The sequence below is a fragment of the Harpia harpyja genome, chromosome Z (assembly GCF_026419915.1).
Source record: "Harpia harpyja isolate bHarHar1 chromosome Z, bHarHar1 primary haplotype, whole genome shotgun sequence".
NCBI lineage: Eukaryota > Metazoa > Chordata > Aves > Accipitriformes > Accipitridae > Harpia > Harpia harpyja.
In genome coordinates, this window is record NC_068969.1 from 20,346,642 (window position 1) to 20,407,589 (window position 60,948).

The 60,948-nt window shown below is 44.0% G+C and overlaps 1 protein-coding gene across 1 annotated transcript; it reads right to left on the reverse strand.

Moving 5' to 3' along the window:
- Window positions 1-7,769: 7,769 nt before the first annotated feature.
- Window positions 7,770-52,749, reverse strand: RYBP (RING1 and YY1 binding protein). The gene is made up of 5 exons (XM_052778192.1): window positions 52,513-52,749; window positions 51,410-51,535; window positions 13,920-14,096; window positions 13,707-13,805; window positions 7,770-9,524 (listed from the first exon to the last, which is right to left on the reverse strand). The coding sequence occupies exons 1-5, from the start codon at window positions 52,542-52,544 to the stop codon at window positions 9,272-9,274; spliced, it is 687 nt and encodes a 228-aa protein (XP_052634152.1). The 5' UTR covers window positions 52,545-52,749; the 3' UTR covers window positions 7,770-9,271.
- Window positions 52,750-60,948: the final 8,199 nt, after the last annotated feature.

The following is a 60,948-nucleotide window of genomic DNA, read 5'->3' on the forward strand; positions in this document are numbered from 1 at the left end:
CAGCCAGGGCTGAGTCAGAGCCACCAGCCTGCACACGATTCCCAAAACCTGGCACCCCCGGCAACCTCGCTTGCGCACCCGCCTCTCTGGCTTTTTCCCGCTCTGAGTGTCGTCGCAATTTCAGAGCGGTTGCAGTCAGAGGAGTTTCCCATCACTCATTTTTCCCGTGCCATTGTACTGCAGTGACTCCCAATTAGATCACTGTCGGAGGCTGTCACACACCCATCACACCCCACGCTGCGGCAACAATTCAACTCCTCCGGAATCACCATATTCCTTTTCCAGGGAGCGTTTCCGCAGCTCCAGTCCACATTTTCCTTCCTTAACTTCACACCAACAAAACTTCGGTTGAATAAGGAGAACAATAGGAGCAGCTAAATACATTTCCATCCCCTGCGTCTCCTGGTAGCAAGCACAAATCCTGGGCTTGCAGGGATGCTGCCAGGCTTTTCGCAGGTTCTCTGCTATCAGGTTCGTTAATGTCTGGATGCAGCCCTAGCCCTCAGCCAAAGCCTCAACATCTCACAAAGGCTGTGGAGAGAGATTTGGAGATTGCAGAGGATTTTCCCTGCTGGGAATGAACAACAGGCACATGTGCATGTGAGAAACATTGAAAGATGCAGGTCGTTTGCTCCTGGGCAGAGGTACCCACTGGGCTTTCCCCGGCTGCGGGGCAGCTTCTCCGTCCAGGCTCCGCTAGCCTCTTCCAACAGCCGTTGGGAAGTTTGAGGCTGACGGACATCTCTTCAAATCTGGGAAAAAATCTGGATGTGTAAATAAATTGACCCTCCCAGAGAGCAGCATCAGCCTGAAGCCCTAACCAGGTTCCTCCTGCCACTCTGTAATTTTGTCTTTCTTGAATCAGAAACAAATGAGTTTAACGGAAAGCTATGTTTTTCTTGCCCTTTCTTCATCTTATTTTTATAAACCCCTTTGGGAAGTAAAGCATATGAACAGAGGGAGACAGCCTACTTGCTGCTGAAGTCAATTTGCAGAGTAAGACAGTAATAACCTCCTAAAAGAGGTGGGAGAGATTGTTGGCCCTATATATACTTGGCTTATGCTGGTGATTCCTCGAGAGTCAAAAGAGAGTAAACCCCTATTAGAGACAATTTTTGACAAGTCATGCTTTTAAACTTCACCACATCTTTAGCCTGTCACATAGAGTATCTCTACAACCTATGTAAAATCCAACATATATATATTTAAGATTATATATTACAGATTAGATGTATTAGATAGGTATTAATTTCTGGGTGAAGGCAGAATTAAAATCTCAGTGGCTCTCCTGCTTCTCTACACTATTCCGAGCTTTAATCCTTCCTAAAATACAAATACAAACATGGAAAACTCCTCCTGCCAACTCCATGCCAAACCTCCCAGGCAACATGAATCATACAGCCCCGAGAGCACAGCTTGAGAAGGAACAAAAATCAGCTTTATTCATTCCCATTCTTCTTACCTGGGCAACCACGTGCTGTTTCTGCAGCATGCCAGCTTCCTCCTGCTCACGGCGGTATTTTGTACCCAAATTCAGCTCCCAAACTTGTTTTTTCTAACACTTGAGAGCAACTTAGAGCAGCTTAAAGACTTCAGACCTCCTCCCTCCAACTCCAGCCAGCTCCAGTAGCTGTGGCCAATTAATACTTCCTAAAAGCTTTTGATGTGCTGTTATCAAGTTTGTATTACACTGGGAATTTCACGGTATTTAAGTGAATGTTACTGGCATTACAGGCTTTGAACGCCTCTGCCTCACCTGCTGGCAGGAGAAAGGGAGGATTGCCAAAGCAGTGGAGGCAGAGCAACGGGGATTCTCACACCGTAACTTCCTAGGAATTACTGTGCAGTTTATGTCCTTCTCAGAACGGTTTTGGAGAAGAGGCGATGTGAATGCTGGAATGGCCTCTCAAGTACGTCGGAACAGTTTTGACAACTCCCAATGCTGAAAAAAAGAAGTTGGAAAAAGTTAGAGATGTTAGAAAGTCAGGAAACATTCAAGATCCTGGAAATAATAAATAGTCATGGTGGAGAGCAATTTCTTGCTCTTTTTTTTTTTTCTTTTTTTTTTATGGAGACATAGAGAACAAAGAAGTATTTGTTTCTTGATTCCTCATCTAGGAAGCATAACTGGCTCGTCCCTTCTGCGTTTCCTGCGCAGCCAGGGCTGCCAGATCATTTACTGCTCCACAAAGAGCGATCCCTGTTTGAGGAGCAACAGGGGACTTCAGGCAAGTACTGTGAGATTTGCAGTATGACAAGACCTGGCTGCAGGAAGACACTATTTTCTAGCGTCAGTATTAATATTAGGTGAAGACCAGAGTTAGGTATGGAGTGCTTTTCATTGTTATAGTCTTCCATGCCATGCCATAGGAAAGTTCTGCAAGTGGGATAATTGCGCTGGTGTGGCTTGAAAAGCTTTGATTAGGAATTTCTGAAACAGCCTTTTGATGTTATTGGTGATTTCTGCATGCAGCTTTTGCTTTGCTGGGACACTTAAATCAGCAATGAGAAAACACTGCTGAAGTTTCCGATGTCTTCCTATTAGACGGGTTCAGCCGGGATCAGCATTAGCCTCAACCCTGCCTGGAAAAGGGCTCTGTACAAATATCAAGCAATCAGCCCTCAAGGTGGAAAACAGCAAACAAGCCTCACTGCCCCTACTGAGAGCTAGAGCAAAAAGACAAGCAAGACTTATGCATGTAAATATTCCAGAAAGTAACAGCTGAGAAAAAGAAAGGCAGAAAGACCTGACATTTCCCTGTCCTTATTACAACTACAAAAGCCATGAAGGAATCCAGGTGTTGCAAATTGCGGCCATGCTCCCTCTTCCTTCCAGATCCTGCTGGTTTTCCACAAGCGATCAGGACACGCCGGCTCCTCTGTGGCTCCCAGTCCTCCCTTTGAAAGGCTTTAAGCCACACTCAGGCTCCCTGCTCAAGAGTTTGCACAGCCACGGTGTCCACCCCACGAAACCCACCTGCCGGGGAGCACTGGGAGGGAATTTAAGAAAATAGTAAATGCATTAAATGCAGTCTCTACCATGCTTGTGTGCTTAATTTCTTTTTTTTTTTTTTGGGGGGGGGGGGAAGAAACAGGGAAAAAGAAGAAAAAAGGTCTGCAAAACAAGGATTCATGTGGGGAGACCTTTATATTAGGTTTTTTAGGGGTTTGGTGGGGTTTTGTTTGGGGTTTTATTTTTAGTTTTCAGCTTGTGAATCACAAGTGAAGTTTCACAGCTCTGCTCCCTTTGAAGTACTGTAGACTCAGGTTTACATTTCAACAACCCACTACATGGGGCTGCAGCAGTCCATCCAACCCGCTGCAAGGCAAGACACTTGCCTGAAGCCGAACATTTACACCCTGGAGGAGAACACTCAAAAGCACCAGCACAGCACTGCATCCCTCTCCTGCATTAAGTGGTACCCAGTTTTCCAGCCAGGTTTTTGGGGGTTGGTGGGTTTTTTTTTGGTCATGCAAACAAGGAAAGACAGGCAGTAGCTCTTCAATCACAAATGCAATTTCTTCTTGATGGAGCTGCCTCCATGAGATGCGAAGGAGTTTGCTCGCAGTCGGGATCCAAACACAAGCCCTGTCTCAGGGCGCTTTGCTGACTCAGCACAACACTCAGCAGTCGCATTCCCATGGGATACAGCTGGACCAGCGCAGCCGTTCGTCACATCCGTCGTGTCTTTTGCAGACAACTTTTTGCTTCGGCCCCTGGAAACTCCCATTGCGACTTAAATGCAATAAAATGCTGCCGGTCATAGACAGCTCATCACTGTGAGGACTGCGTGTCTGGTGGGTAAGTAACAGGCACAGCCCTGCCGTGGGTTCCTAAAGCTCTTTCCAGACTGCAGGGTGTTAGCATCTTCTCGTTTTAATCACCCCCAAACTGCTGTGTGAAGGAGCTATGTCCAGATTTAAATAAAAATAGTTTAAAAAATTAGCCGACACGTGAGCCTTACAGCGGAGAGGGTTTTTTCTTCTCTCTCCTCGTTACGTGAGTGCATGCTGATTTTTATAACGCCTCTAAGTCTTAGAACAATTGACTGTTTGGCTCAGAAATAAGTTTACAAAACCCTAAGGAGCCATGAACTAGAGCTCCCCAACCCCATCTCCCCAGCTCCTTCTGTACTGCCTATAGGTACCAAACGCAAACCTTCCAACACAACACAAGTCCAGTACATACCTTGAAGCAGCCCCGGGTGCCGTTATCCCTGCAGCCTTCGCCCTCCTTCCCCCGCGGCGGGGTCCACTCCACAGCTCCAGCACCGAACGTGGCTCTTGGCTCACGTGGCTCCAAGGGATGGCATTTCCAGGAGACCGGTCAACCAAAATCCCAGTGAAGCGGCGAGCGGGCAAGCTCAGGGGGTACCAGCGCTGCCACAGAAATAGTTCGCTGGCTCCATTCTAGCCTCCACCTGGTGATGAAGGAGGCGGATTGCTGACAAAGACCATCGTCTCCGCTCCCCCCAGCTCTCGCTGCTTTGTCCCGGCAGCTGCTCTGGCACCTTCTGCTGGTTGCAGGTTGAGGACTGGGGCCATACGCTTTTCGAGGCAAGGACTGTTTCTCTACTCACTCCTGAAGCATGCCAAGCAAGTGCTTTTCAGGTCTGTAGAACAACCACTACCTTTCCTGTTTCTTCTTATTCTTGGCACAAAGAATTTTGAATCATTTCCCACTGAGGTTAAAAGCATTTAAGAGTCTGTTTGCACAGTGGTTTTTTTAAAGCGACCTGTAGTTGTAACACACACTTCCCCTAGCATACACGAAAATATCCAAACGGCCTTTAGTTTAGGAACCATCCTCATATTCCTGAGAGAAAGCTCTAGAGCAAGATTTTTTTTTTTTCCCTTTGCATTTTACCTATTGCTCGGTTTTCAAATTTCAACTTCATATTTGAACAGTTACATCACACATCGCCCATCTCAGGTGGGGGGAGAAATATGAACTAGAAAGAGCACAGTAATTCACACCACTTTGTTTCCTAGGCAGAGGACCAAAACACTGCTTGCAAAATACCAGTATTTTTATGCTACAAAACTACAATTAGGCTCTCAATTAAATTTTATTAATTTTACTCGTGGGAGTTTGTTAGCACAAGACAGCTGAAGGAACTCCCAAGGGCTCTCGCTAAAATCCTCTGCACTAAGCCTCGCCATTTCTGCAGCTATACAAAGGAGAAAAATGAATATTTCAAAGTACCAGAACCCAAATTCTGCAGACACATCCGCCATGAACTCTCTGTACATCATTAGTCCCAGGGAACAAACTGGATTTACTCACTTGACTGAAGTTTTCTGTGTGCACAACCCTGTGTCTGCAGAAGTGGGGTGCTCAAGCAGTGGCTCATGGACAAGACGTACAGACAGATAAACTGCTTCAACAACAGGATTCTTCGCTTTTTCTGAATGTTGGCATCTCCCAAAAAAGAGAGCTTTCAGATTTAATTAAATTTTACTATTTTATTTGTGAAAAAACTACAAGCAGAATTCATAAATAGACAGTTCTATTTAAAGCAGGAAAATGATAAAGTGGCTTCTAATAACAGTCGTGCACATGCCAGTAACAGGAATATATTAACATCTTTTATTTGCTAGACAAAGAGCAGTGTCCAATATAAATTTCCCAAAAACATTTAAGACCTGTGAATTTCTGACCAGTTCACAAAACCACCATTGACACTTTAGCATGAAGATTAAAACAAACCTAACAGGACTGTCAGCTCTAAAGACTTTACAGAGCGGAAAAACTTTCAAAAGCGTTATACAAGCTGTCTTTCTGGGCAAATGAAAAATATAGCTCGTATAATACATTAACATAAAAATCCACAAGATAAGATTATGTTTTGACATACTTAAACAAGCATTCTATATTTGTCTCCAACAAACAAAGCTAAGGAAATAATGTAACCATCTTTACACAGTAAATTAAGGTTACAAGTCATACACAAGAACAGAACTGCTTGCGCATTAAAAACTGTTCAGCTCCATTGTCATACTCTAAATGTTGGCTCTTAAAACCATTCGGTTACATACAAGCAAAGGTTATTATATAGTCAGCAATTAATAAATTTTCAATAATTTAAGTTTATGGTAGAGCTTAAAAAAGTAGACTGAGAATGATCTTGGTAAGGCAGGTGAAAACATCTCAGTGGAAATAAACTCACGGAAGCTGCTGCCAAATTTTCAATCTGTCCAATTTGAAACAAGCAAAGTGTTCCAATTAAAATAAATAGCCTGGTGGTGTAAAATGCTGTCATTTTTCCTTTGCAGAACTACATCAAACTGAGCAAGTCAGGCAAGCTGTGTTGGTGTCTGTGTGTGTCTGTGTAAGAGTTGAAACTTCGCAAACGTAACACTGTGCTTTACTTACCTGCTTTCTGTGCCACTGAACACCACGAATCTGGTCCTTCCCCTACACTAGTGTTTTGGTTGGTTTGGTTCTTAAACACGCTCCCCACCAACAGCGGGATAACCCACGGGCACAGTGCGAAGGGAATCCCACCCGTGGACACATGCCGTGGGGATGCCAACTTCAGAAATTAAGTGTAAAAGCAAACGCTATCCTTCAAATCCACAACACAACAGCTACGGATGAGGCTGGGGAGGTTCAATGCTTAGCTAGCAATTTCTACTGAATGCAGAATTACAGGTCGCTTGTTCCAAAGAAATTTTCCCACTTATTTATAGCAAGCTACTTTATCAAGGAGGCACGGCCAGAGACAGATGTTACTGACTTTACCAGTAGCCATGAGTAGCTGGTCACAGCGTTAAAGCTTTTTCAACTGATCTACAGGTCTATTTTCACTTGAAAAAGAAGCAATTTCCTGGTACACACAATGCTTTTTTTTTTTTTTTTTTGCACAAATTCCCAGATTCAACGAAGAAGGCAAGCGCACGGTTTGACTTGAAGCACCAGAATTAGCCCCGCTGGAGCCAGAGGGACTCGCACCTCGCTCACATTCTTCGCTGGATCACGGCCGAGATGCACGCAAGCCTAATTGATAATGGATCATTTATAAAGCAGTGCAAAATATACAAGTTCAGGGGCATCTTCAAAAAATCTCTCTTAAAAAATTATTCCAATACATTTCAGTAAAATAAATAAATATGGCTGACCAGTTTACCCTCCCTGAGACCCTTAAAGGAATAGTAAAAACTGGAAAAGGAATGTCTTTGCAATATCCCACTAATGTTAAAATGTGGATTGAGAAATTCATAGTATTTAAAACTATGTATAATAAATTGTCTTGATGCTCATAGGAAGCATCTGGTTTCCTTTGGTTCTTTTAATAAATACTTTAAAAATGCTTAAAAAGGTAAATACAGCCTATACTGTGAATATAAGCAGAATTAAGTTGGGGTGCCCACGTTAACGTATTCGGAATAAAACCACTGCTGCAAAGGCACTGCCACTGCACTTACCTTCAAGCAGGGGTTGCAATGGATCCCTTACACATTTCTGTCGCCAGTGTGAAAGGAACCTACGTCTGCTACTCAAAACCACACAGATTTTAAAAGAAATCTTAAATCAGTTGCCTCCACAAAGAGAAGTTACTCTTGCTAAGCAAATAATTCACAATATAACAAGCTGGCACAAAGTTGTCAAAATGTGGCCCTCTTTCATCATGCCCAAAAGTTATGCATTTGATGTCAAATGAAGCCACAGCCTCTGCGCCCGAAATTACTGCAAAGCACCCTGGGGCCACTAAATAAAGATGAAAAGCCAAAGAGGTTTGGGTTTTGTTTGGTTGGTTTTTTTAAAAAAAAAAAGTTTTGTTTTACCTCTTCAGCCTAGCGTTTTAGCAGGATAATGCATGGAAGGTAAACTGTAAAGTAACACTAACAGGCCAGGAAAAGAAATTACAGTCTGAATAGCTTTAGAGCAAGAACGAAGGAGATTCTGGTCATGAGCATGAGCCACGTGCGTCGCTCACTTGCCAGCAGGAAAGCTTTTCCCTACTTTTGCTCCCACAGCAGGAGACCCAGAAGCGTCCAAACACTGACAAGCCCAACGTTATCACTGGACAAAGTGCTGTTCGGAAACCACTCCTGGGATACGGATGGACTTCAAGAAGAAGAGCCACCCCAACAGCACGGACGGGACAGACGGAAGGGGGCTGACGACCGACCTACATGCCGCCGGCTGGAACAAGCACCAGCTTATTCCCTCAACCCGCGATCGCTCCCAGCCCTACGGCTCCCTGCTGCCTTCCAACCCAAAGCAAACCACTCCAGTTCTAAAGGTACCTCGGTCACCGATGCAGGTGGATGAAATTCATTAAATCTAAGAACACCAAACGTCTGTGGGATTGGCTATGCACGACATAGCGATGCTCATGTTACCAAAATACACGAATCCGTGGCATGCCAACACCAGCCTGGTTGTGAAGGCTTACGCTCCAGCTGGGCACGAACTTGCACGTCACCGATCTGAGTTACCCTAGTGGAAATACAAGCTACCTGGAGCAATCTTTTCTCATTTCAGATCCCAAGCTATAAAAATCAAAATCGTGTGTCCAGTACGTTTTAGCCATTGCTTAGGGAAGAAACGGGGAAGGAACGATAGAGAGAACGGGTCCCATCCAGGTTCAAACCTTCAGGAACACTTTTCACCTAAGACCAGTTCCATTTCAGTTTCAGTACTTTCACAGAAGGGGACTGTCCCAGATCTTGAACTGTTCGATTTTTTTTTTTTTTTTTTCACTTCACAGTGTTTCAAGCACCAGCGTTTCCATGTATTGGTTTCAAATAACCCTTTATATATATTTATTTATATATATATTTATATATAATTTATATCAAAACTGATAGTACACAGTATAACTGGAAGAAGAACTGAACTTAAAAAGGATATGTTGAAAGAGGATGGAGTTTGTGAATGCAATAAATAAAGCCCCCTTCCCTCCCCACCCACTCCCTACCCCAAAACAAAAAGTTGTAATGTTCATGGAAAATTGTGCACAGCAGATATTATAAAAAAGTAGATTCAGGAGCACATCCAATTATAAATGATTGTTAGGAAAATCATATAAAACAATGGAATACATAAAAGTGTCAAGAGTAATCGTTAGGGTGAGAAATTCCTCGGTGGCCAAATGCCCACGGCAAACAGAAATTATCCTGGTTGCATCAGTAAGAGGTCGATGTCCGAGAAAGTGTGTGTTCAAGCACAGAAGAGGCTCTCCAGGATTTGAACAGCATGGGCAGGTGGAGTGTTTGAATTTCATACCCTGATTCATAGTTTCCACAACTCCATGTGCAATTTTCAGAAAGATTCGTCGTTGACTGCCGACATGTCCCCCTTTGGCGTGGAGGAACGGGACGAGCCCTTGTCTGTGCTCTCAGAGCCCGAGCTGCTCTGATTCTGTTGTTCTGATCCTGCACTGGAGGTCACTGTAGAAGACGACGTGGAAGAGGAGCGAGTCTTTTCTTTAAAGTCTGTAATGATTACTGTGACATTTCCCACTGTGACTGCCAGCTGCTGTGCGGTACTTCTGTCCACATTTTTCAGTCTGGGTCTAAAATAAATGAGAAAACATTTATAAAAAGGGTGAAAATAAATGAGAAAGGAAAAGTTTATTAGAAAAAGCATTCGACCACAAACTTGGTGTGACTCGTCCTCCGCTCGCCTGTGCAGATGGCAATAACTGGGAGGAGAACCTAGGCAGCAGAGTACTGCACAGCAGAGGACGAAGGTTTGACCTTCTGCTCCCTGCGACAGCTTGGGCTGTGAGGGCTGCAGCAGTATGCTCAGCCCCAGAGGAAAGACCTGTCTTGCAGAGCTCTGCAAAGGGTGCTCTGCTGTAGACTTATCCCTAATCCAATTCTGCCAGAAAGGAAGACACTACAGCAGAGCCAAGGGGACAGGAGCCAAAGAGACCAAAGGATCTCCTCCCCAAGGGGCAGATGAAAGAGTTCTCTTATCTAAATTCACCATCTCATCATGTGCCCTGATGTTATGAGACAAGGTTGTGACTCTGCAATACAAAACCACATGAAAGCATTTGACCACGGCTCTTTCATTCCCATATTGGAACTCTGCAGCTGCAAACAACACAGACGCTGGGACAACTTGGCTTCTCTTTCAACTGCTTTGAGCTTATACAAATCAGATGCCCAATCAGCCCATGTATAAAATCACTCAAAATGTTCCCTCTGGAACCAAGGCTATTGTAAATAAAATCCAGAATGTACAAGGGTATTTCTTGCAGCTAGCACTTTCGGTCAGGGGAAGGGGGGGGGTAAGGGGGGGGATATCAAAATCATCAGAAAAGAACACACTGGTATTTATAGCTCAGGATTATCTCAGTAATTTGCATGCTGTGCTATCATTCAATTAGTAATGTAGCTAATAAGGGTCTAGACTCTAGGAAGCTGACATTCATGCACATTTCAGGGGCTGGTCCAAAGCTCTGATACAACAAACCTTGGACACTCCTCCAGCTACCAGCAAATTCCAAGTCAGCTGCAGCAACTGCTGCAATTTACAGCTTTTGCTCCTAATTAAGGGTCAGGCTTAAGCAGCAGAATATTCCCAACAGGGAAATTAAAAAGGAAAGTCTTTATACATCAGTGAAAAGTAGCTTGCTGAGAACTGCCTTATTCCAAGGGATGGAGGGAAGGTTAGTTTACTTTGGGATCAAGCTCCAGTTTTTAAACCAATCTGCCTTTCCTCCTCCTCGTCTGCAACCATGCTAGGCTAGTGCGGTCAAAATGAAAAAAAGAGGAAATTAAGCCAACTTTGTATTTGCCATGCATACTCAATGGCTTGCAGTGGTAACTTAACAAGGGGAAAGTCCTTAAGTAGTAGTTATCCAAATGGTATTCTAGAACTAAACAGGATAAAGTATTGAGGACGGCTGTACAGCTTCAAAAAAAGAACAAATGTATTTCTGCAAACTTCCTTACCAAAAATGAAGTTACTCCACCAAAAATAGTATTTTCATATCTAACCTAGGAGGCTGCTTCAATTTTTAACAAGTACCACAGGAAAAGCATTTCTAATAGATAGAAAATACAATTAAAAAACTGCTGCACTGGGATAACAAGTCAGTAAGACCTCCTACTTGAAACAGCCCCTTCATTTAGCGACCAGCCTTTTCAAACCCATAGCTGTGCTCAGTGAATTCCCACAACAGTGAGACACACATGCCCACGCATATGCGCTGTGCATACGTGCTTGCAGAAGTTGGCAAATTCAACACGTAACCACAGGCTAGATTAAATGATGTCACCTTGTTTGTGGGTAACAAGAAAGGCCAGCTAGCTCAGCAAGTTTTGGGGTTTCCGTCGGCTTTCAGATAGCGTCTCGGCAGATGCAGGCTGCCCCCAAAGCATCAGCAGCAAACACAGCAGCAAGCGTTCCCGGAAGCATAGTACACATACGTATTTTCCTCCCTAAGCCCCGAGTTCCTCTAGGAAACCCAGTTCTTCCTGTAATTTGCCTGGGTCATTTGTTTTCTCTTGTACTCAGAAACAGCCAAAAAATGCTGGCCCAGATACCAAAACAGACCTTACTGCCTCCACCTTTCTACAGGATTGAACATGCGCTACTGCTTGTCAAAAAGTTGTATCTGGCGGGGTGGGGGAATATTAAAAAAATTTAAAAAGCGTTCATATGGGCCTAAGCTGCACTACGTTCTGCCCAGGAAAAGCTCGGCAACCTTAGAGATAAGCCATGCACCAAGCACCTGAATGAAACCGCCCATACATCTTTAAGTGCCATGACAAATTAACACGGAGGGAAGCAGGGCTGAGGTGCAGAATTTCTCCACAGTCCCGCTCACAAACATATTCTCTATGTCAGTTTTAGAACTGAACCCTCCAACCATTTCTGCAGGACGTTTTAGGGGTCTCTCCTGTGCAAAAAGAGCTGACAAAGCACAGACGGAAACCTCCAGACAACCTCTTCAGCACATACATACAATTTTTGCTTCCTACAGACAGCAAAGGGGTTGGCCCACTCAAGTCATTTTGCAAAATTAAACACACTGATGCTTCAACATTTATAGCTAAATAAGAAACGTGTTTCAAAACAATCAATCTGAAAGCGCACAGGAAGGCATGGAATAAATGAAGATACTTTGTCAGAAACAGGCATGGTATCCAAGAAGTTCAAACAGTATTTCTTAAAAATCCAGAGATCCTTAAAAGACAATTAACAAAAAGCCAGTTAAGAAATCTGGGCATGAAAAAAATCTGAACAGATAACTTGTGACTCCGTAAAAATCAGATCCTTTAAAAAGACTCTTGACAGCACTCCTAAGGTCAGCGAATTGCAAGGAAAGTTCCACTAAACTAAACATTTAGATAGTTTAAGAACTGAAGGAGATGATGTATCCCTTAAAAATATCCAGCTAGACCTGATACCATTAAGGATTAATTAGGAATGACAAAAGCTTGCCACAAAACATGGACTAAAAGACTCTGCAGTAGACAGAGTGACTCCTTCAAGGAGTAAAAACAATTATTTGATGTAATCTATCAACTTAATATTATGTCATTAGTCAAGTGCATCAAGTCTCCCGCATCCTAAGTCTCAAAATAAGTACCATTTCAAAAAACAGGACAAAAAAAAATTTGCAATAAAGCCATATTTCTCTAATCAAATCAGGAACGGACACTTCGATCTTTGGGGGCTGAGGAAGAGTTAACAGCAGTCCCTGCAAACAGCTCAGTCTTCTAGCATAGCAAATCTCACACTGCCCTCACTACAATCAAGTGAGTTACTGTGTAAAGGATATTCACTCTTATTAAACATTTTCATGTTATTATTTAAGAACTTCAAGACAACAGTCTTCTGCAGTCATGTCTTGCCAACCTTAATGCTAACAGCAGTGCAAACCATATTTTCCACGTGCTTTACAACTGTTTGCAGCTAACGAATATTACTTTGGTTCATGTGGCTTCACTATAAAATACTTATTATGGCACATTTTAAAAAGAGATGCAATTCTTATATAGCCTGCATAGGCAAAGCGCCCAGTTGAACTCTGCCTCTTGCAGCTCTCTAAGCTCAGTAATGTAAGAACTGCTCTTTGATGCTGAATTTTTGATTTAAGAAATAAAGCACAAGACACCGCTTAAAGAAAACAAGCGTGGAGTATCAGTATAGGCAAGACTAGGAATAAACCTCTCTCCATAAACAGCTACCCATTTGAAACTTAGACAAACATGAAACCAACCATTCATGCTTTTTGTTGATAGCAAGATTCTAGCAAATCTGTTCATGCAGTCTTTTAATTCCCGTATACTTGGAAAATTATCTTCACAATTAGAGTGACAGAGTTGCAGATAAGGAAGTAAAAAAGTAACCTTTGTTACTGCTATCAAGCGATGATAAGAATTTGACAGACCACTACGATTGCTGGTTAATGTTTTTCCCCCACGGTGTTTCACAGCCAAAAGCATTACTGCCCACTTGACAATATGATTATTTTAGCAGAGAACCGAAAACCGAGTGGACAACAGAACAAATATTTCCAGTGCCTGAGTATGTCCTCATTAGCAGAGTGTTTGAGCGCTTGTACATGGAGAAGGCTCATAGCCACTGATGGTCTTGCCATACTAACACTGGCAGACCCTGTGGGTTAGACAGTACTCTGTCTCTGTCCATCAAAAAAAAAAAAAAAAAAAAAAAAAAAGTCTGCTATTTAACACAGTTGTCAGATACTGAGAGCTTAACTTTATACTAAAGTTACCTTGAAGTGTGATTTGAGTCACTGGTCTTTGTTGTAGTATTCCCAGACTGTATACTGTTTGCTTCACTAGGAGGATCTTTCACAATATCTGACTTTGGTCTGTAAGAATTGGAGGGAAGAGGGAGAGTATGATGTTAGTTTAACTGCACAATTAATCAACGCACAGTGCTACTGAAATCACTCAGCATTTGATAGTGCATCCTTCAAACTTACTTAGTCTTCTTGTTAGCGTTCTTCTTTGTAACACTTGGACTAATTTCCTTCTCTTTGTCAGGTTTTTCTTTGTCTTGTTTTTCCACTTTCTCCTTCTTCTCCTTTTTAGGTGGTGGTGGGGTTGCATATTGCTGGGCAACTTGTTGTGCCACCAACTGAGAGTTTATTCTAGGTTTTCTATAAAGACAATAAAGAGAGAGATCTATAGTCAATTTTACACAGTAAAAATGACTTCACCAAAAGCAGTATGAAGATTTATTTCAGGAACCAGGGAATAATATTCCACTTATAAGAACCAAATGGATGCCCTTATTTAATGTGAAGTACTACTGCTGCTACTGAACAAGACAGAAATTTTAAAATTAAGAAATACTCCAAACTGCTGTTTCATCAGTTTTTAGCCTCATCTAACAATCTTAAGTATAATGGTCCCTTTCTTCCATCCGTGTCATGAAATCACAGCCAATTTGGGGGGGACAATAGTGAAAAAGCAGCTTTCAAGAAGTTGCCAGCCACGCACTGTGGCTACACTTCAAGAGAAGGAACAGAGAGAGTGATAAAAATAAGTTTCCTGATAAACATCAATCTCATTCACATCGTTCAATTTAATTTTTCAAACGAGCTTCTGGTTCCCTGAAGCAGCAAACCTCGCACAAATAACAAAGAACAAGAGAAGGTAACTGAGATGACTTTGTCCCGAGGGCCGGGACCGAAGCTCACTGGCAGGAGCACAGAAGACAAGCGGGCATTCACGCTTCCACGGGGGGAACGGCCGTGCCAGCCTCCGACACACCGTCTTCACACAATTGTCTGCAGTCCCCAGCGGTGCTTGGACAAAACACACAAGAAAACTGTCCTTCAAAGACTATTTCCATTTCAAATTATGACTTATACAAAAAAAATAGCTTCACATGTAACTGATACCTTGGTTACTGATGCTCAGAGTCTCACAGAAATTTGTACCTTCTTCTCTTCCGCATTCCTCATCAAAACTCTCACCTCCTCTCAGCTTAACAACTCAAAACCTCTCCCTCCTGGCCTAGCACATCACAAAGCAGTTTATACTCTGAATACTCCAACTATTCACGATCAATTCAGCCCCTTGGACATGCCAGAAAGATCTATGCTCCCTATGTCCACACAGCTTAGGGGGTGGAGAAAACCAGGTCATCAACTCCATTAGTCTTCCATTATGAGCTGAATACTAATTGGAACAGTTGCTCAAGCTTGTCCATAGACGTTCTATTGGTCATAAATACGATTCAAATTTTCTATTTAGATCAGACTACAACAGACTGTCAATGAAAGCAGTACACAAGTATCATCAAGTCTACAACTGGAACACAGAAACCCAAGGGTTTCTGCTGCAGAGCTCTGTACCTGCACCCAGCTTTTACTACAAACAACTAGAGACTTTAAGAAGCTACTCAGTGGTTTCGTGTGTTTAAAAAAAAAAAGTGCAAAACACTAACTGCTCACATGTAACATCTGCATTTAGAGATGACACAAACAGAACACCCAGAGAAGTTCTGCTCCCTATCACAGGAAAATCCCAGTACCTAATAAGCCTCTCTTGGCACTGGTTTTCTGTACAATGGTACCAAGATGCTCTTACTGAAGCCACATATACCCAAATATTTTATTTCACTACCACAGCTTATTATTATAAAGTCTATGCAACAGGTTGTAATCAGGCCTCTGACCTGTCTCAACACCACTGGCATTTAGATTTTTCACCTAACATAGAAACTGTAACTCATTTTACGCTACAGTCTGCATACATTTCTGAGTGAACAAAGACGATCTGGTCTTCAGCCTTAAATAACTACGATGCTGAAATGTTTTGCAGATCAGATCAAGCAGTTACCTGTTCCACAGAACAGTGACGATATTTAGCATCCTTGCATTTAAAGTCCTGTATACAGCAATTTCTGTCTGTATGGCTGAGAATAAACACAAAAGTGTTTTGGTTACATGGAAAAAAGATTTTCAGATTGATACAACAACACTAAAAGCCGACAACAGTAGCTTGTCTCAAGCAACCTGCTAACCGCCTACAAAAAAAAAAAAAAAAAAAAGGGAGGAGGGAAGAGATAAAGTGTCAAGAAATCTTCAAAGAGAGGGCAGATACCATCTCCCTACATGGTTATACATTATTAACCTCACTGCTTGAAGCTGCCACTTTTGCCCAGACTTACAGCTATGTGCTGTTGACACAACCAGCTAAGTCAGAAACCCGAGCCATTCATGGGAAATCCCAGTTCAAGAATCTGAGAGCACCTTCAAAGTTTTTCTACTTTGCACGACTGGTGTGTTTGCTTGCGATGTTAGTTCCAAGCCTTATGTCCAGCCTCCGCAGCTACCGAGCTGCCATTCCTATTGTAGGAGTGCTGTGCTGCTGGAATGAAGACACAAATTTTAAGATGGAAACTTCGGCTAAACTAAAATAAAAAAATACGTAAGTCACACTGCGTTTCCCTAGAGAAGGCTAGAATCCAAAAGACCAGCCATAAAGTGCTCCTGCGGAGACACTTCGCCCCATGCCTTTCCGCTCGTTATCTGTGCCTGTGACAGCACACTACATTTATTAAGTTTTATCATTTTCTGGCCAGCCACTGATGTAACTAGCACAACTTCTCCGAAACCCATATTTGCGTATTCCTTCTTATACGCCACGATGGCTCGCTGGTAAGGGCAAACCCAAAACTGAAAGCGAAGAGAGCAGGCAGCAACATGCGCAGGCAGCAGACCTGCAGGCAGGGGACCAGCCCTGCTGATGGGGTTTCTCCTGCTGCAACGAGGAAAGGAGCAGAAAGCTGCTGAGACTTCGGTCAACACCGAGCATCTTTCAAGATCTGCTGTACTACTAGAACAGATTTCTTTCTCTTTTTTTTTTTTTTTTTTTTAAATAATGCAAATAACCCAAAAGCTTTCCAATTCCTAATTTGGCCATTTCACTCACACTAGCAGCAAGCTTAGGAAGGTTAAAAAATACGTAAGTTAAGCAACCGGCATACTAATAGTAATAATAATAGTAATAAAATCCTTCAAATAAGGCCCACACTGCCACTACAGCCAGGATACACGGGTTACAAGCCCTGTACAAAGAAGCCAAGCAAAGCAAGTAGAGCAGCGCATTTTTAACCACAGCAAACTATAACCATAGTAACCACAATCGAGTAAAGTAGCTGCAATATCCAAAACTTGCTCTGAGCTTCCCTGCCTACCGAAAACACACTTCAAGGGCTAACACTGATCTTATCTAGCACCCCTAGCACAGATCATCCCTCCAGACACCGTTCCTGCCTCTACAGCCATCCGTGCCACATCCTAGTCATGCTGTTTGCCAAAGCAGCCACCCTCCTCATGAACGTTGTGAATTCTTCTCCAGCTGTGGCAGCAGGTAGCTTGCATTGCCTTCTAGAAATAAGGAAAAAAGTAAATTCAATAATACTTTGCAGTGGATACTAGTCATCTTCCCTTTCAGAATTTGAACAAGGAAGAAAACAGAAAATTTCAGTGCACAGAAACAAGCCACATTCCCACTTTGGCTACAATGATTTAACATGCTCTGGCTTCTGCTGCAGAATTTGGAGTTATAAGAACAGAAAGATCCCTTTTTTCTTTTTCTGTTTTTTTGAACACTACAATGTGTCTGAGACTCTCTGCCCCTAATTTTGTTCCAGCTGGCCTTTTTTGGTTTTTTTTAAAGGATTTTTTTTGGCAATCTCCAAAGAGAATGCTTCAATCCAAATACACCACTATTATATTGAAATAAGTTACCACTTGAGCAGAATAACCTGAACAGAAAGTTGAAACCACTTCTGAATTTTTTTTGTAAGAATAAACAGCCGCAGAAACAAGTATTGACCATTTTTTACCCCCACATCTGCTCATCAGCTTACTTTCTGTAACATTAACCGGTTCACATAAATAAAGAATACATCTAAGCGACAAAAATAAAATCCCAACTCAGCCTCTTCCAAGCTTTCTAACCAGCACTTGCACTTAAGGAACAACTATAATGGTCATTTACTATAAAGCTTAAAGTATCAACATTACACACAAACCACAGCTAGCATGTCTCAACTTCCAAAAAGTTATTTGAAGAGATGCAATACTTCGTATTACACTTGGTTCTTGATTTCCTAAGCAGACATCAAATGCTGAGCCACGGTGCCATGCAGTCTACCAGGTCTTCCCGACCAGAGGAGGAAGATGCACATTTTCCGTATCTGTTCCCCAGCCCGTGCTGGGTCCCCTGACACCAGCAGCACCCGACATCTGCTACAAGAGACTCTGCTTGATTCCCCCCCACCTGTGTCCCTACAAATCAAAATGTGCTATTACACCTTGGTGGCCACCATTACTTATGCCTACTCTGCACCTAGGATCAGGTGAGTGCTTTCAAAATCAGAGAAGCCAGTATCATGTAATAACACATGCCAGCAGATAATGCCAACAGATGAATATTCTAAGAACAAATTTTCAATGGAAGTATCTGAAATAGGTATGTTTCCTTCTACCTGAACATTAAGATGAAGTTATGCTTTGCTTGGACAATTTTCCCCTAATTTAAGCAACAGTCTGGTTGAAGACTCAACCGTCAAGATCCAACACTGATGTGACAAGTAAATGAACACTATCCTTTTTCTTTTTTCAACATAAAGAGGATTGTCTTCTAGAGCAATTAAACTAAACTGTGCTTTCAAAGTTATGTTCAGCAAAATAAGTTGTTTCACATTAGCTAAACTGTAGTTTACATCACAGGAGCAGATACTTGCACAGCAATTCATGATCTTTGCAGCACGGACATACTGATGCATGAAAAAGCTATTGCAGTTGTCTATTCCACACATGGTTTTGGCACCTAGGTCTTTACCATCAGCTATTGTAAATGATGTGCACAAATAACTCTTTACTACCTTTTAGTAACAAACCTGCACAGAAATATTATGCCTGCAAATACTATACCCTCAGATTGTCCTATGAGGTGACACTGGGATGTTTGGCTTGTGGGAACTGGAATAAATGCAAGACCTTTCCTGAAGGTCTCACTGCCTATGATACTGTGCTCTTGAAATAAAAAAAAAACAAAACACCAAAGCAAAAACAAAAAAACCCAACAAACCCACCCAAAACCACACACACACAAAAGACAACTGTACTTTTAAGGTTCTGGCAAGCATCTCGCAGTGTTTACTACTTGCACTTTCTTCTGTATCTCAAAGCCTCCCTTTAAAGCCTGTCTCAGGACCAAATCCAGAGCACTGACACCCAGGAATTCTGCTGCTCCACTCCTAACCCCTGCAACTGGGCTTAGGAGTAGAGCAGCACAAATCACCACACATCCAACCCACGGTAGTTAGTCGGACCTGGATTTCAACAGGGATATAGGAGGATAAGTTGCACCATATTTTTCATGTGACCCTAATTTCTATATCTGATTGGGATTTCTTTGGTCCCGCTGCCTTGAGAAAAGACAAGCCACCCATCTCCCGCAGACACTATGGAGCAGAGACAGCGGCTGGCTTTATATCCACAGCAACACACAGAGACCTTGAGGGACTCCGGCAATCCCCAGAAAGGTGGATCTAATTACAATTGCTCTTACTTTTCCTACAACTATGTTATCAGAAGAATGAAAGTGGCATTGAGTGGGATTTCAGAGTCAAAAGCCTCATGTAACATGAAGTAGTGAGGATTTGGATAATTTCATGCTGTTCTGGCTTTGATGCAAGCGGCGATACCAGCAGACCTCTGCGTGGCTCGCCATTTCTTTGAGAAAATGTGTTTCATACGCTGTATAATGTGAAGTACGTGATTATTTTAATAATCCTAGTCACACATATCTTTGCTCAAAGAAAAACAAGAAAACAAGACTAAAAGTATTTACGCGTTTATAAAACAGTTAGTGCCAGACCAATAATACAATAAGCATACTTCTGAGTGATACTGTAAAGCAAGGCTAGAAAGTAACCCATGAACACATTAAAAAAAAATTAACATCTCCTTAAAAGATTTTTACATCCAGAAGAACCAAAGCTTTGGAGAAATTAAGCCATAAACATGACAGGGTGAGCGCTCATTCTTGCATGCATATTTTCCAGGTCATTTGTGATGACCACACGGTCCTTTTTAGCAACAAGAAAAAGGATGAATGGACAAATTGTCCTTAGTGTACAACTGCAAAGCAGTATAGAAGTCGTATACATTTATCTGAGAAGTTCTCTGTGTAATACAAGACCACAAGGCAACGGTAAAAGCAGTAAAAGAAGACTAGAAGGACAGACAGCAAGAAATATGTGACTGAGCAATATTTCATCGAAAGAAAGTAATTTTCCTTTAACACCGATGTGATAACTCTGTGTTTTTATAAGACAGATGTTTAAAAATATAGAAGTTAATCTAAGGAGGAACAACCACTTCTAGGCTGCAGGTATTGGTTTTTCACAGCATCGCCAGCAGGACAGGGTTACCTTTCAGCTGAAGAAAATGGGATTTGCTACTAATCTTATACAGAAGGGCACAGCAACGTGTTTGAAAGACTCCAATTGTTAAGACTGAACATTTTGGAAAAACAGTGAAAGAAAATAACAGCTTCACATAAACTAAACAATTGTTCACCACAAAATAAACTAAGTACATTTAATAGTGTACGACCACCTCCAGAAAGCCTCCAACAAACTGTTCAACGTCCTCCTTGACTATCCAGCTCACTGTCTGTTATCTCCTCAGAAAAGCCAAGAACAGGCAACACAGAGATAAAGGAGCCTCAGCTTTGTGCTAAGTATTCCTGGCCACGACAACAAACCTTGAGCTGTTCAGATTTCAGAAGAGTATTTTAAACTTTATGTTTGTCCACCAGAAGTTTTTAGACTTCAGGTAATTTCTCACAGTTTGAACACCCCCCTCAGTACTTATATTTTTAAGCTTTAAGAAGTTTAAAATTATTTGCAGTAAATATTTAGTGGTCTCACAAAGCTGCCAGCACCCTGCCTTTTAGGGTGAAAACCTGCTTTTCTTAAGTTTTCTCCCCCCCCCCCCCCTTTTTTTTTATCAAATTAAGAATGGGAAAGTTATTAAATGAAATGCAAGCTGTCACCTCCATTTACACAACATGACAGGCATTACTGTTTGCTGGAAAGCAGCTAGTCACTGCCTCTGTGCCACTATACATAGCTGAGGCTCTTTGAATGATGCCTGTAAAAAGAATACTCAATTCTTACTTGTTACAGGAGCCTTAGCATTGCTTGTTTTTAATTATTTGGGCATATTTACAAATCAAAGCATATAAATCAAGGAGTTTTATTCCCAGAGTTGCCACTGCACCGATTCTGCAGCTCACGTTTCTGATTTTTTTTAGTGAAAATATGCTAAAAATCGCAAATCCAGTACCAAGAGAGTCCCAGAATTGATCTGTGAAACTATTTCAGTATGACTGCTCAATAGCATAGTGCAATAGGTTTTTCAATACTTTTACAGTTCTTTTTTAATATTCATTGTTTCATACAATCCCATTACAAAACAGTCTCAAGTCAGGGCTGTAAGGTGTTTTTGGAAGCAGTTTGACCAGAATTTTGCCATCCCAAAGCCGAATATTCACATAATTCCTCAAAACACCCGTTCCAATGCAGTACAGAACAGGAAACAGCAAATACCATTTGCAGGCACTACCATAAATCCAAATGTGAAAGTCAGGACCATTCACCTATCAAATTATGTAAAAAACGTCTTACATGGTGTTCTTGCACAGCCGGACTTAGGACCTGGGGGGCTGCCAGCAAGAAAGCAGCCCCAAGCCAGAGAACGGAGCTATTTGGGATTTTGTTGGAAAATTTTCAGTGGAAAAGCAACAGTGTTTGCATTTTTGCCAGTATATGGAACTTGCACAAAACTACTCTCTCTTGGTTTGTGTTTTGTTTTGTTTTTTCCCCAAGGGAAACTGATAAACCACAGACTGGGCTTTCTGGTTTGAAAGTACTGAGCCTGAGACTGATTGTAAACCTGCGACTTTTCCACTCAGTCTCATGGCTCTGCTTACCTTACTGCCCTGGGTCTTTGTCCTTCTCTACCCCACAATCCTATAAAAATAATTTTAAAAGAGATGTCTAACACTGTATGGTGCACGTTTCGGACTACAGGTTCATTCTGATATGCCTCTGTGGAGGGTTTGTGATATCAAGTAGTGTACGACAGCAGCAAACAAAAGCTGCTGTACACTCTGGAGAACGAAGAGCCGTCCCTACAAGGTCTCCTGCAAAACAGCACTTCTCAAGAGCAGCAGCTCTCTCCTTTTGCAGCTATTTAATTTGAAATCACAAGATGGCAAGAGGAAGAGTTAAACACAAGTTGTTCTTCAGGCTTCTTTGATACCAGAGCATGGACAGAAAAGAGTGGTGATGGTGAATAACAACATTAGTATCAAGTTATTGGAAGAGAGCTTGAGGTTTACTGAACCACTAACACTGTAAAATTTAACTTACTATGTCTGCAGGAGGCAAAACAAAAGCCATGCTGAAGTTTTGGAAGAAATACTGCTCTGTTTCTCCTTTTAGAGCAAGAGTCTGCCTGGAAGCTCGCATGGTGCTGGCAGTCTCACCCATCTTCTCATCCGTAGCACCTATCTAAACTGCAGCAGGAGATAATTTCATATCTAATATGCAGCAGCTAACAAGCACCAGCAAAAGCCCCGAGGCTGTCCAGCAGATGCTCACCCTACAGTTGCTTTCTCTGCCTAGTCCAAATACCTGGAAGAGGTCCGCTCCAGCGACAGTGACTGCTCCCGGCCGGTTTCGGCTCCGTCCCTGGAGCCGCAGGCAGAGGCTGCAGCCCCCATGGCTGTCCTTGCTGGCTGTGTGCTGCTGACCTGCATGGCTCTCCACCAGCGAGCACTGCAGGAGCTTGGGGGGGCGGGGGGTGTTCGTGTGTATATATATCTATGTATATATATATGTATATATATACATATACATACACACACACACACCAGCAAGGCAGCATTGAAGAGCTGGGTACTCCGAGTAAAGATTGTGCCTGTGTTCATCTGCCAGAATTATTTCCAATAGGAACATCTTTTAAGGGCTAGAATGGGAAGAAGTCTGAATTAGCTCTTTCCGCTTTCATTAAAAAATAAAGCATGTTCCCTTAAATAAGGAGTTCAACACACTTCTAAATAGATGTAAAATTAGTAAAGAATTGGCAAGACGCCAAATTTACCACATTTTAAGCATGTTTTGTCTTGTTTGATGGGGAGGCAGAACTGTCCAAATGATCACAACAACTTCATTATGCTTACAAGTATAAAGCTACTTCTGATTCATCATTATATATAAAATCTAAGACAAAAATACATGGCCAGAATTACAGTTTTTCAGATGCTTTCTTGCTCCACTATTTTACATAAAAAAAAATTTTCTACTAAGATTTTTTTAATGGCCCATTTAAAAAAAAAAACAGAAATTAAGAATAAAGAGCACAGTACATCTCTCCTGCTTGAAACAGAATTTGCAATATGTAATAGATTAAAATAGCATCAATTCCCAATTGCAACATCACCCTAAATTCCAGCTGAACAAGAACAACTTTACAACTGCCCTTTTTGCTCTCTGGCTAATCATTTGCTTACCACCAGCAGTAGTTAGGCCCATAGCTAAGCATTCAGAAAAAAGCATTGCCTCCTATTCATTTATTGCATTTGCAGGGAAAAAGGTCTGCAACAGTAGAAAAATTGCACTAATATACACAAAATCCACAACCAAGTGTTTACTAAATGAGATGCAACTGTAAATGCAAAGATCACACCAAGCCCGAACTTGAAAAGATGGCCTTGAGATTACTAAATAATTTTTCTTAGATATTCAAATTCTTTGGTCACCAATAATTTTAGACGTACGTTGCAAGAGCTGCACAAGCTTCATTTCTAGAAACTTATTGCAACCTCCTTCATCATTCTATTGACCCAGTCACTGATCCACTTGGAGCTTCAATTTAATTCATCACTGAAAATTCAAATCAGTACTTTAGCAGGTTGCACACCAAAACGGTAAAATTTGTTGTGCAGCTGCTTCTGGTGTTTTCATCTATGGACACACCTTACTGCAAAATACCAAATGTTCCATGATTTACAAGGACTTACAAAATTCACTGATCTCAGCACAAAATTTACTTGCGTACTACCACCAGGACGATGATAAAACTAAGGCCATTTTACTTGCTTGTCAAAAATAAGCTGCTCTCACTAGCAAAAATTTGAAAACAGTTCATAAAGCTGGCAGCAACCAAGATGTGTGTAATAAAATAGTCAGATTTACAACAAAACCAATTACTTAAATACTTCTTCCTATTTGACTGTTTATTAAGCTATGTATAATCCTGAGGAAAGCGAGCAGGCTCAAAACTTCCTGTTGAGTAACAAGGTGCAGTTGGCAGCGTGAGGGTATGGATGAGTCTGATGAAAATGCAACTTGTAGATTACCCAAAGGAACTGCTCATGGTTATTGCGTTATAAATTAAAATAATGAAAAATGGAGGAAAAGAATAGTTTTAGCAACTTTAACTAAAGCTAAAAACTAGGAACACCAGACTTGGTGTTATAGAAGTGCTTTATCACTGCTGCTAATATACGTATTTCCATTTCAGACACTGTTATCTTGAGTAGTAGCGGAAGTTGTCATGTATACACCATCCTTTAATTCAGCTTGACATATCCCATCCAGGGGCATCTGCCTCCAGGTTTGGGATATACAACTTTCACGTTTCAAAATCATAGCGGGAGAGGGACCAAACTTGGAAAAAAGCAAGAAAAAGGAGAGATGCTGAGAAAATGAGCTCCCTACCAAAAAAGAGATGTCAGTTAAACTCTGAAGTTGATCCCCTCCCCCAAAAGTTTGTACTAAAACTAAAAAGTAAAATAAGTTTCTGAAAGCATCCTTCTTAAAAGTGTGCTATTGGGTAAGCACAAAGAAAAGCCTGTACTTTTCTCTTATAGGAAGATGAGTTATAAGAGCATTCTCTCTTTTAACAAGCTTGAGCATCTCCAAATTTGAGCACATATCGACATACATGCCTAATAACGTGGCATCGCATATACAGCACCATTCTGAAGAAGCCTGTCAGTTTTAAATTTTTATTTTAAAGAGAAAATTTAATATGGTCTAATCTATGTCTGCAAAAAATCAACATTTAAATAATATGTCTAAAACACCACCTGTTGTACAGCTAGAGTTGAATGAGATTCTAGTGTTTTGAAGCTGCACACCAGTATCATCAGTCCAGAATTTGTGCTTTGACAACGCATTTCCAACACCCATAGTTTTTATTAGCAAACGGAAGGTAAATTTTAACTTTGAAACAAGGTGAATTTCTATAAACTTGGAGTCTGACATTTTAAAACTTAGAGCCTAAGTTTTAAAAATCAGCTCTGATGCAGAGAGAGATCAAGAGTCTTTTTTTTTTTCTTTTTTTTCTTTTTTTTTTTGCAGTTGCTGTCACCCTTTCAAACACTGTCCTAAGATCAGTACTGACAGGACTGAAACAGCCTACAAATCTGTGAGCGATTGTCACTAGCAAGAACTACATAGCAGGGTTTCCAGTCACTTAAGCATAATGCTTACATTTACATAACACTTACTCTTTGAGAAATGCAGATAACCTGAGTATCTAACCTGCATCCAGAGAGGCACGATGGCTTTGCTTAAAAACAACTAAGAAATTTCTACTGAGCAACTCTTTTGTGGAGTGCCCTCACAATGCAGGGGTGGGCTGATTTATCAGAGTAAAATGTCACTGTGCTTGCATGACACTGGAATACTGTACACTCAGGGGAAAAAAAAAAAAAAAAAAAAAAAAAGACTTCTCTATCATTTACCAACCAGGTTAAGTTCACATAGAAGCAAAATGAGAAACTACCATTTCTACAACAGATGCTGAATAGTCTCGGTAGGCCCTAAATCTCTAGGGATGCCATAAAAAAAAAAAAAAAAGCCAGTTGAGCAAGGCAGTAATTTTAATTTGGCTACATCAGACACTGCAGGCTTTACCTAAATGAGACAAACTGAGTTTTTCCAGCAAGCAAAACCTCCTTTTTGTTAAAAAACAAAACAAACAAACAAACAAACAAAAACCCAAAACCAACCAACCAACAACATCAATGATAGGATTTCCTTTCATATGAAAGCAACATGTCAAGAGTCCTTGAACAACCAGGAACGTAGCTTTGATGAAAAAGCTCCAGCCTGCACCAGCTATGCAATTTAGGAGACACATCAGGGCTGTTACAAGGTGGAGCGGACACTGCTCTGCTGCTCCCCAGCACCGCCCGGGAAGCCAACACAGCACCAGGCAGCAGCACGGGGAGCTGGTACCCCCTGGTACTGGTAAGTGGTAGCCCACCTACTCCTTCATACCTCTGCCCCAGCACAACCTGCGGTGAAACAGTCACTGTCAGTGGTTTAAGAGGAAACCTTACTGTTCGATAAATCAGTTTGCTTTTCTAAACACGACAAGAAACAAAAGACATTCTGAAGGACGACGAGACAGGCAGGCATGCGTGTTCAAAAGGCCACCATGCGCTCAGAGGAGGTTTTTTCTCCCACATTGTGTCCTCTGAACAAAACTGGAGAACTGAACACAGACGTGCAAGTGACATTTTGGGATGTCCGGTTCCATCCAGGCAGCATGACGCACGGCAATCCTGTGCACGCATGCTGCTGCCCAGGAAAGCCAGAGGAGAAGTCAGGCACTGGGCTGCCATCAATAGCTGCTGTTCAAGCACCGTGGGAAGAAGACAGCCTGCGAGCACAGAAACTTTTGCTTTCAGAATTATTACTCCTGGGCATGAGGAACTGACCCAGATGGTTTCAAAATTTGCCAGGAAACAATATTACAATACTCAGTTCGGAAGCTCTTCCTCTCCCTAACTAGCCTCAGAAGAAACCTAAACTGTTGGATCCCTACTTGGAGTACCAGTGCGAGTTATCTACGTGTGCCTAGCACATTGTAGGATAGGGAAACTCGACTACCTTTATAAACAAAACTAGCAGAGAGCACTACCCTACGTAACAAAAAGCCAGGAATAATTACTTAAAACAGAAATATTTCCGAGTCCTCTGCAAGCCAACTTCTGACCTGCAGGTAACAATGATAACTACTTGGCCAGACAAAACTATCATTTTTCAAGAAAGTTCTCAGATAAGGTAATCTTAAGCCTAAAATGTTCACTTTATTGTATTCTTGAGTGTCCTACCACTGTTACCATCCTGATGAATACTATTTTGCAGCTCTGCATATGCTCACGTGGCTTGCATTTATTTGTACACACATAGACACACACAAACATACACAACCAACGCCCTGAACTGCCGCCATTCTGGTACAAGCCCCAAGGAGGGAAAGCAAGCAAATTCAGTTAAAACTTCCTTTTTTTTTTTTTCTTTCCTTAATTCTTCAAAACAATTCTGGTGCTCCATCCTAAAGAAATGGTTAGTCTCGCTGAAAACTACCAGTTACACTGTGAACCTGTGCCAGCTGCAAATCACTCCAACTGCCCTGGCACCATCATTTAAAGTCATTTTCCATTTAAAGAGTCTCACATCAGCACCAGCACAGCCTTTCATTACCCATCCCACTTAATACCCACAATCTCTCCACAGCTCACTCGCTCGGTCTCCACTGACCAAGCAGCACACGGAGACTGATGTGCGGATTATTGGGATTCCTAATGCCTTTTCTCCCCGCTGGCCGATTGCTGAGCGCTTGGCAGCCTGCCTGACCTGCAACACGTGTGGGTTTGTCAGCCTAATGCACTTTGTCATCTGGAGAGTCTCGGGACGAAGTGGGACCCAACGGCGTCCGCATAGCAACGGCTGACGGCTCCCAAAACTTCCAGCTACTGCACTTCCCAGCACTGGTGGAGAAAGAGGTACAGAAGTGACTGTCTGGGTGTTTGCCACTGCTTGCTTTCTGAGAGGCAAATACATAAGGTAAGAGCAACAGCACTCAGCACGATCCTTTAACTGAAGACTGGAGAGTCAACACAGGGCTTTCCCGTACAAAACATCCGTCCTCACTTGATTGTTGTCTTGCAATGACTCAATATCTGCACGTCAAGATTCTGGATTTGAGTAACTTTTTTTTTTTTTCCACAAACCCACCTTCTGTTAACTAAATAATGATGGTGAAAATTCAGAGATTCGGGCCCAAAAATGAGTTGTGACCACGTCAGTTGTCACTCACCAGTTTAAGAGGTTGCTATTGATCTGTACCTATGTCCAGCATTTAGGCAGGGCAGAAAGAAATGAGATTTGGGCATTTTTCTACAAAAAAGGTAAACTGAGGTATTTTCAAGTGTGAGGCAATACATCAGCCCTGTAAATCCCGCTGTAAATTCTTACAGGATGACTATACAAAAGGAAATACCACACAACATGCAAATAGCAAATAAATGCAAATTTAACATCATGCCGAACTAAAAAGTGTAATGAAAGTGAAACTGGTTTGTAGATGAATGAAATACAGAAGCCGGCAGAGATCTTACTTGGAAATGGAAGAAAAGAATATGCAAAATACAGCTGAAGTTTCACTTCCTCTCTACAATAAAATACAACAGAAAGCTCAAGCACACCACAGGGCACATCCTTTACAACCTTCTCAGACAAAATACACTGTCCATACACACCAAGATTTTCTACTTTATATCTGATGTCAGATGACAGATTTTTTGTGAATTATCTGAGCAGAGAAAGATAAAGATTATCAACTATATAACAAAATACAGGGATTTTTAGACAACCTATTATAAACTTATGTTTTCTGCTAATAAACACATACTAATTATTTTATAATAGCAAATTCAGTAACAGAACAACTAAAGGAAAGTCTTGAAAAGCACTACTAAGCTTTCCAACAGCGTTGCGTTTGGTTCCCCGTTTAAGCACATCATCCAGCTCTCAGCATCACAATATCCAGGGCACCTCAGTCTCGGGTGTATTTGTCAAGACACCCCTTGGTTAGGTTTATTTTCATGTAACTACGGGGAAACTCTGACAAACAGTGAATTGCTTGCTTTAGGATGACTACAGCAGAAGAAAATAAATGAAGTTTTTCTGATCCCCAGGACTATACCACCCTGGCGATACACATCTACCAGATTAGAGAAATTACTTGCTTCTAGAGATTTACAAAATGACTCAGTGAGATTCTACTACGTTATGTTGCTTCCTCCTCTAATTTCTTCCTGGATTTGTGCAGCTAATTGCTTATCACCAGAATTTCCAAGTTAAAGCAAGCTAAAAACAGAACCTTGTTTTTACTAAAACGCATTGCAGAAAACAGCGTAGACTGAGTTGAGCAACCACTTCCTAAGGAGCTTGTACCCTCGCTCTGCACCAGAACTGGGGAGTGAAAAGAGCAAAAGCTTTCAGGGCTAGCATAACTTTCTGAGCAATGACACATATACAAACCATCTAGAGGAAAAAAACAGAAAATAGTTCCTCATCATCATCTCTCTTCATAATCTCTGGGGTCACTTGCAGCAGCAGCACACACCAGGATTCAAACCAACACAAAACTTCGCCGTCCATCTGCACTACCCACGTGAGACAGCCCTGCCTGCTCCTGCCACCAGTTTTTCAAACCCACCTATTCCCCCCCACCAGCTCTCGACGCAGCCACAAAGCCAGCCAGGTCGACACCAGTGCAGCGGCAGCTCCCGCACTCATGGTGAACAGCAGGGAGGAAGGTTGTGAGCGCTGAAGGCCCAGCACGGGTATTTGTAGCCTGACCTGGAATGCCAAAAGTCTATTTAACACCTTTAAAGACTGAGTGGCAACTTAGAAAAACACGTAGGCTTAAGTTCACTACCTGAAAACGGTCACTTCTGCTAGGAAACCTGGGGGTACACAAGGTAGGAAAGATTGAAGCAACCACCTTAATGCTGCAATAACACAGCTGCTCACTGTTCAAATAAGTTTCCTCAGAAGAAACTGGAAGCAAACAAATAACACAGAAAAGCACATGGAAATTATCATTATGGCACAAAAACAAAAGCAGAAAAGCTTTTATGTGCCTCCTTTTAACAAAATAAAGTCTAATTTTGAAACAGCTGCTTCACTGACCAAGCCCACACCCGGAGGCAGGGGCTAGGTTTGGTTTTGTTTCTGTTTATTTCACAGTTTCCCTGTTTATTCAACTTCTTTCCTCTGCCAGTGGCAGCCAGGGCAGTGTGGGGCAAGTGGCTTCATCCAAAACCAACAAGCAGTCCTTGACACCAACAGCTGCTCTTTGAAACACAGGTAGCTACGTCCTTCTGAACTTAGAAGTAAGTTTCAAGTCTTTTCTAAAGGAAAAGGTAGCAAATCACCTCAGAGCTTGCTTAAAAAAAAAAATTCCTATTTTTTTCCAAGTGTCATATTAAACTCGAAGAAGGTAGCGAAGGTGAAGAAGGAAAAGCCAACAAGTTACACAGTCTAAGCTTGATGTAGCTTAAATACTACTTGCACAACTGTTAAAAAACTATCAGCACAAGTTGGAAGAGAAGTGTCTGCTCCTTCCCTGGAGGCTGCAGACATTTCCTGGAGATGCTGGTATGGTCACCAAATGCTTAGTAAGCACCAGACCTCTCTGCTATGGACAAACGCACTTCGGTGGCATTTCAGACTATCCATCCTACACTGAAGTTTAACCTCGGTGATACCAGTTCCACCAAATTCAAGTCAACTACTTTTGCCTTATGCAGGCAAAGGACGGACTGACTGAGGGACCAGGGCTGAAGGAAGAGTAACAACATGAACCTTTTAAACACATACTGGGAGCAGGAAACCTGGATACTGAACACCCTTTGCAAATATGCTCATTTTGACATCAACAGTAGAGCTCTTCTACAGGGATTTCCACGGAAAGCCGGCGTTTTGACAGAGCACAAGTCTTGCTCTACTTCCTTTGGCAACGGTGTGCTTGCATTAAGGTGTAAATCCAGGTCTCTCGTTCCCCTAATCTCAGATACACCTAGTCAGCAAAAAAAAGGAATGTGACTGCAATGTATGTAAAACACCACGCTCCTTGTGATCCTGTAACGTGGCTAACAGTAGCAGTGCTGGGATCTAACACATCTGACATAAGGACAGGACTTCAAAGTCCCACGCTGACCACAGCAGAGCCTGTTCCAGCATGTGTTCCCACCGACGCTAGCGGTGGTGGCCATAGCCAGAGTGCACGCGAGCAGTCACACCGGCTGGCTGAGCACCTCCGACACTCTCAGCAGGCTGTAACCCACATTCACAGTTGTGCTTTACGCAGCAAAATAAAGCAGTAATTGTCCCATGGGGCAAAATGAGCAGCAAGGACTCGATGGTCGGGGACACAGTATGGACTGAAACGGGAATCACACTGGCAGGAGGGCATACAGGTCCTGCGGCACTCCGCCTTTAGCATCATCACAAATTGTTCTACAGACACACGTGCATTCACTGTGTGGATACACCTTCAGCCTGAACAGTGCTTTTCCATCACCATGCTGCACCAACAGTCCCCCTGCTCCTCTTGAGTAAAGGTCTTTTTACAGGATCAGCTAAAACAAGAGTTTCACCAAAACAGACTGCTATCAAAGTATTTGGTAAGAGGTCACCAAGAGAAGGTGTTTTTCTGAAAAGTGGATTTTTAATTTAAACAGATGTTGTTTCTTAAAGGCTACCATTTCAATGACTGACATGTAGTGACATAAAATACCTGATAAGCTTATAAAAAGAACCTTGAATAATCAAGTCTAATGAAGCTGGCCCATTAACGAGCAGCAAAGCATGCCCACGCACAGCGCCCACTGCAAAAACAGGACTCAGGCCTTTCACAATTTATTTCTTCCCTGCTTCAAAAACAAATAAAACCACCACAGCAGCTTCACAGGCACGCTTATCCACCACTTTTAGAAGACAGGTTCCAGCAACAAAATCCTCTTTTGTATTTCTTTTTTTTTATATCAGCAAGAACTTCAGGTCACTTACTCCCCTCTCGTCCATTCACAAGAGAAAAATCATTCTCGTAACAGACTCTTAAGGTTTTTTTCAGAATTTTACAGACCAGCAAAGCAAAGCTCTCCGTGCAGTTAAACTGTTTTAATCCTATACGTACACACCCTCCACACTGTACACAGGTGCACAAACAACTTGCCTGGGCTACAAGTGTTCAGCGATGAGTAAACCTTTTGGATACTGCAATACCTACAACTGCATTTTACAGAAAGCAGCAGCAACAGTAGTACTAGGGTTGTGATGGTCTGCTGGTTTAAGTTCAACAATTTCTACAGGAAGATATAAGCTTAGTCTAAACCAACCTCATGTAGTTAAAAAAAAACAGACCCTCAGACTTGCAAGCCTGCTTTCAGGGCAACCAAGCAAAACTGGACAACTTATTCTAAATGCTTCACACATTACTGCAATCACAGCATCTCTTTCAACCTGGCTAAGATATTTTTACATCAGCTGGACTGATTTTCGTACTTACTAAACTTCCCCCCTTTTCACAATTGTTAGGAGTAGCCCACCCATTACACAGGTCTCAGCAGGTACGGATCATCCCTGATGCCTTGGGACAGAGGCGATGGCAGGAGACTGGTAGGCAAACACTCCTGGAAAAGTAAGGGACAGTGAAAGAGACTGTGAATAACTAACACCTGCCTACCCACTGAAGTACAGTAATTATAGAGAATAACTGAACGACTGCTTTCCTTACTCAGGGAGGTGCAGATAAGATGTGTGGGTCTTCTCATACCTCGGACGTGAGTTTAAAGTGCTCTCAGTTGGCAGCAACACACAGAAAAAAGTCACTGGCTGTGACAATTAACAGCTTTATTTTAAGTCTCTTTTGTTTGAGTGAGTAACTCTTCCACTCAGACATACTACATGAAACAACACTTTCTCAACTAAACAGATATATTCAAGGCACACAGCTAAAACCTGAATGTAAAAACCTGTAAGGCCCCTGACATTGGGAAGCAGCCAGCCCATATTTTAACGTGGTGGAGTCCGAGCCTTGTCCGTCCTGCCTGCACGCACAGAATGTGCAAAGGGGACGAGGGCTTGTGTCCTCCTACAACCCCAGCAATACTCCACTGTATCAACTCCTGCTTTTTTAAAACCAGACTCTCAGGGAAACTCAAAAACAAGACCATGCACCAGCCTGCAAAGGAAAAGGAGAGATGTCTACAACATGAGTTATTTGAGGACATGCACAGACTTGTGAAAAAGGACCTAGAACTTAGTGTAAGCAGTAAATCCTTAAATGAGATGTTGTAAAGTAAGGTATGGATAGATTTCATGTAAAACATAGTTTACTATAAATATTCCAGGAAAAATGTGTTCCAATTTAATAGACCTATGTTGATTTTATCCACAACACAGTCTGTCCATTCAATCACCACTTCTCAGAATCAGATGCATGGTGGGAATCAAATTTCTTTGTGGAAACAGGTGTGAACATTTGTTGGAGCCATGTTCAGTTCTGCCTTGCCTCTGTTATAAACAGAATACAACCATTATTAAAACCTCTCTTCATTAAACCACCTCACTTGTGGGATTTATTTTGTGCCACTTGCTGTCTGAATTTAAAAGAAAAAAAATTACACTTTTTTCTGTAATACACTTTACACAGTGGCTGAAAAGAGACTGCTTGCATAATAAGTATTATGCAATTTCCCCAAATAAATAATACCGGGGGGGGGGGGGGGGGGGGGGCGATTACAAAGTCCCCAAGATTTTCAAGGCTGCAGATTTGGCTTCAAAAGCAAAGAGTCTGTAAAAACCACATGCCATCCAAAATCTTCCTGATAATTATTGACATTGCATCAGCACCCAAAGATCCCATCAGGAACAGTGCTCCATTGTGTATTAACAGAAGACAACCTGGTAAAATACACAATTTACCACCACAGTACCATCTCTTAAAGAAAGTAAAGAGGCTGACACCAGCTATAACAAAGAAACCAAAAAACCCCCCAACACAAGACAGCATTGATGCAGTTACGCTTATAAAGCTGTGATTTGGTTTGGATAGCTTCTAGTCCTAAGACAGTTTTAGTAAATCGGTTTTAAAAAAAAACCAACACCAAACAAACAAAAAACCCCACCCAAAACGCAACTTTATTAGCCCTCTTAGAGCATCTCATCTGGCAAAGGTAACCTAAGAAAAAAGCACACCAAAATACCGTGCAACTGACTGATCATCATGGAGATATTTTAAAAACAAACAGCCCTCGCACTGTAAACAAGCATGTATTTTAAGTCACAAATGGTCCAAGTAACTCATGGAGAGCAAACACAGAAGTCAAAACCGAAGCCCAAGTGGCAGCACAGAGAAAAATAAAAGAGCAAGGGATTTGGCAAGCAGACCCCAGTGCCCACCACTCCCCTACCTTCAAATTTTGACAAGTAACTTTTACAACCCTGAAAAAATGTTGCTTCTCCTTAATTTTTTCTTGCTTTTATGATTTGGCCTTTCCTCTCCCCTGGTGTTTCTCTAATCCCCGCTCAGCCCACAGCACACAGTGCTGGCGGCCACGGTGTGCTCCAGCTCTCAACAACCAACACTGACACCAACCCTGTCTTGGAAGACCAAAGTCCACGTGCACCAAGCCCTGCTCCAGCCACCCCACCAGCCAGGAATCAAAAACCCCCAGCCAGTGCACACCTGCAGCCTTGTATTTGCACTGGAAATAGGCTGAAAGTGAAAAAGTGATTCAGTAAGTAAAAGAAGCCCATATTAGTTTAAATTCATTTTCATTGAACATTGAAGAGGTCCATTGCAAGTTTCAGATCTTGGAGTCCTGGGAAATTTTCATCAGCAACTTCAACTGGGTATCAGGGAGCAGAAAAGAGGGACATCAAGTTTTGCAAAGGCAGCATCCATCCTGCCAGAAACTACAGACAGAAAATTACACTTTCACAACTGAGCTAATCAGCCACATTCCAAACATAAGCTGCATTTATCTCCTCAGAACAGCACACTTTTTTCTTAATTATCAAAGGTCAATGGCATTGAGAATATTGAGTAAACTGACACTCAGGGAAGCAATGTAGATACAAAACTTGAGGGCAGGCAGTCTTACATTTGCTTAGCAGTAATATCACATTTCAATATAAAGTTGCTCTTTTTAGACATAAGACTTACTTTCTAATTAATCACCAATCAATATATTTGATAAGGTACCTTTTTAGAAACAGAAATAACAAGTTCTGTACCAGCATAATTCTCCCTTTTTCATAGAATCATTTAGGTTGGAAAAGACCTTTGAGATAGATCATGGAGTCCAACCGTAAACCTATTGCTGCCAAGTCCACCACTAAACCATGTCCCTAAGTGCCACATCTACATGCCAACTAAGAGAAAAAAATATTTTTAAATGTTGGAGTGTAAGGGTTTAAGACAACTGAAGCATTCAGTCAGCCAAGGGAATAATAATTACATTAATTACATTTTTATATTAATAATTACATTTTTAATCAAACTCACACGGAATTACAGCAACACCTCAGAATTTTGATCACCGTGTCTGTGTGCTTAAGGTATTCACAGAAGTTAATATAAACAACTTGAAGGCATTACACCTCCAGTTCAATACCTACAAGATGGGAGGTCTCGGGCACACAGTCTCATCTGCTGCCTTGCTGAAATACACAGCTTTTCCAGACAAGTTCAAGCTTGTCACAAAACAGAAACTACTTTGGAAATCTCAACAACCATTTCAGCTTCCCTAAAAAACACAAGTGGTAAAGGGCTGACAGAGTTTTACTAGTACTGTATAACAGAAAGGTATTGCATAATTTCCCTGAAATTTCTATTCAAAAAAATCACCAACAAAAATGCATATTATTCTCATGAGCTGAAGAGTTATTTCACACAGCATCCACAATTACACAGTAATTGAAGATTTCTGCCATCACAGAAGCAAAGAATAGCTCCAATAAGCCTACAGTGAGCAGCATTCTTGGTTTGACCAGGTCCTGATGAGAAAGACATCAAAGAAAAAGAAAGGAAGGGGAAAGGCAGAGAAAGGTGCTTCCATACATCTTGTGATGGAACCAACACAACAGCAACAAACCTGCCCTGACCGTAACAGCCCCAGGAAGAAAGACATCCTCCTTTAAATGCACGGTGGTCCTTAGGCGATATAGGGATTGCATGGGGCTGTATTTCTTTCCAGCTTACATTCTACTTCCCTAAGCTTGTTGATGACATTATATAACTATTAATTACACCGCTGTTCAGCATGCTTTTAACTGCAATGATTCAAACTGATTCCAGTAGCTCACTAATCCAAAGTACAATCCTCTTGACAGCAACTGACAGATTCAGAGTATTCAGTTCTAGCTGAAAGGAGGAAAAATCAAAACCCTCATCTGTCCACTGAAAAAACAGCCAATATTCCTGCTGACCAGACTCACAGCTCAGTCAGGGGCTGGGACACGCTGCCGATGGGACTCCAAGCCTTGCATTAATGCGCTAAGCAGCTCTCAGCCCAACGAACAGCAGACGAGGAGCAGCCCAGACCTATAGAGCGGTAACACACAGAATGTAGGTGAAATACAGCAAAGTTAAGAGCGGTGGACCAGGTGAGGCAGCAAGCCACTGGGATCAGCACTCTGAAGCAGTGCTGTCTTGGGAATTTCCCACCCTTCGCAAGCTCCCCGGGGAAGGCAGCAGCACAGCTGGACCCTGCCAGGTGCCCGCTCCGCTACTCCGAAAGGCAATCCCCCAAAGGATGGCTGTGCTCTCCCCCCAAAGCCAAACATCCACCCATTCAAGACCAGCCAGGCAGCTCCAAGAAGCAGCAGGAGTCAAGCTGTACTAACACAGCAAAGGAAGATTTCTTCCCAAAGGCCATCTTGAAATTGTAAGAAAAGCAGGAAATCAGGTTTCTTTAGCATCTTTTTTTTTTATCACAGGCACTGAAAGGTTTCAGTCATCAGCTACCGAACCCAGCAGACCCCCTCCTCGGATATGTGCTCTGCCTTCACCCTTCCCATCCTCTCTGCCAGCATGAATCTTCCTTGCAAGCTCCAACACAATTCTACATGCATTATTTATCCTCTTGCTAAGTCATGCAGCGGGATAATTACTTAACTATTGTAATGATATTTTGCAATGGCTGTACTCTATTATTCTGATTTTCATGGGATTGCTTTTGCTGTGTGTTTTGAGCACAAGAGCATGTTTTCCTGGAGTATAAAAAGCAAAGTTTCTCATTCATTTTAAGCCTAAGAGCTGGATGTCAAAAGTGAATTTTTAGGTGAATATCAATGTATTCTTTATTGAAGCAACGTTGATATATTACTCAGATGTTTGCCATCTCTGTTAATCACCATTGAAAACATGTTTTTTCATAAATCTAATTAAATATAAAAATAGTAATTAACTATTTGTAAGTGTTAATCACAAAGTTTTTTCCTTCCAATAGGATGTTGTTTTCCTTGTAAGACTTTAGTTAGCATAATTAACAAACATTTGAAAGGTGAGAGATCTGCAACGTTTTTATTTACAAATTAAAAGCTTAAGTCAAAACACATTTGCATGTCTTCCTTACCACCACATTAAATTTTACTAAGATAAATGCTCAGCTTAGGACTCAGAGAATTGTTACAGTAAAACACTAAATAAAATCAGTCCTTTCCAAATACTCAACATGATATAAGCTACAGAGCAGAGCAGCCCAATTAAACAATTATTTATGTCTCCCTACCCCCAGGATATTCTTCAGGCTACGCATGATTCAACATGTACTTGTAACAGTTTTGTGAAGCTATGAATAGGATTTCAAAAAACACAATAGTCCCAGTAGTTCAGATCTGGTAAGAAAACTTCTTCTGCCTTGAGCCAGAAATTCTTCCAGGAGGAACCTTACTTTAAAAGCTGCTAACGATAATACTCCAGACTAGAGCAGGGAGGAAAAACAGCAAAACACTGATAATCGACCCGTCTTACCTACTAATAATCCGCTGGCTATATAAGCAGAGGCATAGATACAACTCCATGGAGAAGGAATATAACCTTTTTGATCCAAGTGAGCACATAAGTGTATGAAGACTAGCATACTTGTACACTAACATCAAAACCAAGATTTTTATACAGTTGGCAGTAGAAAGACTAAACTTTAGACAGATGAGACTCATTGAGAACTATAGCCCTGCAAAATTTGGTGAATATGTTGGACTTCCTGGGTATTTTGTTTCTTTCTGCTTAAAAACAAGAAAGTGTTTGTTCACCATCTATGACACTTTAAAAAAAACCAAAACAACCAAATCCAAAGTTTTATCAGTCTCAGCCCCTGTTCCAACTTTAGAGGCTCGAGGATGACCGAGAGCAACGAGTGGTCTGAGTCCTCTGCTTATACAGACACAGACCAAGTTCTTCCCCTGAGTATCATTTAGGGCTTTATACAATACAACCCATTTCTCAATTCTTTTTTATCTATTAAAAACATCTCCCTGCAAAAAAATAGTCTTGGAACAAAGCAAGATCACAGAGGATAACCATGTTAAGTTTCATGTCAACTTATTCCTTTCTTCTCAAGGCATCGGTCTTGGAGGCCTGATCCAGCCCTTGCAGCTGACAAAACTGCTGCACTGACTTCTGCAGCCTCTGGACACGATTCAGAAAAATCAATGCAAAGAGCAAAAGGTCACATTCTCCACATGCGTCAACTACCTGTCAAACCAAGACGGAATTGCAAATGCTAGCACACCCAGAAATAAAGCAACCAATCGCTATTAAGCTAATTTCTTAGCACAGCGTCCATATGCCCACACCCGTGACTAAGTAAACCTGTTCCGTACACTGTATGCCTTCGTGTAAAACAAAAACAACAACAAAAAAGGCCACTCATGCTTCTAACAAGCTTTTAAAAAAACAAGTGTAGTACATAGCTGTACAGTTTCATCGCTTTGAATTCCGAGTGCCAGTGGGAAAGTCAGTCTGGCTTACAACGCAAAAAAAAAAGCATGAGGGGAAAAACTAGAGATGGAAATAAAAACAAACTACTGCTAAGTGTTATCCCTCACTCTCCCTGCACATTAGGAAAAACCCTGAGAACTGGCACAGAACTGTAACAGGTACCTTATTACAGACCATTTTCCATAACTTGCTTGACATGCCTGGCCGTTGGCAGACATAATGCCTCTTCCAAGCACAAGCAGTGAGACTATCCTCACATTTTACATCTTTATAAACGCATACGCTGAACATGAAGGTGTGATCTCCCATGCATTGGCAGGCTAGGTAGGCAGCATACAGGCACGATGTTGCACTGCCCTGTTCGTTGTTGATTTTTGTATCAATTGGTTAATTTGTAATTGGAAAAAAAGTCATCCTCTTCATACAGACAGGGAAGCTTTTGTTTATCATAAAGTTTCACTATTGCCTCTTTGAACGCTGGTTGAATAATAGTGACTCTCAGCACAGCAGCATAAATTCCCAGCACACACTTGTACGTTCCCAGCCAATGCAACATAGAAGCCTTAACAAACCCTTCACAGGTCTAAACTTCTGAATGCACATGCATGGTTCCCAGCTTGTAGAGGTGCTACAAAATGGTCACTGTCAGTAAGTCATTTAATTAACCTCAAAATTTCACAGTTTGAGCTCTGGTATTACAGACTGTCCCTGTGGATAGCCCCATGGTCCCATGGACACTTATAATGCACATCTCAGATGCATTAGATCTTCTTGACCTCAGAAGTTAAGCAACTTACAACTAACTTGAGTCACATCCGGTAATAAGTACTTCTAATTAATGACTCTTAATTGCTGCCAGAGTACTGTATTCCCACACCCATGATTAAGCATGGTCCTTACTCTGCTAACCCACATGTAAAACTGTGCAACTCTTCACAATCCCATGCCTTTAGTACCCACACAGCACACAGCTGTGCCATTCCTCTGGTGCTTTAGGAGCGAAGACATCACTGTACATGACAGTGAAACAAAGCGTACAAAGCCTACCCACCAGGCCGTTCCAGCAGTTGTATCATCATTTGCTTTCTTGCTGCCCTTGCTCTTATTTTTAAACAATTATCTATACAGTTCAGAGAAAGGAAGATAAACATTGTTTTTTAAGTCTGACTTCATGTGCAGTTTTTAAGAAGACATTTCAGAACTTTGAAGTGTTTTCCAAAAATTAACTTAACCTCCTATAAGCCATATGTGGTAGGGACTTTGCCCTGGGTGCCACCTCCCCCTCGCAGCGCTGGCAGGTACACAGAAACACCCACCAGCCATCCAGAATAAGGCTTTTCTGCCAACATTCACAGTTTCATTGCGTGTCACGTGGGAATTAACTATCTCTGGACACCAAGATACTGCTTATACAAGGTTTGCAGCCCTGTATGCCGTAAACAGAGCGCTCCTGCCCACCCCAGGGCAAACCCACGCTCGTTCCCGATGGGACCACCACTACACCACCTCCGCAGAGACAAAAAAGCCCAGAAAGGAGCAAAGCAGCCGTAGAGGAACAGCCACTTGCACGTTAACTCACCCTCCCCAGTCAAAGCTGGATGATGCCCACCAGCTGGAGCACACCAAGCTACCTTTGAGCTGACTTATTACTGTCACTGCACAACAGCATGGCACCCAGCCGTCCCTCGGACGAGCCACCCGCCGTCACTACCGTGTGCTTTGCCCTTTGCTTTGACGGAAACCCGATGCCGTGAGACACTATTAGAGTAACCCACCAGCTTCGCTTTCAACGTTTCTCCTCCAATTAAGACATACCGTCCTTCAAATCCCACGCTGGCATCAGGCAGCTGCCAATCTTTCCTACACAAGTCAAGCTACTTGTGTGTAAAACCAACAAAATGTACATAATTCCCCCAAAATAATTCACCATTTTTACAACAAGCAATTTTAGGCAATATAGGTTTACAAATTGCTAATACCACGCTGAATTGGAAACACTTCCTAGAGCTTATTAAGTATTTTTGTTAAATTGATCCACACCCATGACTGTTACAGGTAACAAATGAAAACAGTTTTCTTTCTCCATAAGGCACCTGTAATAACTGAGCAATAGTAGCAAACAGGCACCAACCAGAGCTTCCTCACCCTATTAGCATTACAGAGAAAAGCCTCCCTTTCTGCTGCTAATGATGTGCTCTACCCTGTATCCCCAGGAGACAAATGACTGCACTGGCTGATTGACTCCATCACAGGGCCATCGTCCATCAATGTATTGCCTCTCTTATTGAAATCTCATCTCGGGGAAGAGAAAGTGCTCAGTACCACTTCCGAAAAAACAGTGAAAGCACTTTCAGAATAAGAGCTCCAAGACATATAATTAGAGCCAAATGTTTCAGCAGAAACACACACTTCCAACAACCTGAACATATATGCATGCTTTGTCAAACCAGGACAAGTAAGATTTATGTCCTTCTGCTAACCTAGATGATTTTTTTTTTAAACAAAGGAATGAAACACCTACCATAGACATAAATCTCTTGATCAAATTAAAACAGACAATCCACGGACAGTGGATACAATCATACAGATTTAAAAATGGCAACCTGAGGATATTTAGCTAGCTGATTTGCTAAAGGGTGAATTCCAGCCTCTTTTACACAGGCTCAAATCACACAAACATCATACTACCCCACTGACACCTACGGATAGAAGTGAAAGAAAATACAAATCCTTCCATGTATTTATTTAGTACACAGATAATAAAAAATTTAAAAGGGAGCAATGCTATTCAATTAAGAACTACCCCTGTAATTTAAAAAAGGCTGTACATTTGGGACCGGGGCGCAGGGGGTAACCCACGCTCACTCATCAGGCAGCATTCTAATTAACTTTACAACATCACTGAAGTCAACAAATCCTAGTACTTCTACATCCTCTGTCCACCTCCCCAATCCGACCATGATAAGTTCCAGACGAATTACCTGGACATAGTTCCACATGCACAAAAATAATTTAGTTCAGGAAAAATATTTCAGATTATGATCAGTCTCATGTCTGTCTACTCAACAATATAAATCTGAAGAAGGCAGCTTTATCTCAGGCAAAATATTTTGTCTCACTTAGCACCTCTGCATGTTACGAGCAACGCATCCCAAAGAACAATCTGCTTGAGAAAACACGTCTAAACATTTATTCCTTGTTTAGCCCTAAACAGAATCCAAAACTGACTTGTTTTGCTTCCATTTAAAGACAACCAACCTGGTAAGATCCTCAAACTAAAGTTTCTAGAACTCCTGAACATAGTATCCTAGAATGGTTTGGGTTGGAAGGGACCTTAAAGGTCATCGAGCTCCAACCCCCCTGCCATGGGCAGGGACACCTTCCACTGGACCAGGTTGCTCAAAGCCCCATCCAACCTGGCCTTGAACACTTCCAAGGATGGGGCAACCACAGCCTCTCTGGGCAACCTGTTCCGGTGCCTCACCACCCTCACAGTGGAGAACTTCTGCCTTACATCTAATCTAAATCTACCCTCTTTCAGTTTAAAGCCATTACCCCTTGTCCTATCACTACCTGCCCTTGCAAAAACTCCCTCTCCAGCTTTCTTGCAAGGTCCCCTTTAGGTGCTGGTAGGCTGCTCTAAGGTCTCCCCGGAGCCTTCTCTTCTCCAGGCTGAACAACCCCAACTCTCTCAGCCTGTCCTCATAGGAGAGGTGCTCCAGCCCTCTGATCATCTTCGTGGCCCTCCCCTGGACTCGCTCCAACAGGTCCATGTCCTCCTAATGTTGGGGGACCCAGATCTGGATGCAGTACTGCAGGCGGGGTCTCACCAGAGCGGAGTAGAGGGGGAGAATCACCTCCCTCGACCTGCTGTCACGCTTCTTTTGATGCAGCCCAGGATGCGGTTGGCTTTCTGGGCTGCAAGTGCACATCGCTGGGTCATGCTGAGCTTCTTGTCAATCAACACCCCCAAGTCCTTCTCCTCAGGGCTGCTCTCAATCCATTCTCCGCCCAGCCTGTATTTGTGCTGGGGATTGCCCTGACCCATGTGCAGGACCTTGCACTTGGCCTTGTTGAACTTCACGAGGTTTGCACGGGCCCACCTCTCCAGCCTGTCAAATTCCCTCTGGATGGCATCCCTTCCCTCCAGCCTGTCGACCGCACCGCACAGCTCAGCATCAGTGGCAAACTTGCTGAGGGTGCACTCAATCCCACTGTCCATGTCGCCACATCCGTATTCCTACGTAAATTGTAAATATAGTTTCTGGAAGTCTGCACCTCCATATAGCAACTGACATAAAGCATACACTGTGCTTACTTAAATATGGAGCATTTCAGCTCTCAGGAAATTGCCATAAAATGTATGGTTCAAAATGTTTATCAGTTAGAAGGTTAAAATCAATTTGACTATTACAAGCCTTCTGCTTCTGCAGTAAAGAACATAATTACAAATTTAGTACTTTGATCCTTGTAGTATAGGGCGTTATTCCACAATCCCAGGCCAGTGTCTCAAGTAAGACCACATACGGTTCAAAATCAGGCCTCCTGGTTTCACAATCCGTACTTTAGATCCCTATAACCCCTTTTTCTCATGCATTTCCAGTATTACTTAACAGAAAATTGGCTGTGGGTGTACTTTTAACTTTCAGAAAGATAGGCAGCACTTCAATAACAAAATACTATCAAAACAATGCCCAGTTTTAGCCAGTTCGTTTTGTTTTTTCTGGGAAGGAGTTGACGTTCACCTGACTCTGAAGATACCAAGTTAGTGAACAGCCAAACAAAACCCACCAAGCCAGCAAGAAGAAGTGATGCTTTTCCCTCTCATTTATATTTGAGCCAGTCAGAATTACAATCTTTCACATGTTTAGCAGGCAGTGAATTTGTTGATGTACCAATTAGCACTCTGCTACAAAGAACATGCTCCTAATTAATAGCTGGCTTATGGGAAGAGCAATGTTAAGGATTTGGTCGTACCTCCAGATGTACCAAAGAAGTGTGAAAGGAGTTCTGGTTGATGTAAAGAAAATCTGTCTGCACAAAGAGACAATCAATGTATTTAGCATGTCAGCTGTAAAAGGAACTTACACAAATGTAATGGAGGCATTTCCACATTATTTCTGTCGTATTGTGTAATCCTGGACATCTGCTTAGGGTAGCATGTATGAGTTACTCAGTATTCACAGTCTGCTTTTTTTGCTGTGCCCTTAATAAATACGAAATGGCAATAACGATAATTTGCCCTTACCTGTCTGAAACAAGCACACTTTCAATAAATACTCACAAACCCACCTGTAAGACCCCTTCCCTCTGGAAATGCCCAGGTTTCTCCTTCTACCTTGTGAAGAAGGCGGCCAGTCCAAAGAGAGACATAAAGTACAGCTGCAACACACAGCCGCAGAGAGAGTCTGTATGAATCTTATTTCAGGTCAGAGCTATGCATTACGAAACTCCAGTGCACCTTGCAAGTGACCTACATTGCGGGACTGGAACCCACTAACCTACAGAACCACCCGAAATCCCACAAAATAGGTCAGTGGGTTTCCTCATAAGAAGAATTACGCAGACAAGGAGAGTTGCACATAATAGAGAACAAGCAGAGCACATCCTTTGCCTAACACAGGAGCACTCTGCAAACTGTATCTCTCGCCCTGCTGCCATATTCCTGCACACCAACAGGACTCCCCAGAAGTGCCGTGAACTTCTGTGTTTCTCACTGAGGGACCCTGGAAGGACCTGTCTGCTCATTCAAGCCTGATGGAGCAGGAAGAAAAGGAGCAGCACCACAGCAAAGAACAGTGAGCCTACCAACAGCAAAGCCATTTAATTCACTTTGCTAATGCAAAGTGGGTCTTGCAGCAGCCAGACTACAAGTGACACCTGATTCATCAGCAGCAGTGAACCAGCCTGGAGCTACGGCAGGCATGTCGGCAGGGGTGTCAAAGCTACAGCACAAAACCTGGATGTCGCCAGCCAAAACAATCCACCTAGCCCACAGCACATTTCTTGACTCTTTTCATCCCTCATGGGTCTTGGGTCTCGCATTTTTTTGCAGGGACCTAACAGTTCAGCCAAAAAAGAGCCCCGCAGTGCTACAAGCTGCTGGGGAACACCAACATGCAGCCCAGGACAGTCAGCCAAGATCCCGCAGGAGCCGAGGGTGGCCGCAGAGAACCATGCTTCGCATCCAACGCTTCCCTCCTCTCAACTATTACTCCAGGCAACACTGCACACTTTCCTACTTCCAGTTCATGCAAGGTTCCACTTACAAGATGAACACACATCAGTGTGCAATTACACACACCAATCATGCAAATGCAGCAGTCCCTCCACAGCCAGCTGATGGGAACATGAAACAATCAGGGCAATTAAGAAAGGCACGCAGAGAAAGTTGCTCCACATTCCTCTGCCTACCAGTTCCCCACGAGGACCTGCTGAGAGCAAGGGGTCAGTATCCCAGTGGATGCAACGTCTGTTTACAGCAATAAAAGAAAGTTGCATGCCCTCTCCTCCTACACACACATAAATACTTGGACTTAAGATTCCTGTCTCCCAAAAAAGCAGTCTATGGAGGAAGGGAAAAATGAATAATGTCCACGCTGCATATTATCAGTGATAGATTGACACGCTTAGTGTCACAGTTCATCTATTAGATCTTTATACAGTCTCCAAAAGAAATCAGAGATGAATATTAAACCCTACCACCCACAATTATTTAACCCAAATGGGTAATCTACATAAAAATTGTAACACCTTATCCACACTAAAGATTTTACTACTTATTTTAACAATATTATTTATCAACTTATTTTTTCCTGAATAAAAAAGCACCACAACAGGTATAGCTATTATTCCATAATAGGACCTACAGAAACAAGAAGTGCTAGAAGCCAAGTGAGTCACAGCAGCCACCACACTACCCACTGTGTTTGTCACCTACAGCATTTCAGGCACCCAAATTTGACAACTATAGCAAAGGGGTATTGTCTTGGTGCTGCACATCAATACTGAGGATCCTCCCTGTTGAGAATGATTTCCCAGAGGTGCTGAGACCTAAGAGAAATCCTGGGGTGATGGCAATGAGATAATTAATGCCAGAGCCAAACACCAGTAAAGAGCAAATCAGGACACAACTCTTACTTCTTTCAAACAGACAAAGTACAAGACAGATCTTATGCCAGGGTTATGCTTGCACCAGGATGACAGATAATAGCTGATCTGAAGCTGAACAGCCTCATCTGCTCGGATGAAGTCTCACAGACTAACTCTATGCTAGCTAAAAAGAAGTGTAGCATGAATCCATACCAGTAGTCAGTTTATAATGGATCAATACTCCAAGCCACGTGGCTGAGACACCTGGGGTCTGCAACACAAGTGATGAAGTCAAACTTAGTGTAGTGTCAAACCACAGCCCCAGAATTTGGGGCTTGCTGTGAACCATCAGCACTGCCTGCTTGAAAAATGCTAGGTTCACAAAAGGCTCCTCCTGTCCTTAGCTCCTATGCCCTGGTGGGTTTTCCAGACCTAGCAAAAGTGCTCATCTACAAATTCAGAAAGTAACAGCTAATTACTTTTAGACAGTGCTGGTAAACGAGGTCTGAGACAAGAGAGGTCTCAAGAAGTCCTTGCACGTGGGCAAACATTTTGCAAATAGGATTCGGGCATTCCAGCACTTAAAACTACCTAGGCAGAATTACACTGTTCCCATCCATTACCAACAAAGCAGTCCCTGAGGGGGCACGTCCTCGGGATCTGGATGGCCCCATGGAGCACTGGCACAACTCCAGGCTGGTACAGATCACGCTTCGCTCCACGTGATCCAACTGCCATTTAAATTCAGCGATCAATGGGAAAAATAGGGATGATTTAACCATAGATCTAAATGGCCAATTAGTAAAACAAATATTCCAGAGTAAAGGCACCAACATCTCTTCCACAACAGCTTTTTCCGGACTAGTCACATACTCAATTTTTATAGACAATAACCCACTTAAAGGCCAGCTATGATGCTAAATAAAACCCACCTTAATGCAGTTGAAGCTATTTAACTTGAAAGAACTGAATGAAACCACTTTGCTTCCAACCCACACCACAGCTACACACCAGAGCAAGCATTTTTATAACAGTCCTGCAAATAAATACATGGCAAATAAGCAGGGCATATATTAGTTGTATGGAGGTCAGGATCACGAGCCTGATTCCTCATTCCAGGAATAGCAGGACTATCTGGTGTCTATTCTGGTCAGCTCAGCTTGGATGCAGAACAAGAGAATGCTTTTCAATGGCGACATGGACAGTAGTTTATGTCCTTCAAGGTGCTAGCTTAGATCCTGCAAACATGCAAAGGAATTTCCTGGAGAACTGAAGGGGAACAAACGGCAGTATCTATCCGAGACACCTGTTCCACACAAGAAAAAATTCATTTTAAAATTATGATGAATAGTTTCAGCTTGGGCCTCCCCTCAAAAATAAGGATGGCAGAAGAGTGAAGCACTAGGGACATACACTCCTTGAGCGCTCCACAATGAAAGTACGTTCAAATCACTCGATGCAAACTCCAAAACCTGCACTTTAGGCGTACAGGTATTAGCAACAGATACAACAGAAATGCTTACTAAGTGCATGCCTTGCAGAGGACGTACACACTACAACTTGTTAATTTTGTACTAAAACATCCCATTGTTTTGTTAATCTGCATGTCAGACATCCAGCTGTTGCTCTGGCATCTTCCACTGACTTTTTTTAGTGCATTTCTCTCTAATCAAGGCATATTCATGACAGAGGATGTGAAGTTCGGACAAGGAAAGCACTTCTCCTTAAGTTAGAGAAAAATTAACATCAGGAAAGCTCCATCGCATCGCACCACTTGCCTATTTATCCAAAAGAAAAGCTTCAGGAAACAGTAACTACCTCTGTGAAATCAGAGGGAGCACAACATTGTCTGAAAGCAATCCCGTGTAGAAACACTCTGCACAGCCATGCCTGAGAGAAGAGAGGAATCTACAAGAAGAGGTGTACAGGAACACAACATACAGAAACCATCAGAGAACCAAAGGGGAAGAGGAGCAAGAATACCATCAAGAAAAACAAATGGAAGCAGGAAGCCATCATCTACCCTCAAATAGGAACACAGAGCTCCCCGTAACGGGAAATACCGAGGCCAAATTCTGCCCTTGCGTTCCTAGGAAATCCAAAGTAAACCTTCCTTCTGCATTTGAAGGAGTGATGGATATTGGAAGGGAAGACGCATCCGTGGAGCAACTTCCCAGCAGAAGTTTTAATTCAAGCCTTCTCTTGTGTGCAGGAGCTGGTGGACTACACCAGAGCAAACCACCAGAAGAGCCGCAGAACGCAAGTGGAACTGGTGGCCAGCACCAGTTCCCTGTGCCATTACATCAATACAAAAACCTCCAGGAAAGAAAAAAAAAAAAAAAAAAAGAAGTATCATACACCCCAGCAAACACATTACCCTTGCTCACTCCCAAGCTAGCCAGTTAAATCATGGTCTCGCCCAACTGAATGTTGTGTTGAACATCGCTTATCTTTGCCATGATCCTCACAGAAGGAAAACCATAGAAAAACTCAACATACTTGCCTAAATAGAGCGTCATAAAGTCTAACCATAAAATAGCAAGAATAAAGTTGTGGAAAGGTAGTTAGTGACATACAGTAACAAATCCAGTATTCAAGCAAGTACTACAGGTTTAATGTAATCTTTGCACGACAACTCCCAATTCTCTTGAGATGCATTTGACCTCATTTTTATTTAAAAGTGCAACTGAAATATTTATAAACAGCCCCTTGAAAAAGTATTCAGGTGCAATTTAACTGTTTAGCATCTACAGCAATTTTGACTTGGCAGGTCAACTCTAAAACTCACTGCGTTTGAAACTCCTTTTATGAGATCCTAGGGAAAGGGGGATAGTTGGATCTGAGAAAGTAAAACTTCTAACTGCTGCCAGCCACCCCTCCCACACACCAACAGATTATATCGAGTCTGAAAAAATATACACACAGTGAGAATTAGCCAACGTCCTAACTAGCTCTCAAATAAGAGATCTATCAGCCAAAGTAAATTCTACAGCAAAAAACTGGCTTCACAGTGGAGGGGGAGGGGAAGTAGGTCATGCCAGATCTTAATAAAAAAACGGGGCATACTGTAATTGCACGCGATAATTTGATGAAAATCAGTTGCCTCACGATGTCTGTGATGTCTGTCTTTCACTACTTTGTTGAGTTTTTTAAAAAGTGAGTTTGACAAATTTCCGATAAGTGTTACTGAAGTAAGCCTTAATGAAGCATGGCAGTTTTAAATGTGGAAAAGTGTCATCAACTTGTCAAATTGCAACTGAAAAGTCAAGCTCACCAGACACCTTATATTTCAAGTAATAAATTATCAATCATAACTCGTTAAGTGTCTTTACATCAGTCATTTATTTAAAAAATTCTGAAGAATTTCCCCGGCATAGACTCATACGTCACATACTGTAACACTCAAAGCAATACCACAACAAAGAACTCTGACCTCCCAGGTCTTCTCAACATACAGCGCTCTCTCACAACACTCAATCACTCCTGCTTTCGGTTATATGTATTCATAAATTATGTAAATATGCAAGAAGACATGATGGTCCATTGAATATTTTAAATACTTTCTCAAATTCCACAAACAAAAGCAATTTAAAAAGCAGAAAAAAATGAATAGAAAGCTGATGAATTAAATGAATTAAAATTAGAAGCCATTCATAAGGGTCCATTAAAAGCTAAACAGAAGTACAATGTTCTAGACCCGAGAATCACATCTGCAAGTAAGGCTACAGCTCTTAACCTGAAATCAGCAACTGCTATCCCTCTTAATGGCCCTTTAAAAGACAAAACATCCTACTACCTCAACAAACAGTTTGAAAATTATCGTGTATATATATTAAAAAAAAAAAAAAAAAAAAGCCATGCAAGAGAAAGCTGCTGCTCTCAAAACGAACATCAGCATGGTGGCCAAATGAAAACGATCGAGTCTGATACAAGATACAACCCATATGGGCTCCTACATCTTATTAAGGCTTTCCTCCTACAAACACCCATGCACATGCCTGACGTGACACTGCGAGAACTTGCGGTGACTGCAAGGCTACGCGGTATAGTAGCACAGTTAAAGACCAGGCGACTGCAGGATCAATGTGTTTGACCTGAGCCAACGGGAAAGCCAAGGAAACAGAAACCCACAGAAATCAAGCATGCTGCGAAGGTTTAGTTGCATGACAAAATGAGACTGAACAAAAGGAGTGAAGAATCAGCTCTAGGTGCATACAGCACACTACTGTCCCAAAAGCTCGACCTTATTCAATGCTATAACTACACTATTTAAAATTGTTTTAAGTTCAACACCTCTGTATATTTTGTAAAAAGCGTAGAGATACTTGTAACCGACATGCATCATAAAACACACAGTGAAGCACTACAGCACTCTGTTGCTGTAACTCGGAGAGTTTGAATAGCCCAAAAGCATGCTCCCATTAAAAATGTAGGCACTTCATATTGTCTAAAGCACTGTGCGAACAATAACCGACCAAACACGCTTTCACCTCCTTTGTCAATCAAGTCAAGACAGCCAAGTCATGCAAACAGCCTGCTGATGAGAGCATCTCAATACACTGCTTCACTCAAAGGAGGAAAATGATGCCTTTCACAACGGAAACCTTACGGACTACTTCTTTGGCAGGGCAAAGCAACGGGAACTCAAATTTGGAAGGTACAGTATGAACAAAATCAGAAATCAACGTGGTAGAACAAATCAGAAAAAGAAAGAAAAAGCAGAGCGCCACATGTCTGGTTTAGCGCCAGCTGATATTTCCAGGACAAACTTTCTGAACCCATTAACAGGGAGAGTGCAAGTTGGGGGGGGGGGGGTGTCTGAGATTAAATTAACTACTGTATGTCAGCTTCACCATCTCATAAAGACTTCCACAGTTACCCAGCGCAAGGCAATCAGAGAGACCTGACAGCTAAAGCTTTCAGAAATCCGCACCATTCCCACACTGAGCACAAAGCCGATTCCTTTCAGATGACAACAGACACCGAGAGATCAACATCTGGGGAAGGGGGTTGTTGTTCCCGTGGCATCTTTAGTTTCAGCCGTTTCCTTTCTCGCTCCCTAATCCTCAATCATTTCTACTCTTGTAGAAAACACAGGTAAATCTCCACCCAAACCACAGAAAACCATCTGCCTCAAACCACAGTCAGAACGTTTCTGGCTGGCTGCGGATCTCCAAGAGGTCCCATACATCAGTGACAAAAAAGCACAGAACAACAAAAAGATTCAGGTCGCTGCCACATCCACGAAACACGTCTTCCAGCTCCAATTAAACGCTTGAAAGAGAATTTTTAAAATCCACAAGCTTTTGAACAGGGACAGAAGGGACTGCATCGGGTGGAAGGGGGGATGCAACCAGCCGATGATATCCAGGCAACAGCGGGGAAAAAAAAAAAAAAAAAAAATCAACAAGTCGGCGCAGCCCAGCGCGGGGCGAAAGCCGCGTCGCAAGGTGCGGACGTACCTTGTGGAGGTGCCTTTCCTGACATCGCAGATGCTGCATTTGAAGGCTTCGGCGCTGTTCCTGAAGGTGCACACGCTACAATCCCAAAAGCCTTCGTCGGCTGCAGGTTTGGCTTGCCTTTTCGGCCTTGAGGAGGGGGAGGGAGAGGGGAAGCGTGTGTGTGTGTGTACGTGTGTGTTTGGGGAGGAGGAGAGGAGGCGGTGGGAGGAGGAGGAGGAGGGAGAGGAGGAGAAAAAGAAAACACACACATGAGAAACCATGTTACAGAGCCCCGAAACCCAGCGCCTGCTCTCCCCGCCGCTCTCCCCCCGCGCCCGGGAACAGCCGACAAACACCTACCGGGGCCGGCGCCCGGAGAGGTGCGGGGAGGCGCCGCGCTCCGCCCCCGGCCCCGGCCCCGCGCCGCGGGAGGGCCCAGCCGGGCCGGGCCGGGCCGAACCCAGCCGGGCCGGGCCGGCCGCGTCCCCCGGCGCCCCCCGCACCGCGTCGGGGGCCGCCTCCCTCCCTCGGAGGGAGGGTGGGTGGGAGAGTTTGAAGGCTGGGAGGCGCGTTCCCTCCTCCTCCACCTTGTTAAACCTCCCTTTGTCTGGGAGCAGCCAGTGCGCGGAGCGGGAGTGCGAGCGAGCGGAGCCGCCATGGCTGCTCTCACACCAGACCAGCCCTGGCACCGGCAGCAGGCAGGGAGACACCGGCACTCCTCCTCCTCCTGCTGCTGCTGCTGCCCTTCCACGCTCCCTCCATCTTAGGAGCCTGCCTCCCCCCCCCCCCCGCCTCCTCCTCCTCCTCCTCCTCCTCCTCCTCCCCACCCGCAGCCCCCCGCCCCGGCCCCCCGCGTACCTGGCGGGGCGGCGCGGGCACGCCGCCCCCCTCCCCGCTCTCTCCCCTCCATCTTGGGAGCCCCTCACCGCCGCCCCCCCCCCCACTTCCCCCGCGGCGGAGCACACGCACGCAACTACCAGCCAGGGGCCTACCCACCGCCATCCCCTCCCGCCGCGCTCAGCGCCGAGCCGGGCCCGCCGCCGGTGGCGGGGCAGGGGCGGCCCCCCCCCCTCCCGCCGCTCTTCCCTCCATCTTAGGTGCCTCTCCCCCGCGCCCCCGCTCACCTGGTCGGGCTCTTCTTGTCGCCCATGACCATGGATCGGGGCCGCCCCTGCCCTGCGCACAAAGAAAGAGGCGAGGGGGAGGGGAGGGGGACGGGGCTGCCTCCGTCCAGCAGGCTCCGGCTGCTCCTCCTCACCCCCGCGCCACCGCCGCTGCTCCTGCCGCTGCCAGGCTCCGCTCCAGACTAGCAGCGCAGCGCAGCCCGGCGCCCTCCCTCCTCCTCCTCCTCCTTCTTTCCTCCTCCTCCTCCTCCTCCCTCCTCTCCCTCCCCGCGCCGCGCCGCTCCGGCGGGCGGAGCTCGCCGCCGCGCCGCGGCCAATGGGGGCGGCCCCGCCGCCAGCGCCGGCGGGGAGGAGAACGGGGAGGAGAACGGGGAGCGCCCCCCGCGCCGCCTCCCCGGCGGGTCCCACCCGTCCCCGGCCGGGAGCCCCCCCTTCGGGCCGCCTCCCTCCCTCCCTCTTTCCCCTCAGCGCCGCGGGCGCAGCCCCCCCGCACCGGGGGGGCTGGCTCCTCTCAGCCGGCGGTGACGGGTGGCCCCTTTCCTTTCCCGTCCCTTCCCCCTCGGAGGGCTCCGTCGCCTGCTCGTCCCCGGGGCGGGGGGAAGCGGGGTTGAGGCCCCCGGGGCCTGCTGCGGGCGGCGGCCCCTGAGGGGAGAGCGTGGCCGTGCGGCCCCGTCCCGACCGCGGGGCGGGAGCGGGGCTCCGGGCGGCAGGTACCGGCGGTTGGCGGCGGGGGACAGGGGATGCGTAGGCCTAGTCCGTGAGGGGAAGGGCGGCCGAAGCGTGCCTCGCCCCGCCGGGCGGCTGCACTGGAAGTTACCCGGTAGGGCTGGGCAGGCGGGAGCAGGCTCCTGCGGCGTGCCCGTTGCTCGGGCACGGGCTCCCTGAGCCCTCACGAGCACCCCAGCTGCCGCCTGTACGAATTTCTTTCCCGCTTTGGGTCAGGTCACTAGCCCGTACAGAGCCGAAGGTGTTTCGACAGCGTTGCCCTCGTCTTCCGCAAACGTTCCCATCGATCCCTCGATGATCTATCGACTCTGCCGAAAGCACGAGCCGTGGTTCTGCAAAACTCCCGAGGTGGCAAGAAGCAGCGTTTCCCAAAAAGCTTCAGTCCTGCCCAGAGTTTCCCCCCCTGCCCCTTCGGGCCTGCGGAAGGGCTGGCGTGGCGGGCTGGACGGTGACGTGCCGAGGACAAGCCCTTGCCGTCTTTGCTGGGCCGCTTCTCAGGCGGGGTGGGTTCCTCCGCAGCGGCGGCAGGAGGAGATGGGGGCAACGAACAGCTGAGGAAGGAGGGGGTAACGAGCGATGAGTAAAGACAAAAGTTGGTTCAACCACTCCTAGCTGCGCGAGCGCAAGCCTTGCAGGGCAGACATTTTTTCACCGTGCTTTCACAGTTTCTCAGGGGCGACTAAGCCAAGCTAACAGCTCCCAAGAGGGAAGAGCAAACTTCCATCCCCAGGCAAGAAACAGCGCAGACAGGAGGGATGACTGTGGGCCGTACGGGGCTGTGCCTGAGAGCGTGACGAGTGGGGCTGCAGGGCGAGGGTGAAGGCAGCCTGAGCAAAATTAACCTATGGCTGAACACAAGGAAAAAATACAGAAAGTTGTTACCTAAAAAGCAAACCAATTTAAAAAGCTTTAAAGCTTTAGTGATCTGGACTCACTCACAAGCCACAGAGGTTTTTTCCCTGCCACTGGTGCCCATCTTAACGGTCAAATCACGCTGACAGAGTCACCTCCCTGTATTTAATAGCTGCATGTAATCCACTTACCCTACCCAGTCCCTTCATCCCCACACAGGTAATTTAACCCATGCTGGCACTTCCACCAACCACTTTAGCTGCAATTTGCACAGACGAAGATTTCCAATGGCTTTTTTCTACGCCACGCAAGTTCCCGAACAATACAGCGAGAAGCAGACATACTCCAAGGGCAGAGTTAAGGTTGTGCAATTATCACATGTAGGAAGTGTCATTTTCCCATTGCATCTGCTGTTTTCCAAACATTTTTGCTCTTTTAGATTACAGCAGTAACGTTTGCTTTGGGAATCTGTGTGGGAACAGTAACTTGGTAGTGCTCACAGGGTCTGGTAAGCGCAGAGTCCTGGTGTGCAATCGCTTCATGGCAGAACGATGCTTATGGGGACAACAAGAACACTGTGTTTGGGGAAAGCTTAGTGGAAAACCTGAGAAGCAGCACAGAAAGACAGAAAGCGCTGCAATTTTTACTCGGGAGGAGATCTAGGCACGGTCTGACTCCCGTTTTCTGTGACAGCTACTTCCCTTAGCTCCCCATTGCTGCGTTAAGCAGAGTGACAGCCATCACAGGCACAGAGTGAGTTATTGTGGAAACACCAAGGAGCTGCGGCCCATTTTTAGAAAGCAATTTATCTCCTCAAAAAAGTTTCAGGGTGGTTGTTTTCTTTTCATAGCAAAAGTTGTTTTCTTTCCAAAAACCTACTGCATCCTTTATTATCAATTCCCCTGGAAACCTTCCTTCCTCAGCAAATAACGCTTTCAAAGTCACATGTTAAAAGCTTGGCAACCCAAGTATAGCATGACTTCATTCAATCACGTACATGCAACGGGAGGTGATCATTCCCAGTTTGTTAAACACCCTTCAAGCCGCAGTTGGGTGTCTTCTGCCTTCACGGACGGTTCCTGGAGGAGTGCTGTGGGCACTGGTGGGTTCATGCGTTGATCCAGCCGGAGTTTTTCGGATGCTGCATCCTGCAGCTAGCGCTTCCTTGTTGACCGCTCCAGACGCTCATGCACCAAGACAGGAACCATTGGCAGAAATCAGGGCTGAAAATACAGTCAAACTAAGTGACAGCTGCCTCGGTAGGCTATTTCTTTCACACCGTGGTGTTAGCACAGTGAGTTATCCTGCTGGCCTCAAAATTCACCGAGGTGGCATGGGCAGTGCACCCCACTGAGCATTTGGGGATTTTTAACAGAGTTCGGACTCTCACGTGCTCGCAAGGCAGCCTTGGGCAAGTCATTGAGCACTTCTCATTAACTCCAGCAGTCTGGATTTGAAAAGTGAAAGGAGTCAATTTCTAGGCTCACACATGAATCTGTAGCACAAGTTTTCAACCCAAACTCATTCCAGCTAAATGTTCTGGACTCCACAGTGCTGTTCAGCTGATGGTAAATCCACCTGAAGAAATTCCCACCCTTGCCTCCAGAAGATGCTGCTTTCTCATCAGTGCCAACTGTGTGCAACTGCTTGCTTGAGAGCACTCCCAACTGCGAGAGGATCCTATTAACCCACTTCTTTCCACCTCTCCCCTCCCCCCACCATGTGTATTTTTAACAACAAAAAACCTGTAAAGAGAGACTGTTTGCAGATGCTTCCAGGGCATGACAAGAGACATGGCGCTGGGGCAGGCACACTCACAGCAACTGGGAGAGAAGGGCACAAACCTCTCAGGCGAACCTGGCTGCCACAGCCTATGCTGGGAGCTCACGCGCAAATGGCTTTGCCCAGCAAAGCTTTGGCTGTGCATCGGTACATCCTTCACGTCAGGTTCGGAGATGTTGGGATGAGACAGATGGAGCATTGTTACCTCTCTGCACTGGCTCGGCATCCCCATCCTCATCTCCCTCGCCCGAACCATCCCTCAACCCAGCAGCATCACAGCTGCTCGTGCTTTCTTGCTTCAGCCCTGAAAACAGGTGACAGTCCAAACCGATGGTCTGTACCCTCCACAGAGCAGCTGGCCAGGGATGCTCGAAGGCAAACCCTTGAGCTAAGCACCCTGTTAATAGCCTCTTCAGCGCAGTGAGACCTCCAAAACCTGGGGTGCCAAGAGCGCAAGGATAATTCCCTGTACGTGGACCATCGGTATAAACAGATTTAAAAACAAACCGGGACACTACGCATGCAGCCAAAGTCAGTATTTGTGCATAGCATTCAATGCCAGATATAAATATTAACTTGAGCTCCTCATCCCCGTTGCTCACGGTGGTAAATATGCATTTTTGTAATTTTGCATCAGATGTGCGTAACTTCTCAGAAGTGACTGCTGTCCTGAACAGCCCAAAGTCTAACCACTAGTAAACGACTTTTCTGTGGATTTAATAAGGAATTTGTTACACAGGAGTTGGAATCAGGCTCAGGACACAGGTCTCTCTATTAGTTTAGCCAGAGCTAGAAGGATCAGAACTGAAGCTGCTGCTCTCTGGGGCAGGGAAGTTGCGTATCACCACACGATTAGCACCTTTTAGTAGAAGTGGGTGGAAAGGGAAATTAGCAATTGAGGGTAGAAATGGTGAACCAGCTACACTAGAGCACCTTAACAGCCAGCATTCATTTCACTGCATCCTGCTGAAGGGGATTAAATGTGTTTGGCCTCCCCAGGTTTCCAGGATGAGGAGAAGATATCAAGGGGTGGAAGAAAAAGAGACTGTGTGAAAGGCGGCAGACTTCACACAAAGTCGAGTAACGTTTGCCATACCATAAGAGCATCCTTGGCAAGGGAAGCAGGAGCCTACATTCAGGAGCCTGGAAGTCTTCACCACAAAACAAAATACCTAACCAGAAAGCATGCATTGGCCAGAGATGCTGGTGGCCGACTAACCGCACCCTCTCTTGCTTTCAAAGCACAACTTTAACTGCCATCGGCTTCAGGTGCCGATGCCAGCGAGAAGTCCGGAGGGAACTACTCTTGGAAGCCTCACTTAGCACTTGACAGCGTCTGTGAAAATGTGGCTCAGGCTGAGTTCGTAAGCTTTTGGGGAAAAGCATTATGCTAGGGATTGTGTAAACACAGAACTGGCTGATGGATGGTCCTGGTGCACCACAGAGATCTACACATGCTCCAGCAAAACGTACTGAATTAACAAGCGTCCCGGATTAATACAGGGACACTAAGAGACTTTACTGATAATTGCGGGAGAGAAACAAATGGTAAGGGTTACCACAGAGTGTGCCATTTTCCAGACTTCAGTAAAGACTCAGATGCATGGTCAGATGGGATATTTTTAGCTGCACTGGGAGCACAAGCGTGGCAAAAGTGGCCAAGGGATGAAGCAAGGAGAACCACAGGGCTGGAGGAAGACCTTTGGGAGAGCTCCTCCAAAAAACTGCCTTGGGATGAACATTACTTGATATTTTCCTCAGTGAAATTGAATTTCATTAGGAAAAGGAGGGATTGTGCTAATAAGCTGCAGATGAGAAGCAGAATGTCACATTGGAAGAAGACAATAACTTTGAGAGAGAGGAAAATGGGATGAAATACAGTGTTACTGACTTAGACAGCTGGGTGCTTGTAATAAAACTTTCTGACTTAGAGCAGAAGCTCGTTGGTTTGGCACACAGGAGGGAGAAGACCTGTCTCAGGTGTTTGTGTGCCACTGGTGTGACTTAGCTCCTGAAAAGGCCAATGTCAAGCAGAGGGTATCAGAAGTAGTACCAACAAATAGAGGCAGGGAAACATATAATGGCAATGTACGGTGCACAGGCGAGATCTTGTTGGAATTACCATTCTCCAGACAATTCTCCAGTTGAAGAAAGAAAATGCATGCAAGCTGGGACAAGCATGGAGAAGAGTTACTAGGATGGCCAGAGGAATGGAAGGCCTATGTTATGAGAGAAGTCTCTACAATCTCAACTTATTAGCCTGGGAAAACAAAGGCTGGGAGGAGATATGACCACTCCTTAAAACACACTGGCAAAGGAGGCAGCACATTGCAGCAATAAAAGAGCTAGTAGACAAGAATGAAGAGCACAACTGATCTATGCTGGACATGTAGGCTGGAAACTAGACATCTGTTTCTAACCTTCAGAGGAGCAAAGAACAGAAACAGCTTTGCAGTGGGAGGACAAAAGGCACTCAATGTAAAGATGGACCTTGATCGCTTACAGAAGGAATCGCATAGCAGAGCAGTTCACGCGGTCCCTCCTGCCCCTGTGATCGCGCTGAGGTCAGACCCTGCTGCTGTCATCAGGGTCTTGTCTCTCCTTCCTCACCCACCCATGCCAAATAATCTCGTCTGACTTGTTTCCAGCCAACAGTTTTCAGTGGATGCTCTCTCAAGGGAAGGGGAGAGGCACAGGGAGAAGAAAACTCTTCCTCCAGCTTTTGTGCCTAGAAATGGATTTCTCAAACACCCAGGGATTTCCGATTTGCTTCTAAATTTGGTATGTGTTTTTTTCCTCCCAGAAAACTTAAAACTTCCTCTATTCAGCAAAATAAGGGTATTCTTAAAGTTTTCTTTCTTTTTTCTTTTAATATAATCTATTTATAGATAGTCTTTCATGGGTTCTTTGGAAAATAGTTTTAGAACTGGATTAGCAAGTGATCAAATGCCGACTATCAGGAACTTCAAACAGTAAGCCAAAAACTTTCTATCAGAAACAGCCTGCCGAAGAACAACGTAGTAGAAAAAGGATCTGAAAGATGAGGAGCAATATGCAAGCAACAGCCAGCGCCAAGAATCTCCAGGGTCTGCAAACCCTTAAAATGCCAGACAGAGGGGAGTAGAAAACAGCCTGAAAAGGTAGAGAGGCATAAAAAACTCTGCGTGCAACAGCATTAAATATAAAACTCGGCTGAGTAGAAAAGAAAGCCAACAAAAACTAGAGGCTCTAGCTAAGCATCCTGCATGCTGTATTCTACAGATAGCAAAGGCTGTGCAATTTAAATCTGTAATCCCTTCCCAAGCAAAGAGGCTTTTGCAATAGTGCAATCTGGATGTCACCAGCATATGAATAGGCATCTTGGGACTGCCCTGGAGAGCAGAGGTCAAAGTTTAGTGATGTATGTAGTTGTCTCCCTAATGGGTCTTATTGATTATTATCCATAGAAACAAGCAACATCTCCAAATCTGCCTCCCGCTTCATGCTATATGCTGGCAACCAAGAAAAAGCACCTTGATCTTCTAGCTCCATGAGGTTTGTAGAAAGACGAGGAAAGACACAAAGTTGCTGAATACACTAATGAAACAGGGCAAGTGGAAAATGGTAGATAGTGTAACATCTGCATAGCAATGATACATGGGAGTGCAGTATCAAAAAGTAGTATCTAATAACATAAAAAAAAAATTAGGATAACATGAATAACATGAAGCGGGGGGGGGGGGGGGGGGGGGGGAAGTCAACATTGCAATTCAATCACCTAAGTAAATTATCTGTTGTGAAAGGGGCTGAAAAACCCCAGTACAGATAAAGCCAAATTCACACTTGTCTGACCGCAGGTATTCCAGCAAGGTATCTTAAATATTGCAGTGAAATTGTCATAGCTGCGATACAAAATGGTGGCAATAGGTTGGTATCTTCACAGCACAAGCACAACTCTCTTGTGGCAGCTTCAACAGGAGAGCAAAAATAGAAAAAGCACCAGAAGGACTGGACCCAAAGTACAGATGCTATTTTTTCCTATTCTAGTGAGCACTGCTGTGGCAGCCAGCCAGCACGGTCATGTGAGCAGAGCCATCTCAGGTGAGGCACTGGGAACCCCCTCGGGTGGAGACTAAGCTGATAAATAAGCAAGGGTAAGGGTGATTATCAGACCTCTTCAAACTTCCTGAGTTTGCAAGATAGAGCCACAGAAAGCAGGCTCACTCTGGAGACTTTGGTACTTCCACTTGTGACTGCTGCTAGAAACGGGAAGAGGAAAAAAAAACCCAAACCCAATCCTGTCTACAATATTTCAGAATCTCAGAAGACATCCCATTTGGGTTCAGGGTTAGGAACCATCTCAGGCAGCAGGGAGGTCCTGGCTCTCTCTAGAGATATTTGTCCGCCTCCATATGGAGGCACAAGGCCATTAAGGCTGGCCCTACTGATGTGCTGCCTGAGATCTGGCTGTCTGCTCTATCCATCCTCATCCTCACCCATCTCACAGCTTGCAGGCTGAAAAGGGGCAGAGGAGGTTGGCAGTGCCGCTGGGCTCCCCTGGGCAGCAAGGCACCCAGCACTAGTCAACAACAGACATTTCCCACCAGTGCCAGACACCAGTTCCCACGCTGTTCCTCGCACACACAAACACGGGATGCGGAAAAGCCTCCCCGCAAGAGCTCTGTGCGCACACTCCTGCCGCCTCGTAGCGAGTCCTCCATGCAGGGCAGGGATGAAGCAATGTTTGCTACCCAACAGAGGACCACGTAGGTGACTCCTGGTCCTGGCTCTGTGGGACATGCAGCTTGCTAGCACAGGTTAGATAAATCTGGTTATCTACCCGCACGTCCTCACATTGAAAAAGATGGGTCTGCACACCTGAAAAAGAAGAAAAGCACGTGAGTATAAAGCAAAGTATAGACTGTGTCATCGATATTGAGGCCATAGCACAGACCAGATCAGCAGTAACTGCATTTACTCCAGTGGAACTGTAACAACATGATCCCAGCCCCTGCCAGGAGTGTCATTATTCAATACACCTCTAAGTCATAGAACAGCAACAAGCCTGCCACACACTTGATTTTCTTACAGGTACAA

Bases quoted from the DNA above. Each gene is read 5' to 3' on its own strand.
- RYBP (XM_052778192.1), bottom strand. From the start codon at position 52,544: ATGGTCATGGGCGACAAGAAGAGCCCGACCAG. The intron at 51,536-52,512 runs GTGAGCGGGGGC...CCCCTCCTCAAG, and splicing joins GACAAGAAGAGCCCGACCAG to GCCGAAAAGGCAAGCCAAAC. The intron at 14,097-51,409 runs GTACGTCCGCAC...TTGTCTTTATAG, and splicing joins AGGAAAGGCACCTCCACAAG to AAAACCTAGAATAAACTCTC.